At 37.7% G+C, this 72,089-nt stretch overlaps 3 protein-coding genes across 48 annotated transcripts in view; 1 reads left to right on the top strand and 2 right to left on the bottom strand.

Annotated features, from left to right (window-relative positions):
* Positions 1-9,870: 9,870 nt before the first annotated feature.
* Positions 9,871-25,422, top strand: LOC146002917 (BTB/POZ domain-containing protein 2-like). Of its 3 annotated transcripts, XM_083141021.1 has the most exons (6): positions 9,872-10,051; positions 15,019-15,092; positions 17,013-17,864; positions 20,207-20,524; positions 21,858-22,092; positions 24,720-25,422. In XM_083141021.1, the coding sequence occupies exons 3-6, from the start codon at positions 17,014-17,016 to the stop codon at positions 24,876-24,878; spliced, it is 1,563 nt and encodes a 520-aa protein (XP_082997147.1). In that variant the 5' UTR covers positions 9,872-10,051; positions 15,019-15,092; position 17,013; the 3' UTR covers positions 24,879-25,422. The 3 variants fall into 3 exon arrangements, with proteins under 3 accessions (XP_082997144.1, XP_082997147.1, XP_082997145.1); XM_083141018.1 differs by lacking the exon at positions 15,019-15,092 and having other exon boundaries at positions 9,871-10,111; XM_083141019.1 differs by lacking the exon at positions 15,019-15,092.
* A 6,834-nt stretch (positions 25,423-32,256) lies between these two features.
* Positions 32,257-51,459, bottom strand: LOC146003195 (mitochondrial outer membrane protein SLC25A46-like). Its single transcript, XM_083141380.1, has 8 exons — positions 51,017-51,459; positions 46,419-46,522; positions 44,466-44,644; positions 40,856-40,912; positions 39,743-39,888; positions 38,579-38,715; positions 37,596-37,717; positions 32,257-33,037 (listed from the first exon to the last, which is right to left on the bottom strand). The coding sequence occupies exons 1-8, from the start codon at positions 51,180-51,182 to the stop codon at positions 32,647-32,649; spliced, it is 1,302 nt and encodes a 433-aa protein (XP_082997506.1). The 5' UTR covers positions 51,183-51,459; the 3' UTR covers positions 32,257-32,646.
* Positions 51,460-70,701: 19,242 nt separating this feature from the next.
* Positions 70,702-72,089, bottom strand: part of para (sodium voltage-gated channel paralytic) — a 386,365-nt gene continuing 384,977 nt past the window's right edge. For all 44 annotated transcript variants that reach the window (XM_083141023.1, XM_083141029.1, XM_083141055.1 and 41 more), the window contains one exon: positions 70,702-72,089. This exon is cut by the window's right edge and continues 1,824 nt beyond it. The gene's annotated coding sequence lies outside the window, so the exon portion shown is untranslated.

A 72,089-nucleotide genomic window follows, 5' to 3' on the forward strand; every position in this document is an offset into this window, starting at 1 on the left:
TACAAAATATATAGCCAAAAATTGTAAAAAATTGGGTCTTACTCTGGTATTATATCAAAATCACAAAAAAATTATAACATGAGAAGATATAGAACATAGTGAAAACTGACATTACTTTTTACATTGACGAAAGAGAAGGATCAACATATTTTCTTGTCTTGTTACTGCATAGGAAAGTGCATGTATCTCTAAAGCATATGTTTTCAATTCCACGTGTGAAATGGTGGAAACAGAAATAAAACAAATCTTGTCATCCTACGGACATCGCTTTTTTTTTTTTTTTTTTGGCATGTCGCGACAAGTTCATTTTGCAGTTCAATTAATACCTAGTGAATTGATTGAACGTAAATAAATACTTAAACACTTATTTCTGGATAGTGGAATAATTCACGCTCTCTATGTCCATCTGCTGATGCTGGTTGCTGCTTCTGGTTCATGCGTGCCTGACCCTGTGGCTGAATGGTTAGCACATCGCGCTGCGACGCCAGGGGTCCCGGGTTCGAATCCCGCTCGGGAATGGTTGTTTGTGAATGTCCATTCATCAATTTCATCACTCATCCCCATCTGCGCAAATTAACCAAGAGGCACAAAACGCGAAGTAAATATATATATATATATATATATATATATATATATATATATATATATATATATATATATATATATACCAAATAAGTTAATAGAACGACGCGTGTGCCGCACGGAGAACGCCGAGCACCATGTTGTCTACGTTGATTACATAGTTTACATAGTTTGCATTGTCTACACGTAGAATGTAGACAATCGTTGTTTAAGCGTAGACGCACATCACTGCCTACAGCAGACAAGATACGTTACTTCTCAACTCTTTCCTAGTGATGTGCGTCTACGCGTAAACAACGATAGTCTACATTCTACACGTAGAAAATTTTATACACGTAGATGACGTAATCTATGTAAACAACATGGCGAAAGGTGTTAACTTAGCAAAGGGCGCCGTGGAATTAGAAGAAAATTATACTGCGTATCAGTTGCTGATGTGTAGGATAACTTTTCATACTCTTTCTTCCAAATTCGAACAATTTCTCACCTAGGAAGAAACCTAATATAGGCAATATTCTAGTGTTTTATGGGGAAAAGACAACTCTTGGCTCACGACTGCCATCTGTTGTTGTTTTTTGCATACTATTTATCTTCTTCCATAGTTGATAATAGAAGAGACGAGAAATTTTGTTGATTGATTGATTTATTGATTTATTAGCATCCATTCAACTTTACAAAAGTTTGGAATTGTCACATTGTACATGTACATTTAGAATACATCTATAAAATTATAGGCATAATATAATATAAAATACAATAGATAATATGAGATACAAGATATCATATAAAGAGAATAAATGCATGCTCAATGTTATTTTCTTGAGACAAATTGGCTAAAAATTTGTTTTCTATATTCAATGTTCGCTTCATTTGCTATGATATTATGTACACACATGTATATATATACACAAACATAAATTGAGCATTATAGGCATAATATAATATAAAATACAATAGATAATATGAGATACAAGATATCATATAAAGAGAATAAATGCATGCTCAATGTTATTTTCTTGAGACAAATTGGCTAAAAATATGTTTTCTATATTCAATGTTCGCTTCATTTGCTATGACATTATGTACACACATGTATATATATATACACACACAAACATAAATTGAGCATTAAATAGTCACCTATACTTACATCTAGATAAATTAAATCGAACAGCAAAGGAAAAATAAAAAGATAATGATGATAGGGCAGTTCTACTTTGTTATATTATTGTTGTTATTCCTGTCACTTACGGTGTCAATGTACTCTTGCACTGTGTAAAAACAATGTGCCTTTAGGAATCTTTTTAGATGTAACTTGTATACTGGCAATGACTTTATATTTTTAAATGCATTTGGTAGCATGTTAAATAAGCGTATACCATTATATGTTACCCCTTTTTGGTAGAATGTGGTATTGTGAAATTCCATATGTAAGTCATTCTTTCCCCTGGTGTTGTAGGTGTGGTAGTCCTTATTTGCTGTGTGTGTATTTTCACAAATTTTCATGCTTGTTAGGATTTCATATAGGTATATGCATGGAATTGGCAATATCTGTAATTCTTGAAATAATGGTTTGCATGGTGCATCTGTTGGAGCATTTGCCAGAATTCTAACAGCTCTCTTTTGTAGTCTGAATAATGTAATGCTTTTGTTCATGTTCCCCCAGAAAATGATGCCGTACCGTAATACAGAGTGAATGATGCCATAGTATAGTGTTTTTGCTGCTTCTAGATTTACTACATTTCTTCTTGTTCTTATCGCATAACAAAACCCACTAACCTTGTTTGCTGTAGCTTCAATGTGTAGATCCCACTTTAAATTTTCAGACAGTTGTACGCCAAGAAATTTTATGTTAGATCAGGGTTGGCATGTTTAAAACAAAAGTGTTTAAAACACTTTGTTTTAAACGTTTAAAACACACGGCTTTGTTTTTTACAAATGTTTTAAACGTTTAAAACAATGTGTTTTAAACATGTTTTTTTTACAAGTGTTTAAAACACATTTTGGTAGTAGATATTTTCTATTCTGTGATATTTCTTTTGTTTGGCAACCCCGTTTTTCATTGAATCTGTGTCAATTAATCAGTGCGTTACAGTCTCACTTATCGCACAACACTTGAGCAACCTTATGTTCTGACGTCACGGGAGAAAGCTTTTTAATTTTAGGCTAAATGCCTATGTTGTTAGGTTAGGCAGGCTAGCTATGTATGCACAAGGTAGCAAAATTGTTGTGCGACAAGAAAGAGCCGTGCTTTACTGTAGAAACTGAAACCTCTCAGTACCTTGTTTCGTATCGTCCTGTAAGTTTGAGACTGGTGGAAGCTGGAAATGGAATCTAATATCTAAATACCCATTGCGTGATTTTGATCATGACGTGATTTTTTTTTCTTTTGCGATACGATTCATTGGTCTGTATAACTGAATGAAGCGCAGATGCTTACTTTTGGTAACATAATTTTGTACAGTGGGATCCATGAGTATTACCGTGCAAATTGTCCATGACTATTTTCATTAAGATTTCTCTCACATCCTATGTGTTTTTAAGCGATGGAGTTTTGTGTATTCTGGTGCAGAAGTTGTCAACAGCTTGTTTTGAGTTTTCTTTTAATTCTTGAAGCTGTTATTGGGTCAAATAAAGTGCACGAACATGGTGATGGACAATTTGCACGGTAATACTCATAGATCCCACTGTACTTTGAAAGATAAATTCATCTGGAGAATCTATTATGACACTGCAGGTTGTTTGTTTCCTGCTATATAAACGGTTCAGGCAGCAGGAAATATTTCACCGTGATTTTTTTCTGGACGAGGATAGTAATTCTATAATATTTAGTTTCTTGAAATTTAGATGAATATAAATCCTAACCTACTTCAGTAGTGGCGGAAAAAGGGGTGCTATTACCACAACTTTTGTCCCTGCAGTCACGGGCGCTGACTTGTCAAAATTATTGGGGGGCTCTGATCACTGAAATAAATTAATGATTTACTCACTCTTTCCCTTTTTTAAGTTTTGGCCTCAGTGTTCGGAATCTCATAAAAGCTAGGGGTGTGCGTGATCCCGAAAAGTCAGGACCGGGATCGGGAAAAAATTTCCCCTTCCGATCCGGACTTCGGGAAATGATTTCCCGAATTTTCGGGATATCGAGCAGTCGGGAAATACCGAATTGTCATTTGAAAATGTCGTTATTTCTCGACGTTTTCTGCATTGTCAATTTCTGGAACTTACCGAAAATTGTTAGTTTTTAATCCAGAAATCACTTAAAGTGAAAATGACGTGTATAATTCGAGATTTTCAGAGCTTCGGGAAATGTTGAACATTTCCCGACTCAGTAGGGAAATTGAAAATTTTTCCCGTCCCGATCCCGTCCCGCACACCCCTAATAAAAGTCCATGAAATAATAAAAAATATCATTTTTTATTCACAGATCGAATGCAGAATATTAATTGTCCACGGATGGATATGTCACAAGTTTCGTCAACCATAATAGCAAAATATTCCCGACTTTTAATATCTGCTACCACGGAGCGCGAAACAGATCTCCCTAACAGTGGCGTACTCAAGGGGGGGTTACCGGGTTTAAACCCCCGCCCTTGAGCTTTTGAAATATTATGGAAAATGCTGTAGAAAAAAATTAAAAATGGCTAATTTATCACAGTCAAAGATCTGCGACAGTAATAATAATAATAATAATAATAATAATAATAATAATAATAATAATAATAATAATAATAATAATTTGAATTATTATTCCCATGCAGCATGAAGAAAAACACAACATTCCAAACACAATCTAAGCGGCCGCAAAGTTCAATTTTGCAAATTTTTTTTTGCAAAAAGTCGCGCAGTGACTCTCGTGAGAATTGTGAAAATTCCTTGCTTCGTCCTTATGGCAAACGTTCTTCCCGGTACTGATTTCACATCCCCTTGTGAACTCTCAAGTGATGCTGAGTCTATATCCACATCATTAAATAATGTTGAAGAAGTGCTTTGTGAATCACCTAGAAATAATAAATGTGTTGGAATATTTATAAACTTACTTTTCAACGAAAATATAGACTCAGTGGAATTTAGCAACATGTATTTTCGCGCTTCATCATCATCCTGGGCGAGTTCCATAGGTAAAGGTAATGTAAATTCCCCCGTGCATATAGCACCGTGCCAGGCACTCGTAGTGGTGTGGTGGGCCCCAAAGATTGTCGATCTCGAACTATTTTTGCAGGTGATGCTCCGGCAGCCTTCATCCCCCAGGGTTGCTCTCAGGTACCCATTGCTATGAGGCTGGGTGCGGAGACAAGGCTGGATAAATTCCAACCAATTCCGGGAATCGAACCCGGATCTCCCACGAGGTTGTCAGAATAGACGAGCGCGGCTCCTTGAATGAGTTTCATATTTCGATTATTTCAATAAATTTAATATATTTGCTTGTTTTTATGGATTTTCTTCACACTTAAAATGTCACACTTATCATATACAAATAACCGTTTACTAGATAATTATTTTGTAACAAAGAAACAAAAGAAATGTAATTTTGTTCTATTTCTTTCATAAATAGCAGCTGCATTAGTAGTAATTAAACTAATTAATTAATTATAATAATTATTAATTAATTTATGATTATTATTATTATTAATTAATTAAAGTATAATAAAACAATGGTAATGTGAATTTGTAGAAAGTTTTCGAAATAACACACCCCTTGATGAAATCCTGCGTACGCTACTGCTCCCTAATATATCAATGATCTCGTTCTGAATGTCATGCGAGAGCCATTTGTGACCCGAACGTCCCATCCACTACCCTAGTTCATGCACATCGTCTTTTGAAACTTTTTTTTAGTAAAAATTTTAACAATACTCATAATTACATACGTAGTATATACTAGTAATAAATCATGCGTTTTGCTGTCTCTGGTCATAGCCTCCCCAAAGTTGATGGTTTAGCGGTTTCAGTCCCCCAAAGTTGATGGTCTAGAAAATATTAAATGTGTATTAAAAGTTAAGTTCATGTGGCACAATTCAAAGTAAACTTTACGAGAGAAGCAAAATAATACATTAGGTCCTCTTAAGCAAAATTATTTGGGGGCTCTGCCCCCACATTGTTAATATTGGGGCCTCGAGCCCCCTCCCCCCAAGCCACATGGAGTCGGCGCCTATGCCTGCAGTAGAGGTGTGCGGGATCCCGAAAAGTCGGGACCGGGATCGGGAAAGAAAATTTCCGTCCCGATCCCGACTTCCGGAAATGACTTCCCGACTTTTTGGGATCCCAAGCAGTCTGGAAATTCCGGATGGTCATTTTAAAACGTCGTCAATTCTAGACGTTCTCTGCATTGTGGTTTTGTACCAGAAGTGCAAAATCAAGCACTTAAGATGGAAATTACGGGTAGAATTCGAGATTTCAAGAGCTTTGGGAAGTTTCGAACACATCCCGTCCCGAAAATTTTCCGAATTTTCCCCGTCCCGAATGTCGGGATTTAAAGAAAGACCCAAAAAATTCTGTCCCGCACACCCCTACCCTGCAGTATGGTAAACCTTATCTCCAAAGGTAAATAAACTGTCCTGTCGCCAATGTACTCATAAAAATGAGTATTTTTTCTCTTTAACGACTTTAACTATAATTTACTGGAAAAAGGTTGAATTTGTTTTGTTTAAAACATGTTTTTTTTAACTCATGTTTAAAACTATGTTTAAAACAAAAAAAACATGTTTTAAACAAAAAAAAACATGTTTTAAACAAAAAAAAACAGTTTGTTTTGTTCTTTTTAAAAAAACACAAATTTTGCCAACCCTGTGTTAGATACATATTCTATGTCCTAATCTTGAAAGTTAATTTCTGGAGTGTCATTGCTACAGCTGTTGATTTGAAATCTAATTGCATTTGTTTTTTTAGTGTTTACCACAAGACCATTTTTTTCTATCCACTCCGAGATGTGCGTGATTGTATTATTTACGTTGTGTTTTAACCGTTCTGTGTTTGTTCCTGATATAAGAACAGTTGTATCATCAGCAAAGAGAGTTGTGTTTGCATCTTTACAGTTTTGTGGAAGGTCATTGATGCAAATTAAAAAAAGTAAGGGTCTTAAAATGGATCCTTGGGGTACACCATATGTAATACGTTGTTTCTTTGATCGATAATTTTCCTTGTTATTATCCTAGTCGATGTGAGTTATTTCTACTATCTGATTCCTGTCCGTTAAATATGATTTAAACCATTCTTTTGCTACTCCCCTGATCCCATACTGGTCCATTTTTTTTACCAAGAGTTTGTGGTTGACAGTGTCAAATGCTTTTGTTAGGTCAAGAAAGAGCCCTACACAGTGTTCTTTTTTATCCAAAATTTCTCTAATTGCTTCTGTGAATGGGTGTATAGCAGATTGTGTAGATTTTCCTTTGCAAAAACCATGTTGTTGTTCTGAAATGATGGAAAATTTGTTAAAAAATGTTATTAATCTATTGTACATAACCCTTTCGAGTATTTTTGCGATGACTGGGAGAAGAGAGATTGGTCTGTAATTACTCATTTCATTTTTTGACCCTTTCTTGTGCAGAGGTTTTATTATGGCAGTCTTTAGCTGTTCTGGATATTTACCGGTAAGGAGACTTAGATTAACTACATGACATATTGGGCCATATATGTGTGCGGCACATTTTTTTATTACAATGCCAGGTATCTCATCTATGCCGGCAGAATAATTGTTTATTTCCTTCTCGTCTGCTGGGAGTAAGTATATACTAGAATCTACTTTAGTTATATCTATTCTATGGTTATATTACTAGTTTTATGATTTTGTTTTTGGATGTTTTTTGTTATTTTTTCTACTATCCCAGTAAAGTATTTATTGAAAGTTGATGCTACATCTTGGGGATTGACCACGCTTTTGCCTTCGTGTTTTAGTGATTTGTCTTTGTATTTTTCTTTCTGTACCATACCTAATTCGGTTTTTGCAATATGCCACAAGGTTTTTTGTTTGTTATTTGAGTCTAGGATCATATTGCTATTGTAGTCCTTTTTTGCTTCCTTGACTGAGTTTTCAAACTCCTTTCTTTTTCCCCTTTTGATATGAATTGAATGTTTCACTTTTGAATTGGTGTCTGCATTTATTCATTATGATGAAATCTTTTCAGTTTTCTTTGATGTCGGGTGTTATCCAATTTGATTTTGTTTCAATGCATATTTTTTTCTTATTTTGGGAAATGCTAAATTAAATGAGTATGAAATGGCAGACAGCAATGTCTCGTATGCTTCATTCACATCAGTTTGGTAGTATAGGCTATCCCATGATTCTCTACTTATTAAAGCCTCTATCACACGGAACTAGATTTCTAGTTGGAATGCTCTAGTTGACGCTGGACTGGCTACCCATTTGCTAGTTTTCGCCTCACACGGTACTTGTTATACCGTACTTGTCGATAGTCTTTCGTTCCCATAATGGCGGCCGCGCGAGATGTAAACAACGTATCACTTCACACTTTTAAAATACGATAACTATCCAACCGAGAAAAATATCGCATCGCATTAAATGGTTTTAGGTAGAGAAGAACGGCGCTGATAAAATACATACTTTACAACGTTTACTATACACGTATGGAAGAATATTTTAGCTTTTTCAATTGTAAACATGCCTTTCGTGTTGTATGCACTCGGAAACCACAGACAAAAAAAGGCTACTTTACAAACTCACAGATTATCTTCACATGGCCAAACTTTGCTCTGATTGGCTGTTCCACAGAATCTAGTCGAAAAAGTTAGTAGCAATTAGAACATGTCCTATTCCTTAAAGCCAGTCAAGCAGTCAGCCAGGCGGCAGTTCATCGCCAACTAGGGCGTTCCAACTAGAAATCCAGTTCCGTGTGATAGGGGCTTTAGTAACTAAAATTAGCTTTAATTAAATTATCTTTTTGTGGTATTTATGTGTCTATAAGGTGTGTGTGTTTGGTTTGTTTTTTGTGCTGCAGTAATTTTTATGCATTGTGCCTCATGATCTGAAAAGCCAGTACTAATTGTATTGACACTGTATGCAAATAAGTTGGTGTTTAAGAAAACCTGATCAATTGCTGTTTTTGAAGTTGATGTGATTCGTGTGGGTACTCTCACAACTGCTGTCAGATTGTGAGCTTTCATGAATATTTCTACCTCATGTTCTGTTTTTTGACTCAGGAAATCAATGTTAAAATCTCCTATTAGTATGGATTTGATTTTTCTTTGTTGTAAATAGGGTTCTTTTCATTTCGTTAGGAACCAATATATTTGAAAATGTCACTTTCCTTTCATTAAACCCTTGAAAATTAATTTTAATGCACTTTAGATTGTCTACGTAGTCTATGTAAACTACAGCCCAATGTAATCTACGCGTAGATTACGTGTAGACAACGCATGTAGACGTAAACGTATAGTCTACGGCACATCACTGCTCTTTCCCCAGCGCGACACAAGAAGGCTCACTACCTACCAGCCAACTCAGTTGCGACTTGAGAGCGTTGAGTCGTATTAGGTAGGGGTGTGCGGGATTCCGAATAGTCGGGACCGGGATCGGGAAAAATATAAAAAAGAATCGGGATCCCTAGCAGTCTGGAAATAACGAATAGTCATTTTAAAAAGTTGTTAATTCTCGACGTTTTCTGCATTGCAAGTGTCTGGAAATTATCGGAAATTGTTTGTTTTTATTCCAGAAGTGCAAAAACAATCACTTAAGTTGAAAATGACGAGTAGAATTCGAGATTTTCAGAGCTTCGGGAAATTTCGAACATTTTCCGCCCCAAAAAATTTCCCGACTTTCTCGGAAAATGGTGAATTTTTCCTGTCCCAAATGTCGGGATTAGAAAATTTTCCCGTCCCGACCAAAAAAATGGTAGTGTCTACTGCCACGTTCTTTTTCTGCTTGAACCTCAAAAGAGATAAGCGTGGCAGCAAACTCATGCAATTACGTCTGTAACACATACTGTTAAGTTGTAGCGATTACTTTCACATAAATGTTTTAAGATTAGGTCCCTTAGCATTCTTCTAATAATAAACCTAAATGCTCTCGTAGTTAGGTTAGGTTCCGTTAGCATTAAAATAATATCGCTAAATGCTTTCTAAAGAATTTTTCTCGTCTTCATCTGTTCTTAAGATTTGTAACATCCTTCTAGCAGACGAATTACGTAGCAGGAGCAAATTTGACGCTTATTCTTACTGCTGACACGTGCGTGGCAGCAGACTCGGCCCAAAAAAATTCTGTTCCGCACGCCCCTAGTATTAGATATTCGGCATTTTTGGTGACAATATGCACTGGTAACATTGAGGACGGTGCTGAGTTTTCCATTCTTCAACTGTTTGTTTAGAGGAAAATGGAATCTCGCAACAAAAAGATGGGGACTCAGCTGTGAAGTTGAAAAATCGACGTAAAAATAGTTTTGAATACATTGTGTTCAGGGACGAATAGAAGGAATTTAACTTCAAATTCAAATACTGTTCCGAAGGTCGTCATGGATAGGTGAATTTCTATTAGCTATGTATATATGATAGAAGTTTTCCGAACATTGCATATATTATAGTAAGTCGAATTCGATTGTAAATTTGACACGACGATTCGTGTCCGTGTTGTTGGCCGGTAATGTATTCTGTCAGATAGTATTTACACACAGTAGTTTGTGAATAATTCAGTAGCATGTAACATTTGATGTATAAACAGCCGATCGTGGTACTACTTTACTATACCGGAGACACCTATCAATGATTTATTTCGCAATTTTTTACATTGCTAACGTACTATTCTGCATTGCGGAACATTTCTTTAGGTGAAATAATGAATTTCTAACGAAAATAATGTCTATTTCTTGTTCCTTATTTCCAACAAACCATCCACGATTAGCCCCAAAAACCATTGACGTTAGCCCAAAAATTCACGATAGCCCCACGAACCATCACGGGGACGAGGTATGCCTACTAGGTTAGGTTAGGTTCCATTAGCACTCCTTTTGTTTAATTTAGCATATACGGACAATACGAGAGCGTATTGTGCTCTCGTGCAGAAAGCAAATGGCAGCAGCAGCAATAGCGTGTCGGAAATAGATTTTCGTAGAAAACCACATGCATTCGCATTAAATGGATCAAATCTATATTCCCGAACATCAACAACGCTACAGAAAATGATTTGCGTAAGTACTTTCTCCTGTAAATTTGAAGAAATCTGTCTCCGGTATAGTAAAGTGTTACCCCGATCTTGAAAGATGATGTAACCCTATTTTATTTGGCACAATCTAAATCAGGACTTAAACAGCCAGGTCGAAATGATAAATGATGAAATACTATTGCTGGCGAACAAACACATCCCTGTTAAAATGCGTTAAGTGACAAAGCCTCCCGCGCCATGGATAAACAATACCGTTCGTGAATTTTGGAAGCTTAGGGACTACTGTCATTTAAAATACGTAAACACCGGCGATAACGATAGCCTTCTTAGCTACAAATACTTTAAAAACAGAGCTAAAAAGATAGTGCGAAATAGCAAGTTCCATTATTATAAATCTGCAATCGATAAGAACATAAATAATGCGAAAGAAATGTGGGCGAACCTGCGTAAACATGGCCTAATAGGTAGCAAATATGTCAGTCAAGATATTCCTGAAAAAATACTAGATCCAAATAGCATTAATGACTATTTTATACATACTTCGCAAAGTGAAGCGGACCAGGATGGCCTGGAAAAAATTTGCAAATCATTTTTGACCCCCAAACCCCTAAATTCATTTACCTTTACTAGAGTGACATCTCAAGACATACGGAAGGCATTCAGCAGGACACGTAGTAAAGCATGTGGAGACGATGGCATAAACTTTACAATTTTAAAATTATTACTTCCATTTTGCCTAAATACTATAATCGTCATAATAAATAACTCCCTAGCACAGGGTATCTTCCCAGAAATTTGGAAAAAGGCAATCGTTTTACCGCAAGCCTGATAAAAATGTGAATGACTTGCGCCCAATAAGTATACTGCCCATAATGTCGAAAATTTTAGAGCGTATTGTACACGAGCAGCTATTCACACACGTAACAGCTACATCTAGTTTTCCAAAGCATAAATCTGGTTTTCGGACAAATTACAGCACCACAACAGCCATTCTGAAAGTTGCTGATGATGTGCAAAAAGCTATCAATGAAAGCAAAATCACCTTACTTGTATGCCTTGATTTCTCAAAAGCATTCGATTGCGTGAACCATGAAGTTCTACTCGCTAAATTACACAGCATTGGGGTTAACGGCATAACCCATGATTGGTTTGCATCGTACCTTTATGGCAGGAAGCAGCGTGTACAAATCAGAGGCAAAAATAACTGGGTAACATTATCGTATGAGGGAAACAGATTCCTTCAAATTTACAGGAGAAAGTACTTACGGAAATCATTTTCTTTAGCGTTGTGGGAGTTCCTGAATATAGATTTGATCCATTTTAATGTGAATGCGTGTTGTTTTCTGCGAAAATCTCTGTCCGACACGCTGTTTCTGCTCCCGCCATTTGCTTTCTTCATGAGAGTGCAATGTTCTGTGTGTTAAGATGATGCAACCCTGTAGCCAGTGTTTCAGCCTCGCCGTGTTTTCAGTAGAATCACGTGTCGAGTATTTTTTTTTTTTTTTTAACTATGCTTGCCTAACTTAACCTAACCTAACCTTACGGAAAATGTTTTTGGGGCTAACGTGAATGGTTTTTGGGGCTAACGTCAATGGTTTGTGAGGCTAACGTCAATGGTTTGCGACGTATTAGCATAATTTCAAATCCGGTGAACGAGGTTGCAACACTGCATAAATCGACAAAACACTCTCAGAACGCCCCCTAAACCAGTATGCTATCACGGCCATAATGTGTTACAGATTCGAAACAACAAGTAACAGTGAGTACTCGTAAATAGAAGAAATAGACATTATCTTAGTTAGAAATGCATTATTTCACCTTAAGAAATGTTCCGCATTCGAAAATAACACGTTAGCAATGTAAAGAAGTCCGAAATATATGATTCGTAGGTGTTTCCCTCATACGATAATAGTACTGGTAACTGTTCCTCTGGGTGGTTAAACATTCGAAATGGAGTTCCCCAAGGAAGCATTCATGGACCTCTCATTTTCTCCATTTACGAGGGCGGATTGAAAAGTTCGTGGCGTGAGTAGGAAGGAAGCTTTTAATTTTAAGTTTCATACATTAGTTGCATAGCTATATCCTTTGGTAGTCACTGTGTAAAATTTCATTTCATTTCATTGCTCTATTGTTTCAGGTGAGGACTTTTAGTGGGCAGAAGTGACGGAAATTTGTGACATGGAGAAAATAGAGCATCGCGCTGTCATTAAGTACCTGCATAAAAAGGGCTTAACACCACAGCAAATTCATACGGACATGGTAGAGACGCTTGGAGACTCCGCGCCATCGTATTCCATGGTGAAAAAGTGGGTGGCTGAATTTAAGCGTGGAAGAAACAGCATTGAACATGACCCCCGCAGTGGCAGGCCTGCAACGTCGACCACAACAGAAAATGTCAATAAAATTTGTGACCTGATTTTGAGTGACCGCAGAATCAAAATCCGTGAGATAGCTGAGACTGTGTGTATTTCCTATGAGCGAGCACAAAACATTATCGTGAACGATTTAAGGTTTTCTAAGGTGTCTGCGAGATGGGTACCCAAGTTGCTTTCAGTTGAACACAAACGCACTCGACTCACCCTTTCCCGTGATTGTTTGGAACTGTTTGAAAGTGATCCGGAGGAGTTTATTGGGAGATTTGTGACTATGGACGAGACATGGGTGCACCATCATACACCGGAATCAAAACAACAATCAAAGCAATGGAAACGACAAGGATCTCCTACCCCAAAGAAAGCCAAACAGGTTTTGTCGGCAAACAAGGTTATGGCACCAATATTCTGGGATGCTAGGGGTGTTATCTTAATCGATTTCTTGGAAAAAGGAAAGACTATCAATTCTGAATACTACTGCACCCTGCTGCGACGTTTACGCGAGGAAATTAAAATTAAGAGGCCAGGATTGCTGTGAAGAAAGGTGTTGTTTCACCAGGATAATGCGTGCGTTCACACGTCCCTTGCATCCATGGCAGAAATTCATTCCTGTGGGTTCGAACTGTTGCCGCACCCATCCTATTTGCCTGATCTGGCCCCCTCGGACTTTCACCTGTTTGGAAACCTGAAAAAGTTTTTGGGGGTCAGCGATTTTCTTCGGATGAAGAGGTGAAAAGTGCTGTACTGGGGTATTTTGCAGACCTTGAGGAATCATTTTTTAAAAGTGATATAGCAGCATTACCGGAGAGGTGGCGTAAATGTATCTCCCTCGAGGGGGATTACGTGGAAAAATGAAACATAACTTATCCAAATATCTTCTCATTTTCTAGGTCAGGCCACGAACTTTTCAATCCACCCTCGTATGTAATGGACTTACATAAGAGCCTCTCGCATGAGCAGTATCACCAATATGCTGATGATACTCAGATATACATACATACAAGGATAGAAGAGTTCTCAAATGCAGCATCACAACTACAAAAAGACCTGAATGCCATAAGTGAATGGGCACAAACTAACTTTCTAAAATTAAACCCAACCAAGTCAAAATTTGTCATAATCGGAACTAAATTTCTGGTTAAAAAGCTTAGCCAAATCACAGATAACATGATTCTCCCCAAATTGAATAGCCACCCATTAAATTTAGAAAATACTGTAAATAACCTTGGCGTTGTCATGGATTCCCACATAGAATGGTCAGGTCATATTTCAGAGCAGATGAAAAAAGCCAACAAATCTCTTCGAGCATTACATCACTTGAAAAATATTGTAGGCATTGAGGTTAAAAAAAAAAATGTGCGAGAGTCTAGTTTTATCACGATTAATCTACGGAGCCACGGTTGCTTACAATGCAAGCAGCTCCATAACTAATAAGCTACAAAAGCTACAAAATGCATGCATAAGATTCATTTACAAGCTGAAAAAAAGGCGCCACATTTCGAAATACTTATTCAATTTGAATTGGCTTAACACCAAGAATCTCGAGAAATACCAATTATTAACTTTAACACACAAAGTACTAGGCAACAAACAGCCTGCATATCTCTTTGAAAAACTGAACACAAATTCGAGCAGACATGAGCATGTAACACGACGAAAAAAATTATTGTCAGTCCCAGTACATAATACGACCACCTACGGAAAATCATTTACCGTAACTCCCACTAAAGAATGGAATTCCCTCCCAACCTCCCTAACATCCATCAACAGCCATAAGCTATTTAAAAAGAATCTCAAACAGTATCTACTGGCAAGGCAGCGAAATACTTAATCACGAGCAACTTTTCATTCATAAAAATACGCACTGTAACATTTAGCAACTGTGTGCATATAAATCTTATAATTTCATTATTTTATTTTACTTCATTATTATTATTATATTTTTCATTGTTTCAGATTACTGAATATATATGAATATGTACTAAAACAAAAGCAACAAATATTAGATACATATGTTCATCAATTTATAGGTAAATCTGTTTTTCTTTTTCATTATTATACATATACTCGTATATACCTATATATTTAATTGTTCTTATTTGTATTGATATGTAATCCTTTTCATGTTTTTTTTTTTTTTTTTTTTACCCAATGTATACTCTGTAGTCCATTGTATTAATCTCCCAGACAAGGGTCTGTTGTAAGAACGGCCCTAGAGGCCGAAACACGCCCGCTCCAATAAAGGCGATTTTATTATTAGTAGTATTATTATTATTAATTGGCAAGCGTTACAATAAACTTTATTTAGTTTTACGGTTTATATGCCAGTATAAACAGTTTCATGAGAACGAAGCAATTTGATGTATTTATATTTACGAGAAACTTATTATAGTTGCTGAAGCTGAACTCCAAACCAATGTTGGGTATCATTATGCATTTGTTGTTTCATATGTATGCATTGTAATATTTTCATATACATCACTTTTGATGTTTGGTTTTACATATTGGTGTAGGTGTTACATGGCATTTAAATGTCCTAACCCAGTTTTGAAATTCAGTGTGAACTTATTTTTGGCATCAGAATACTCTGGCAATCTTTCTGGTATAAATATCGGAGCGAATTTACAATATAGAGAAAGTCTCCAATTTTGTTAAATTTCGGTATACTAACTAATTTTGGCCTTCTAATCACGAATCTGTTGTAAAAAACCGGGGGTCACGTCTGGAAATTTGAAGGAAAAAAAAGCCAATTGAAATTTTTTTCCAACCAAGCCGTTGTTTTACAAGAAAATGATTTATGATGTTCAATTTTAGTTCGAACCCTATTTTTTCGATGAATTTAGGGGTGAAATGAGTGCTAATGTAACCTAACCTTGTGTGAATGGTTCGTGGGGCTACCTGTGGATGGTTTTTGGGGCTAACGTCAATGGTTTGTGGAGGCTACCCGTGAATGGTATATGGGGCTAACGAACAATTATTCATCAAAATTTACAATTTCCAGACATGACCCCTGTTTTTTTACAACAGATTCGTGATTAGGAGGCCAAAATTAGTTAGTATACCGAAAATTAACAAAATTACAGACTGTAACATTATAGTATAGGGGTGACGGATTTCTTCAAATTTACAGGAGAAAGTACTTACGGAAATCATTTTCTGTAGCGTTGTGGAAGTTCGTGAATGTAGTTTTGATTCATTTTAATGTGAATACATGTTGTTTTCTGCGAAAATCTCTGTCCGACATGCTGTTCCTGCTGCCGTCATTTGCTTTCTGCACGAGAGCACAATGTTCCCCGTAGTCAGTGTTCCAAACTTGCCGTGTTTTCACTAGAACATGACGTGTCGAGTATTTTTTTTTAACTATGCTTGCCTAACCTAACTTAACCTAACCTAACCTTATGGAAAATGGTTTTTGAGGCTAACATCAATGGTTTTTGAGGCTAACGTCAATGGTTTACGAGGTATTAGCATAATTTCAAATCCGGGCACGAAAGTAGATATTTTCGGGTGAACGAGGTTGCAACACTGCATAAATCGACACAACACTCGCACAACGCGCCTTGAACCAGTACGCTACCGCCCACCTTAATGTGTTACAGATTCGAAATAACAAGTAACAGTAAGTACTCGTAAATGTAAGAAATAAACATTATCTTAGTTAGAAATGCATTATTTCACCTTAGGAAATGTTTCGCATTCCAAAATAGTAGGTTAGCAATGTAAAAAAGTGTGAAATATATGATTTATAGGTGTCACCCCCATACTATAATAGAACCTTATAGACTTTCTCTATATTGTCAATTCTTACCTAAATATCTGCAACATTTGTCCCAGAATACAATATCTAAACACTGACACTTACATCGGGAGAAAAAGGGAAAATAATGAGGATTTATCATAACTTATTTTATTAGCTTTCTTTGATTTATAGGATTGTTATCTTCTTTCAGCATGCCAACAGGAAATTCAGCAAACGATGCTTATAGCTCTACTCTTACAAGGTTGAACACCTTGAGAGTGGATGAAATAGTAAACCACATGGGTATAGATGCACCTCAAAATATGCTACCTTCCAATGCTCCTAGCAATCACCAGAGTCATATTCATGTAGATAGAGAGCACTCATATGCTCAAACAGGCACAGTTTCCAGAAGACAACCTACAGCATCGTCAGTTGCAGCATCTCAGTCCTCTTCATCTCATTCAAACCACCTTGTTTATAACTGGCAAGCAACCAAAACCACCGTCAAGGAACGCTTTGCTTTCATGTTCAACAATGAAATCCTGAGTGATGTCCACTTTATCGTTGGCAAAGATCTTCAGCAGCAACGAATACCTGCACATAAATTCGTGTTGTCGGTCGGCAGTGCAGTCTTTGATGCCATGTTCAATGGCACTTTGGCAACTCAGTCGGAGGAAATAGAATTACCAGACGTGGAGCCAGCTGCATTTCTTGCACTGCTGCGTTTCCTGTATTCGGATGATGTCCAAATCGGACCAGAAACTGTAATGACAACTCTGTACACTGCTAAAAAGTATGCTGTGCCTGCCTTGGAAAAGCACTGTGTGGATTTTCTTAAGTGCAATTTAGGAAGTGACAATGCGTTCATGCTTCTGACGCAAGCAAGACTTTTTGACGAGCCTCAGCTTGCAGCACTCTGCTTGGAGATGATCGATAAGAACACTGCAGAGGCTCTCAGTGCCGATGGGTTTACGGATATTGACCTTGACACTTTATGTGCCGTGTTGGAAAGGGACACGCTCAGGATACGAGAAGCCAAGATCTTCCAAGCAGTTGTTAGGTAAGGCCTTTTATAATTGTATCAGTTAAGTGATTTGCATAGTTCGATTTCCTCTCTCTAGTAATTTTTTGGAGCGAATTTACAATATAGAGATATTCTCCAATTCTGTTAATATTTCGCATAATCACTAATTTAGGCCTCACAACCACGAATCTGAAATTAAAATTTGGGGGTCACTTCTAGAAATCGGAAAATATGGGGGTCCATGATCTCAACCAACAATGTAGAATTGCTCATTATTTATCGCAAGATCTATCGTTTCATAACAAAATATACATATTTTCTGATATACTACAACCACAAATGTTAACTATCTTTGCCTAACCCAACTGCAACTAACCTAACCTTACTGTGAATGGTGCTTGGGGCTATTCGCCAATGGTGCGTGACCTATGCATGCATGGTTCTACAGCCCCACATTTTAACTGTTTCCCTAACCTAACCTTCCTGTTAATGGTGCGTGTGGCTATTTGCCAATGGTGCGTGACCTATGCATGCATAGTTCTACGATCCCAAATTGTAACTATTTTTGCCTAACCCCACTGCAACTAATCTAACCTTCCTGTGTATGGTGAGTGACCTATACGTCCATGGTTATACACTTTTGTAGCACGTAACTGGTGAAGAGACATTTTAAAAAAGCAACTGAATCACCATTTTCAAACTTACCTCTAATTAAAATCTGCATTCCACATGCTCTTATCAATACACGGATGGTTTCTGTACAATTTCAAAGCGTGCCCGCATGGACACATGCAACTACCCTCCTTCGGCAGAACACCAAATTCCATCAATTTGGTAACCAAACCACGACCATCCTCTTCTACACTGCACTGTAACACATTAACAATTTTTCATTTTTCCACGACCTTCCATGACCAATGCTGTGAACCAAAGAGAATCGCTGTGAACAGCGTCGCAATGCTCTAGACAGCGGAACAGACGTTGCTCGTCATTTCTTCACATCATCAAACATGGTTGCTATGTTTGTTTAGGGGGAATCATCGCGATAATTAACAACGTTATTTTACAAGTTCTACAACTCAATGTGCAATTTAAACACGTTACCCCCAAATATTATGTGCATATACATACGTACAACTGCATATTTAGTGAGTATAACAACTAGTAAACGAATTACAAAATATCTCTATATTGTAAATTCTTACCTTCAAATCTTAAGGTCAAAACTCTGCAGTTGAAGTAAAAATATGTTATGCACAACTCTCAGCAGGGCCAATTTAATTTACTTGCAACATTATAATGAAACTAAGAGCTTAGTACATAAACGAGTTGCACCATTCAACTCTTCGCATAAAGACTATGAAGTTTCTTATGGCTTCCCAGAAGTCTGTTCTTGCACAAAACTTGCAGACCTGGAGGTACGTTTGTTCCATGAGAATCATCTGATTGTGGTAGAACTGCACATTCAAAGTGATTTGAACTGTACAGGGTGGGAAAATAATGTATAATTTGAACAGAAAGCATATAAACAATAACATTGCCAGTAGAGCTTTTATCAACAAGTAAAATTAGATCTTCTACAGGATGCATACATTTTTATAAGCTTAACGCTGACATGTGATTTTTGTATAGAGCAAAGCCCGAAATTCAAAGGCTTTTTTTTTGTTGGTGGGGGGAGGGAGTTCACATAGCTTTGATAACATATAATATACTTGTTCAAGTCAAAAAAGAGGCACAAAGGCAGTCAAAACCTACCTGGTCCGACTGACTAGATCACGTTTATATATTTCACATTCCTGGTTCCAACAAAGCGAATATTACAAAAAAATCTGTATTATGAGTTTCTTAGCCATAGTCCTCTAAAGAATGTATAATTTACATTCCATTATGTCGAGCTAATAAAAAAATCAAGGGCTACAGCATTAACATTAACATTTTATGAGTAGTTCATTGGATGTTTTGGTGAAGTAGTCCTGGTGGCCACAATTGAATGTATTTAATTTTCTGTAAACATAATTACCGTATTTGCCAGCATTTGAGACACACTTTGTCTTGTTAAAATAGGTCTGAAAACAGGGTGCGTCTTGTACGCCGATAAACAGTTTTTTGATTACCTTAATTTCTGGAAATTTTCTCTGTTCCGAGTTAGATGGTTTCTTCCTTGTGGTGTGTGATGAAGATTAAAATGTATTATTTCCTAAGGTAAGTTATTTGTTGAAAGTATACTTAAATATTACTTTATGTTTGAAATACTGTAAATTCATTTTAAATTCAGTGATAAAAACTTTTCCCTCAAAATTGTGTACAAAATGTCTTTTACACCGGCAAATAAGGTATATTGAATATATATATTACGCAGTGTCTATGTTCTTTTACAGGTGGTCTGAAGCCGAGTGTAGTCGACAGCAGTTACCTCTAACACCTGAGAATCAGCGATCCGTTCTTGGAAGGGCTTTGCATTTGGTGAGGTTTCCTCTGATGACTGTGGAAGAATTCGCTGGAGGTGCAGCACAATCGGGGCTGCTGACTGACAGAGAAGTTGTTTCGTTGTTTTTGTACTTTACCGTGAATCCTAAACCTGCCATCAGTTTCCTGGATGTGCCACGGTGTTGCATGACAGGCAAGGAACAGACTGTAAATAGATTTCAACATATCGAAAGCCGATGGGGTTACAGTGGCACGAGTGACAAAATAAGGTAAACTATTTTTGTATTAAGTGTAGTGTTGTTTTGCAACAATAATTTGCAGTTGTGTGTGTACAGGATACTTAAAAAAAACAAAAAACATGAGAGGTAAGGTTAAATTAAATCACTGCAAGATTCTGACTGAAACAATTTAGAAACTTGAAAATGCAAGATGATATTAAGAAAGTTTTGTCAGTATTTTAACAATAACAGTCCAGTTGTGTGTTTAATGTTTAGCGGGTGGAGCTTTGCACGACTGTATTCCCGCTGAAGCCAGTTCCTTTTCAAGTTCACATTTTTCAAATTTGCCATGAAGTATGAAAAAGATTGTAGTTCGAGAACTAATTGTTGCAGATAGATGAAATTATTTTATTTTCTTTCTTAAACTTTGTAAAATTTGTACATTATGCCTCTCAATAATTGGTGGTAAAGGAGGAAGAAGAAGAAAATAGAAAATAAAAAAAATGCCCCCTTCCCTCTAATAGACCGAACATAACATACAGGTGGTATGTTCCTACAACCATGGAAAGTTTCGTTGAAATCAGGGTGGTACTTCTTGGCTAGAAAAATAATAACATTGTTTAAAGCAGCAGTGTCGCTGGATAATGGAACAATTTCCGGAATTTTGCTTCTGGTGTCAGCCCTACGGATGCTGGATGGACCAAATTTGAAGCACGACAAAAGATCAGTCTATGAGGATATGTAACACCCACGCCGTAACTTTGAATAATAATGAAAAAATATGGCGTTAGGAAATTTTGCGTAATTACAGAAAATTTTGAACTTTGGGCTTTTTCCCAAAGTTCCCCCATAGACCTTAATTGTCAGACATTGCTTAAAATATTCCATTTTACATGTACATTTTAAAATTTTCAAAAAGATGTAGTGGTTGAGGAGTTATAGCCAATTATATAATCTATCCTATAATATAACAGGGGTAATGAAGGGAAACAAAGGAGTTTTCAAACATCACTTGTTAATAATAGTATGTCATTTCTTCATATGTATACTAAAGATAAAAAAGACAGAACTGAAATATCGTGTGTTGTTTTCAAGAAATTATGCGTCAACTGCTGCCGCGCTTCTGGTCAAAATATCAACCATCCATTCTCAACAGAAATACAAACATGGTTCCAAAATCTAAAGGTTAAATAATGTCCAGTTGGTTGAAAATGGGACAACCATTCTGTTATGTCTTACATTTTACCTTGAATCTGGTAAATACTGACGTAATAATCTGAAAGAACTTTCACCTTTTTAAATTTATGTATTGTAGATACTAGAATAGATAAATTCTAGAACTGGAGTCTCAACTGATGCAAAAATTACTTTTTTCCCTTGTTAGGTTCATTGTAGACAGGCGGATTTTTGTTGTGGGTTTTGGCTTGTACGGCTCGATCCACGGCCCAACGGAATACGACGTTGTTCTTCAACTAATACACACAGCATCAGGGAAAGTTTGCGGCTCAAACAAAACAAGCTTCAGCTGTGATGGCTCCAATTACACTTTCAGAGTCATGTTCAAAGAACCAGTAGAGATCTTGCCTAACACGAGCTACACAGCTTCAGCAACCTTAAAGGTAAGAATTACTGATTGGATTCTGACAGGTTTTACTTTTAACTCAATTTTGATTATTTTACAAGGTAACCAAAAAAGTTCTTGCCGTTTTTAACATCACATGGGAAGAAGTGATCACTGATAGGAAAATATGTGCTGGAAAAGTGGTCAGGGTGGGAGTGGGGACATTGGTCTTGCCCAATACAAACACATTGCACACTCATAGCAGCCATAGCTTGAGCAGGGGCAAAGAGAAATGGAAGTGTTGAAGCAGCTCGTTTGGGGTTGTCTGCTTCATGACTTTAAGGTGGGCTTGTCCGGAGCAGAATCAAGTTGCCGAATATGTCAAGCCTTTGGGGATAATGCTGTGAATGAATGCACCAATAGGAATTGGTTCCAGAAGTTCAGGTTGGGAGATCTGTCACTTTGTGATGAACCTAGCAGTGGCCAACCACAGGTCCTGGATGATGAGGCCCTGAAGGCAACCATACAGGAGGACAGCAGCCTAAGGTGTGGTGAGCTTGCCAACCACTTCCAGGTTTCCGATACAACAGCCAGACTTCACCTGCATCACATAGGAAAGACGTTCAAGTTGAGCAAGAGGGTACCTCATTCACTGTCAGAAGGCAAGAAGCAACGAGTGACAGCCTGTTTCTCGTTGCTTTCTTGGCACAGCAACGCGCCCATATTTTGTCGAGTGTTCACCAGTTACGAAAAGTGGGTCCTATATGACACTCCCAAGTGTGCCCGACATTGGTTGTCAACACGGGATTTTGTGCCTCGTGCCACAAGACCACCTTCACACCCATGCAAGATCATGCTCTGTACGGTGGACTAGTCACCAAGTGGTGCACTATGAGCTGTTACCAACGGGCCAAACCATCACTGGGGACCTCTACTCGCAACAACGTGCGCAACAGGCACTGAAGCATAAGGAGCCAGCATTGGTTAATCGCAAGTGCGCACTGCTTCTTCACAACAATGCCAAGCCGCATGTGTTGTGGGTGGCCAGGGATACCAAACAGCGACTTGCCTGGGAGACACAGTGCCATCCATGGTACTTTCCAAACCTTGAGCCAACAGATTATCGCCTCTTCCATTCCCTGGACAACCATTTTCGTGGGAAATCCTTTGCAAATGAGGCAGACTTGCGGCAAGCACTCGCAGACTTCTTTCCATCCGAGACCCTGAGATTTATCGCCAGGGCACTGCACAGCTGGAGGCATGTTGACAAAAGGTGCTGGATGCCGATGGGGATTACTTTGAGGACTAACAGTATGTGACAGTCTTTGCATTCCTTTTTTGTTTCTGATGATCAAAAATGGCAAGAACTTTTTTGGTAACCTTGTACTTATTGGGTTAATCGCAACCCGTGCCTTACCCAAAGTTTGAACTTAGGATCTCTAGCTGCATAGTGCAATATGTTGACCAAACTGCCATGGAGCCTATTTTTTTAAAACTTGTGCCTATTTGAAGTCATCGAACAACTTCAATACTACTGAAAACACAGGTCAAAAGTTGGATGTGCCTAGTCTTTGAGCTGAAGGTAACCAACTTGCATCCAGTAAATGATTATTGTGGAACTTTATACAAGCTCTGATTTTATTTTGAAGCATTATAAATAAAATGTAATGTAACCTAGGGGGGATTACCCTGTGTGTAAACAAGTTTCTGATCACACCACTTTCACCATGGCCAAGATCGAGAATGTCCAGAGACCTAACTCCACGTGAGTCTTCATACCAGGTGCAATACATGCTTTTTACCATATTTTGCAGCATAATATTTGCTGATTTTATGCCATTTTTTTTTCAGAAAAGTGGGTGTGTGACCATTATATGAAGCTTTTTTTAAAGAAAGTAAGAATTGCATCTGCATTGCCGGTACTTAAAAAAACATTTAAAGTAAATTGTCTTTGGTGCAAGATTATGATGCACAGAATTTTCGTGAATAAAACTGAATAGTCCAAATCAACACACACAATGTCTTTGTGACAGTTTAGTTCCAGTCTGAAAAAAAAGTCAAAAGTAGTACGGATTTACAAAATGTATTCTGTGCCACTATCATTGGTTTTGTTAACTGATACGCCGATTAAGCAATGAAAGGTTAGGTAAGTTTTGGACTGAAAAAGCAGAGTGCAACTGGTGATACAGAACTCATCTAACTTTAGTAATTACACATTGAAGCAAATACAGTGAGGCTTCAATTTTGTTTCCCAGCATCATATATCTAATCTATTTGTTAAAAACACTATAAAAACACACAAACAGCATGATAAAAAAACACTTTAGGAGTTCTTCCTAGCTTTCGAATTCATTTCGGAATCATCACCAGGGCTGGTCGAGGGGCGACGGAAGGGAAGTTAAAGTTCTTCCGGCAGAGACAGCGAGTAGCATCAGCGGAACTTCAACTGCGTCCCTTCCATCACCCCTTGACCAGCCCTGTTGATGATTCTGAGATATCTACTACTATATCTTTTCTAGTTTAGACCCAACAGAAGAAAACATCAAAATTATTTCCCAGATACTAGTTTTGTTGAATTTTTTTTTTAGCTCTCTAGCCTCTGAAGAATATACAGTCGACGTTTCACTATAAATTGAATTGCCATTTATGTGTAAAACAGTGTGTAATCTATTCTCTGCTTTTCAGGGCCCCGATTCGCACTACGGAACCAAAGGCCTGAGGAAAGTAAGTCTGGATTGCCCCAGCGGAGGGAAGGTCACTTTCCAGTTCTCGTACGCAGCGGGCAACAATAATGGCACATCTGTAGAAGATGGTCAAATTCCAGAGATAATCTTTTACACCTAAAATTATCCTCCAGCATAAGCAAATTGTTTCTGAACTGAAAGTGCTTTTTTTCGCTGCTGCAATTCTTGAATGTAGAGCTTGATAGCACAGAAATAAATTACCCCCTTTTGAGTTCCCATTACATGATATTGCAATACATAATGAAGGGACATATTTCATTATTTATGTAGTGTACATGTAAGCCAGTGTTGCACAATAAGCTAAAAATATGTAGTAGTATCATTCATGTACTTTGAAGTCTGATTGAATTTTCACATATAGATATATTGGAAGTACCTACATTTATTTAGGAATTAAAAGACATTATCATCATCTTGTAAAATATAAGGATGTCATTCACACAAATCACATTTTACATGTTATTTTTTTTTTTTTACTGGCCACAAATGAAATTGGCTGTAAAAGTTGTATTTGTTTTTCATTCAAGCGTTACCCATATTTATCATAATATTGTAATCTGTGTGTGACAACAAGTCTGGTTATAACATTACATGTTCAAAATATGACTGTGTTAAAAACATTTGTAGAAAATAAAATATGCTTCAGCGTAACTGCAGCTAACTTTATTTCATGTTACGAGTCTCCTTTTTTTTGGATTTTTTACTTCTGAAAAAATCATGAAGCAATGACTGAGTTTTAAGTCCAATTTATGCACAGGTAGGCAAATTGGGACTGGACCTAAAGGGGATCTGAACAGGTTCCCTGGATTACAAGGCAACATTGCTACTTCACCATCGGGGAGATCCTTTCTGGAAAACATGCAGCATTGAATGAAATTTGTCAAGTGATTTGGTATACGAGGGTGATTCAATAATTATTGTCCCCGGCATACTTAAAGGATATGAATTGCAATGAATGATGGGTATATTGTAGCCTAATGTCTTAGATGCCTATATGCAAAATTTCAGAACTGTAGGTGCTATAGTAAATTTGTTTTTTCTCGTTTTAAATGTGAGAGGTGGCACTTAGTTTGAAAAATGGAGAAAACCTAACAACGAGCTGTCATCAAGTACCTCCAGAAAAAGGGGCTAAGCCCAAAGGAGATTCATGAGGACATGGTCGGTGTGTTGGGTGATGGGGCTCCTACCTACCAGGTGGTGAAAAACTGGTGCCGCGATTTCCGTTGCGGCAGGGAAAGCTGTCAACAGGCCCCTGGTGCTGGTCCTCCAACAACAGTATCCACCCCAGAAAACATTGATGCTGTGCATGACATGATTATGGCTGACAGAAGAATCATGGTGAAACAGTTAGCAGACATCATGCACATCTCTGTAGGTTCAGTGGAAACCATTGTGCATGAACACTTGGGATTCAGAAAGGTGTCAGCGCGATGGGTCCCCAAAATGTTATCCCGTGAACAACAGAAAGACAGAGTTCAATGTTCAAGGGCTGGTTTGGAGCTGATGGGGGCAGACCTGAAGCAGTTTTGTGATAGATTTGTGACAGTGGATGAGACATGGCTCCACCACTATGATCCCGAGTCCAAACGACAGAGTATGGACTGGCGGCAAAGCAATTCACCTCCCCCCCCCCCCCCCCCCCCCCGCAAATTCAGGGTGCAAGCATCAGCACGCAAGGTTATGGCCACAATTTTTTGGGATGCGAAGGGTGTGCTCCTTATTGACTACCTGGTGGGACACACTGTTACTGGGGACTATTATGCAGCCCTAATCCCTAAGTTACGCGAAGCAATCAAGGAGAAACGGCGTGGGATGTTGCGGCGAAAAGTGCTGTTTCACCACGATAAAGCTCCAGCACACAGAAGCCATGTTACTGGTGCCGCAATCCATGCTGCTGGTTTCCATGTGTTGGAACACCTTCCCTACTCACCCGACCTTGCCCCTAGTGACTTTCATTTGTTCCCGAAGTTGAAGGAGCACCTCAAGGGGACGCATTTTCCCTCAAATGCTGCTGTTATGGACGCTGCGGAAGAATGGCTCACGGCTCAGCCACAGACATTCCTTGAAGCTGGCATAGTGGCTTTACAGCGTAGGTGGAAGAAGTGCATTACTGTGAAGGGGGACTTTGTGGAAAAATAATACTGCTTATATGTCAGGGACAATAATTATTGAACCACCCTCGTACTTGCCGTTATGTGCTATATTGTATATTGAGTACTATGAAAAGACTTGGGGAATCAGGGAAAATACATTTAGAGATCACGTGGGAATCCTGAAAAAGCATCCAAGACACAATCTGCCAAGAAGACCTTCAAAATTGAAAGGCTTACAATTAGATACAAAATAAGAAAAATGGGATATATTTCCTAATGCTGACAGAAGATTCCTTGAATTAGGTATTAATTTTGTTCCTTTACACAAAATTGATTACAAGCATTAGTGGTAATGGAACATTAATGTATAAGTTACTGAAAAGTTAAGAAAATGGTGGTTTGACCAGGGATTGAACACAGGCTTTCAAAATTCTGTGTCTGCACTTTATGACAGCAACCAAACCAACCTCTTGTCTCATCACAGTTTCTAAAACATTGATCTCTATGTAAGTTTATAATGCCCTGTATGTACTTCTGTACATTTTTTTCTTGCAATTGGATGCCCTTGTTCCCCAATGGCATAATGTACCATGATGTATTTCACATGGCTAATTCAGTTCATAATTATGTTTACATAATTTGTATTCATGTTCAGATATTAGAATAATTAAATCAACAATGATTTATGATGGGCAGGCCATGTGGCACAAACGTGGTGGCTACTTCCCGGCAATTCCTTGAATTCTACTTGAATTTTTCTCCGTAGACGTGAAAAATTACAACTTGTATTAATCCGAATCCTATTCATATTTTATGCAAATAAAAATTATTTTCATAAAATTTTCTTAGTCTTATCAAGTTTATAACCATAGCTAGGGGGCAGAGGGAGTCGGCCCTGGGTGCCAAACTATCTAAATGAAAAGAAAAGTTGTAAAGTTGATTGATTTGTGGTTTTAAGTCCACTTATACACAGAAAGGCTAATCGGGCGACGATGTTACCACTACACCATCGGGGAAGCACAGAAGTTGTAAAAGAGAGAATGCATTGGCATCCCGTGAAATTATTTGCACCCTATTAAATCAATATTGATTTGAGCCTGCAAGAATTAAATCCAAAAATTTTCTTGCTCGTTTCGCTTGCATTATTTCATTGTTCTCAATAATTCATTGTATTGTAAATTATCAGACAGAGAAATAACACTTGTCTTAATTGATTTTGTTTTAAATGCATGAACAATTGTTTTGAGGAAAGGTAGCGTGCACATTTGAGACAATTTATGTAATTTTTGTTGTATATAATATATATTAAAGAAACTTTGAATACGTACACAATTCAGTGTCCGCGGCACTCCAGGTTGCATATATGTGAGACATATATCGTGCATGAAATTTTATACATGTTAATGCAAAAAAGAATTATATTTGCAATGAATTTATCAAGCATTTTCTGCCTTTCAAAAATAGTTTGTGTGCTTGTTTCCATTGTGAAATTGAACTAGTTGAAAAAATAATTGAAATAGTTTGTTCAAACACAAATGCTTTAGCACCAACTTCTACCCCCTTTTTGCATAATTTACGAGGACAATAACATCTTTGATACTACTACTACTAATAATAATAACAACAATGATGTTGGTCCCAGCTGGTTCGAATCCTGGCTTGGGCATGTATGTTGTTGACTGTCCATTCATCAATTTCATATCACTCATCCCCATCTTCGCAAATTAGCTTCTTGGCACAAGAAGCGAAGTAAAATAAAACAAATCAATAATAATTAAAATATTATTAACACTATTATTATTAGTATTAGTATGTTTATCCTGGCACTTTCTCCCCGCTCGCCCAGACAAAAATTCGTGGTTGCGCCTCTGATTGTAAATAGAGACTCAGCACCTTAAATATTTTAATTATATTACGTATACCGTTTAATTGAATTATAATTTTTGGATGTTGGAATCACACAGACCCTTTATATTATTAAGATATTTGTGTGTGGATGTTGAAAGGCAAGCAATAAGTAAGGTTGAAATAGAGAAAACATCTGCTTGAATTTTTGGAAAGTTTGCCTTGAAAACCGGGAATTCTACTTGAATTTTATCATGGTCCTAGAGTAGCCACCCTGACAAATGAGAGGAAAGAAGAGTTTACAGGATTCTTGTTGGGAAACCTGATGGTAAGAGACCTGTAGGAAGGCCAAGACGATGATGGAAGGATAACGTTGAGATGTACCTAAAGAAAATTGGTAAGGATGGTAAAAGATTAGATTGATCTTGCCCGGGATAGGGACAGATGAAAGTATTGTATTGCTGCAGCCATAAACGTTCAGGTTTAACTCTTAGATGCAGAGGCTGATTTCAGCGGGAAATTTGAAATTCCGCATGCTTCTAAATGAAATGTTATATTTCCGGAACTAAGAATGTTAGAGGTGCAAATGATACCTTGTTTTGTTCAGTATACTTTGGGCTATAATCCTGATAGAAAAAATAAATTTTCCATAATCAGTTAGAAGAAGGAAAAAGGGAAAGTAACTAACGAAATTTGGAACTCATCAGACTCCCACACAGGCTACGCCAGGACGTGAATGTCCAAAAGGTACCTGCATAATGCCTGGTATGTTTGCCATTGATGTAGAACAAATTACACACTTATAAGCCCTTTACTTTTGTAGAGAGGATGAATGCCTCAATGCCACAGCTTTCCGCTGCTCACATGCCGCAAGCTGGGAAACACAAACACTGAACGAAACTTAGCTGGGAAACACAAACACTGAACGAAACTTCAAACTCGAATAATTTCAATTCGTCCAACTTGCTTTATTAATCTATTATACCCTCCATGGAAATTTACCTAAGTAAACATGTGGGCTAAAAATAGCATGACCAACAGAAACAAGGCAAATCATTCAACAATACTTCCATTGTAATCCTACAGCACAATTTTGTGAAACAGCAAAGAGCAGTCGGCTGTTTTCCAACCCTTGTTAGTGGCTGGAGGCTTTTTACTTTCTTTCCCTGCTGCTTCCCCCTCCCACCGCCCCTGCCTGTGCTTTTGGCACCAGGAAGGTCGCACTTCTATTGCCAAAAGTGTGTTTTGAAACTTCAAAATTGAGAAAGAAGTGATGTTTTCGAAACTAATGAAAATAAATCGCAATTTTTCGGACATTGCCCCCCCCCACCCAAATAGTAACAATGAATTTAAACTTTACTAATTGTTAATTACGTACCTCTAGACTCATGCAGAACTCAAAACACTTATCTCCGATCATTATCCAATGCCACGGCCCATCCTTTAAGGGTTAAGAAGGCTAGAGAGTTATTTCAGTTCTTGAAGTCTACCTTGTGAGACACCATACGAGGCACACAATTTTCAGCTAACCGAGCACAATTGTAAGTACATAGCAGTCCTACATTTAGGAATTTTTCTATTCACCTCGGATAATATGGGGACCAAAATGAAATTTCTTCAGTAAATTATCCTTTTCTTTGGATAATAAACCTTTTCCTGCTCGTACAAAAATAGGCAATAGTTAGGCTGGAGAGTTCAATGAACAAACCGATCTCTAACTATGCATGGACTAATAAATATCCTTTTCTTTTTCGTCTAATTGCACCTATATCAAAATGGATTGTTAACATTGTATAGTAAGACACACTTCTGGGTTGTAATGATCCCAACAACCCAGAAGTGTGCATGACTACTTCTGCGACAGCCATAGCAATTTCATCAAACATATCTTTCACTCTCCACGATGAATAGCTGTCACTTTTTTCTTTATCCAAACATTTCTATGTATTCAAAAAGACCACACTTTAAAAATTCATGACCGCTGCCAACTTTTAAGAAACATTCAATACTTACATTTCCAAGTGTGTGTATAAATTAAGAATGACGACAGAACTGAAAATTTATCTGCAGTTTGGGAGAAATGTGTTAATTGCTGTTGTGTGGTACTGAAGCAGCTGTCTGCTATGTTGGTGAATTTTACAGTATAATATATAATAATATACAATAAATATAATAAACTTTGTGCTCAGATAAGCTAATCAGTACTAGACCTAAAGGTTAAAAGTGGGATCTGAGCCACTCTGCAGTATGCCTCCACAGGGAATCGAACCCTAGACTCCTTGATTAGAAGGCGAGACAGTGTTAGCACTATGCCATCAGAGAAGCTCCCACCATAAATATGTATTTTATTGTAGGTAGGTATTTACAGAGCAGGGGATTGGGGTGATCACCCTACCAAAATGCCAAGATCAATTTTTTGGCTGCATAATCATACCTAATGTTATTAGCAACTCGTGCATTAAAAGAAAAAATAAATCAAGTTTAACCTAATATAAGGCTTTTCTGCCATATGCTAGTCATGCTCTTGTTTGTGGTACTATATATTATGGATGTTCTCTTTCAACCTTCCTATCTTTATCTCTCCCCCTTATATAATTGGCTGGGCATTGCAATTACAATACCGAGAGAGGAGCAGGCTGCTTTACATATTAATGTAGCAATGCTTTCGCCTATCCACTGTGCCATGAGCTATGATTTCAGTAGGGTAATCATATTATATTGTCCCACAGCCTGAACACTGCATTAGTGGGAAAAGGTTTCATTGATTTTTGTTATTTAGGGTCTCTTTTCTGCCACTTTTTGGCTAATTGCGGCGATGAGTGATATGATGAATTTGATGAAAAGACACAGAACACCCAAGCTGGAATTCGAACCTGGGACCTTTGGCATTGTAGCCCGCTGTGATAACCACCGTGAGTGGGAAAAGGATCAAAGTAGACCATTATAAAGATAAAGTAGTGGAGACTGAGAAAAAGAGGGCATAATTGAGATACAGTGGAAAGAAAGAAGTGCAGGATGAAGAGATACAGAAGAGCCTCGATTTCTGCCCAGCAACTGAATAAGAACAACAAAATCATCAAATTCTGCATCAAACTATTTATATAAACATTTTTTGGTAAAAGTATCAGCAAATTTACAGAAATGCTACATGTGCTGATACATGCTATAATTTCATTTTGGACCAACCTCCATGGCAAAGTGGTTAGCACCACATGGTACGTCATTAAGGGTCTTGGGTTAAAATCCTAGGCTGGTCGTGTGTGTTCTTTGCATGTACCCCTTTATCATATCATCACTCATCCTTATAGTAAAATAAACCAAATCAATTTCATTTTGGTAAACATAATATCATTGGCAATTATAATAGCGAAAATCTTATTCTTATTTTTACTATTCACACTCAGAGTAACCTTAAATTGCTTAACAACCTAAGTATCAGCAGAAATAGGTGTAAAGCATCATGTCCTACAAAAAATAATGTTTACTATCACTCTTAGACCCCTAAGGCATGCATAATGGTAAATATATAACTGCCTACTCTTCCATTTGAATAACACTTGAAAAATAAACCATAATGTGCAACATATTAAATCTTTATACGTGTATTTTTCTACAAAAAATTAATATATACACAAATATCCTACAGTTATGGTACAATCAATTACTAAAGCACAACTGTCACGTCTCTTGACAGCATCAAACATAAAATACTTTGAATTCCAAACAGTTTAAGAAAAAAATCTTAAACTTTACAAAATTCAATAAAAAGGGGAAGAAAGTAATCCAAAAATCTCACCAGTTCAAATGTTATAAATTGATGCAAGATGTTTTATATACATTTTATTATCGGACTTAAAAAAATCAACCTGCTCCTTCTGTATTTGATTCACATTAAAAACAAATTCATCCACAACCAATAGAAGTTGGTGATTATTGCATCCCTTGTGAATACACCGTATGCTGAGAACTGATCGACGACATGGAGGCTACAGGATCTTTCACATGTGACGCATCGTAAGTCAATCCAGATGGCACCACAGGTAACTGCATTAAGTCTTCGGTAACAGCCGGTTTGGATTTCGAACTTCTCAGTAAGTTGGTAACTTCAGTCAGCATCACTTTTGTTAACTTAATGACAGCGATGTGAGCAGCATACTGCAAAATGAGAGCTCCAAAGCCTTTATACAAGCCCAGCTTGCCCTCCTCTGCTATGATGGTCTTATAGCAATCGCTCGCCCCTTCATAGCTAGTCAATATGGGAACCACTGCATACCCAGTGTCAAGATTGTCTATAATTGTTCGGGTTCCTTGTAGATGTAATCTAGATTGAGAAAAATGTACCATTAATACAGTCACATGTTTCTGGTACAAGAACTGCTTACATATCAGGTTCAAATTTGGTACAGGCCATGCAAATTCACTGTTCATAATGAAAGCTCGATTTCATGATTTCTTTTTCAAAATATTTTCCTTGGAAAATCCATAAGCTTTACATTTTATCATCCACAAACTGTGAGGTATTAAACAATATGCAGGAAGTTCATTTTGCAATTAGCAGAAAATGAAAATTCTGGGTACTTCTTTATAAATGCACTAGAATGATTTTTTTCATAAAAATATATTGCAATATGTTACGCCCTTGCATTATTTGATAAAGTTAATAAAACAACAAGAATGAAAAAAAAAAAATCAATGTATAAGGTACAAAATATAAAGGTTGATAATTTATATTTTTTGATGTGTAGAGATTTGTTAACTCAAAAAGATATGTCAAGACATTTTAAATAATTTATCAAAACTTATCTATGTATGTACAACAATTTTTTATTGTAGCATAATACATAACAAATACTTCAGCTGACACTTTTACCAATTCCTGCCAATACTTAAATATGCAGCAATTTAGCATTTACTGTAACAAGTAGTTTTTAAAAGCGGAACACATACTTTATACTAAAACAATACCATGTCTATCTACAACAGTTTTACTCCACTAATGTTTTTTTTTTTTTAACTAATTTATCTGGTACTGTAATATCAAACAATCTAGACTTTTTTTTGTAACACGTTTACACATTTTGAGCACAATGACTCTGTTCCATGTCATAAGCTCTAAATTTCACATACGAGGGTCACTATTTATATTTTGAGCCTTGGCAACACTGATTGAAGTTAGGTGCGATTTGACGTTTGCATGGAATCGTCTGGCATTATTGACCCTAACCTACTTCAAATGTTTTGTCAATAGCTTCATTTGTGTTGTTTATGTTGCCTTGGAGATTGCGCGACAACAATAAAATGGAATTAACTCGTGAACATTTTCGTGCGATGATTTTTTACGATTTTCGACGTGGATTATCAAGACAAGAGTGCATCGATCAACTTACTTCCACATTTGGCGAAGAAGCCCCATCCTTTGCCACTGTGAAACGCTGGTATAACGAATTTAATCGTGGCTGCCATTCGCTCACCGACGAGATTCACGAATGTCGTCCAAAATCAGTTGTTGTTCAAGAAAACATTGATGCTGTGCAAAACCTAATACTGCAAGATCGTCATGTGACATACTGTGAGATTGAGGCAACCATAGGCATTAGTTCCACCAGCATATATGAAATATTACATGATGATTTAGCTGTCAGAAAGGTATGTTCTCGTTGGATCCCACACAATTTGACAAAAACTCAAAAAGACGCTCGCGTCAATTGGTGCAAACAAATGCTCAATAAATACAATCGTGGTGCTTCAAAAGACGTATATAAGATTGTAACAGGTGACGAATCATGGATATATGCATATGAGCCGGAACGTAAACAGCAGTCGACTGTATGGGTGTTTCAAGATGAACCCAATCCAACAAAAGTTGTTCGCGCTCGAAGCACATCGAAACAAATGATTGCCTGTTTTTTCGGGAAAACTGGTCATGTGGCAACTGTGCCTTTAGAGGAATGTAGAACGGTCAACTCTGAATGGTACAAATACGGAAAACAAACAAACGCCGTCGGATCATTCTTCATCAAGACAATGCCAGCTGTCACACATCTCGTCTAACAACCGACTTTATGAACAGTCAAAAAATCGAATTGATGGGTCATCCGCCGTACAGTCCTGATTTGGCACCCAATGACTTCTTCTTGTTCCCGAATGTCAAGAATAAATTGCGTGGACAACGATTTTCGTCGGCGGAAGACGCCGTTGATGCGTTCAAAAACCATATTATGGAGGTGTCTCAAGAAGATTGGAAAAACTGCTTTGACAAATGGTTCGAACGAATGCAAAAGTGTATTGACCATAAAGGAGAATACTTCGAAAAACAATAAAGCAGTTTTCAATGCCAAATTCCTGTTTTTTCATTGTTAGGCTCAAAATATAAATAGTGACCCTCGTATAAGTGTGGGGCTATGCACAGGGGAACACTTTACCTTTTTACGTATAAGTTTTCATTTGACATTTTTCTTTTTAATTCTGCTTTGTTTCAATGAAATGTGGCAGGAAAACATATATGTTAACTTTTGAAAATTCCTATAATCGATCATTTTGTCTTTGTCAGAAACTAAATATTCATAGATCTGAGCAATAATATAATTGAATCTTTGTGTAATTTTAATGCTTCTTTAGCTAGTAGCAAGTTAACACTAAGAACAGTGCAGCAACTAGACGACAACAATGGATTGGGTGTATCAGACTTGGCATGTGTTTTACTCAACACCTTGGCATGTGTTTTACTCAATGTTTCCTGGAGATTAGGATTCTAATTGGGAACACTTACTAAATTTAATGTTATTTACTTTTAAATTTCACCAAATATATGCTGACCCAAAAACATTTTGAATTGATAGCACTTCCCACTGATTCTGACGCTTGAAAAATTATAACAATTAAAAGTTGTTCAAAATTCTCATTAATATTAGTGGATGACTATTCCACTCCGATTATAAGCATCAATTTTTCAGAGTTTTGGTTTAAAATATTCAAAACTTACATCAGAATATTAAAATACTTGTTATGAACTCCCAAAATAAGCTATTCACATAAAATATGAGAAAAAATTAATCAAAACTTCAAATTTTGCATAACTTCCAGGATAATTACAGTGCATAAAGCATTTTTTGCAGACCCCTCTAACGATCGAAATATAGGAAAAGTATCAGTACGTAAAATCCATCTGGTACTTTCCAATACAGGTACATTGGTATCAGCTCAGCCATAGTTTTTATTATTTAACATGTTACAAAGAATTTACAACACTTTGGTGACCAAACAGCAAGTCCATTTCAACAACAACATGGTTCGTCTGTTTTCTGCAACACTAAATCAACGTTAAAGGAAACTCAGCTTATTTATTGCAGTACTAAAAACCCATCTGTCATTACATGATTGATTTGTTGTTTGAAGTCCACTTTATGCACAGTAAGGCTAATCGGGACTGGACCTACAGTTTAAAGTGGGATCCGAACCACTATGCATCTCCACCAACCATCTGTCATTACAGATTCACTGGTTTGAGTCCCAGTGTGGACATTGTGTATTTGTGAGTGTCCCTTCATTAGTTTCATCTATGTAATCATCACTGTTGTAATTAGCCAAAAGTGGCAGAAAAGTGACGTAAAATAACAAAAATACAAACGAAACCTCAGGGGTCCCGGGTTCGATACCCGGTTGAGGCACATAGTGGTTCGGATCCCACTTTAAACTGTAAGTCCAGTCCCGATTAGCCATACTGTGCATAAAGTGGACTTAAAACACCAAATCAAACCAATCAAACAAACAAAACCTCCATCACATGGCAGCAATTAAGATGTCATTTCTTAAAAACTATGCTTGATAATGTAGATAAGTCGTTTTTGTTCATTTATATACATATGAAGATATGGCATATTGAAATGACAAAACAATATATTTACTGTTACTATTTTTAAGAAATGTATTTTGAAAATGTGAATTTTTCCCCTTCAAAAAATTATGCAATGTAACTTATGAATGGGGTACTACTCTTCAATCACCATTTGTTGATATGTTTTACTTTTATGTGCAATAATGAATTTTTTTTAAAAAAATGTTTGCATTATGTGACAAAGGTCAAAACATCTAATTTTCAAAATTAGCCAAAAACGATTTTCTACAATTGGTTGCATATTTTCCTTTTTATTCTTCTTCTTCTTTCAAAAGGGGGAATAAGGATTATATGTCCTTGAAGTGTAGTCTTTTGTCATGCTTTCCTGCAAATTTGGTCCATCTACCATTCACTAGAAGTTATTTTTAATTTTTTTTTCTGTAAGATTGCAACATTGCCATTCCCATAAATTGTTATTTTTTTACGCACCAAGAAGTATCTGTCTATTTGCAACGAAATTTTTCATGGCTGAAGGAAAATGCCACTGCTACATACTACATTTTTCATTCCCTTTGGTCTATTGTGGGAGTCACAGGGCAGTGCTGAATATGAATTTTTGAGTAAGATTTCAATTTTATTCTTCTTCTTCTGTAACTTTCATAATTATGAGGTAAGATGCAATAACTTCATATCTCTATGGTAATTAGTTCTCTTGCTATGATTCTTTTTGTGCATCGCGACAAGTATGAAAAGCACAAAAATTCCTGACCAGAGAGGGTAACATGCAGGTGAAGCTTCTGCCCTCCAATTGTACTGATTGCATATTGGGCAAAGTTTGTATTAACTGGACAGAATCTAATCTGACCTGAAGATGAAAACAGTTTACTGAATCAAATGTGAGGACCCATGCTTGGAAACCAAACAACTTTAGTCGGTTCATTTATCTGGAGATCCAATTTATAATCTAGACAGGAGAGAATATGTAATGGAACGTGAGGTCTTTTGGGATATTTACACACAAAGTATGAACAAATGTATGTCTTACCTGTGGAGAACAGTTTCTACTGGGAACAGCAACATGTCTGCAACAATAAGGCCCACTAAGGAGGACGTCACCTCAATATCTTGGTTGCTTACTTCTGTGAGGACGCTGCGTGAAACAGCACCCTGTATACAATTAAAAAACAACACATGAGCTAATTTTGATTACACTACAATACCATGTGTCCTAAATGACATGTTTATACATAATCATTATTAAAAGCAGCACAGAAATCGAAACGGTTTCTTTTCTCGTTTGTCTCCTCAGGAACTTACAATTTTACAGAGAGGAGTCAAGTGAACAGCAGTTTGCTTTTGCTGTTGGCTGTGCCACAAAACTATCACAAACAACTAAGACAACAACAAAAGAAAGCCACGAGAAGATTTACTTCAGTGCTCTAGAAGATTTCCTAATAATGTAATTTTTCATAATTTGGAATATCACCGCGGTTTTTAAAAGGAACTTTTGGAAACAACTTTGCTGCCGAGTCTAATGGACCAGCATGGGCTTAAACTGTCACAGTAAACGAGGAACTAAATGCAACACACAGCATGCATGCATTGACACTTCTTGTTCGCCCGGACATCAGAATTATCCTGTTATAAATATAATTATACTATTTGTATTCCTGTCCAGATATTATTAGAATTATTAAATCAAGAAGACTTAGGTGGGCAGGCCATGTGGCACGAATGGGAGAGGAAAGAAGAGTTTACAGGATTCTTGTTGGGAAACCTGATGGTAAGAGACCTGTAGGAAGGCCAAGACCAAGATATAGGGATAATGTTCAGATGGAAGGATGGAAAAGATTGGATTGATCTTGCCCAGGATAGGGACAGATGGAAGGCTTGCGTTGCTGCAGCCAAAACACTCGAGTTTGAGAAGGCTAGAGAGTAAGTTAGTTATATTAAACAGTATCAATAATTTCTCATCAGAACAACAGTAATGTGCAAACATGGCTGCAAAACACAATATCTATATCTTACCTGCTTTTTCTGCTCCTCCCGAAGGTTTAAGTGTAGACATCTGTTTGTAATTCCACGTATCACTGAACTAAAGAAGTATTTCAACAATCCATGAATGACCGTGGGAAGAACCAATGCCCATACTGGGAGCATTCGACCTGTGGAATCAGTAGAATAGACGTATTAGGAACTACAATGGAGGAACTTACAAAATAAGCATACTTATTAAGCAGTGCCAATCAAATAACAAATGAAAATTCAGTTGGGTTCTACATTTCTCAGGCAACTGGGAGCTAATAAACTTACTTGTATTATTATTTATAAGCATAGCAGCTCAACTGCTGACATTTCAAGAAAAGGTTAAACTGCATATTGCATTGACCCACATGAAAATGCTTCTTTCATCATACTAGGAATGGAGCAAATCAGAATGCTATCTTATTGACCGATATAGGATTTTTTTTTAATTAAAATTTATTGGGTGTGTCAGCACCGAGACTATTTTGCACCCGTCACACTATATGGGGTTCAGCCCCTTATCATAACAATAATAAAAGCGTGCCTGAAAACTAAAATTTCCTTACCTTGGTTAAAAGCTGAGGCTAAAAAGGGTGCTCAGCACAAATAAGGACAAAACACAGGACGACACAGAATTATACTGGCCATGGGGCCAGTCGCCAGAGCCTTGTTAGTCTGCAGTGCAGGCTGTACTATGACTGATATAGGAATATCTTCAGTTTCAGATTATCATTAAATTCACTCATAATTTTACCAATCCAACATATTTAAGTAGCCGAAAAATAGTGCGAAATTTCAACCTTTTGGTGCTACTTTGTTAACCAACAATTCATATGTCCTGGTTTTGTGTGTAAATACACATTCTCTCTTTCAAAGCAAAACCCACTGCAGTCACCTGATAACATGTATTAAAGAGGTTTCCCCTGATCAGTATAATGTCAGTGCTGGTGAATTTTATACGGATACTTTATCAATATCGGTAAACAGTTCAGATCAGTTTATTCCTACATCACACATTATTATTTGATACACATGAGGATACATAACTTCAAACAACGTATCAGATATCACCTTATGAAGGGCTGGCTGTTAATCTAATAGAATATTGTGGATATTTGCAACAAAAAGTGCCAATAATTTAACAGTGTTAATTTCTATTATGTGTACCTTTCTGTGTGGAACCAAGACTAAGCAGTCTGCACATGCCTTCCTTGAAAACATCAAAAATCCCAGGTTTCTCGCTTGCAATGTCACTCTGCACAGTTTCGACTAGACTAGCAGAATAAAACGGAGTGACTATTGCCAAGCTTGTGCTGCAAAGTAAAAACAACTTCATTATGTATTGCCACAAGGTCAACATGATCATCTAGACATAAAAAATTGAAGTAGAGCAATTTAAAAAACTTGACTTTAAACACGTTATCTTCTGTACAAAAAAAGGGGTAATGTTGAACTTATCTAAAGATTTATGAATTTTTCCAACTATGGCAATAACTTTACTATGACTTGACGCCTACTTATTTACATGTGAAAATATCCTAATAAGTAAATGACTATGACAGGCAGAAGAAAACTCTTGTTTAAATAATAAAAACAGCTTACTTAGTAGGTTTTACAAGGTATACAGAAACAAAATATGAAAGGAACTGTTGTCCTTTTCAAGTAACTTTACCATGTTTTTCCACATTTTACATGCATTATAGTTACACACCTAGTTAAATATAAAAGTTCGAATATTTACTGACATTTAATGTTAGGTTCAGTATTTCTTCCAATGATATGCAACTGAAATTTTGGTTTGAAAATCAATATCTCCTGAGATACATTATTATTAAGAATTTATTAAGTTTCAAGTTTTATATACAACAAAAATAAATAACATTCCACTTGAGCTTTAAAATATCTAAATGTTCTATACAGAATGTAGATTTTATAGTGTGGTGCTACTTTTTGAAACACCCTGCACTTCAGAAAATTGAACAGCTTATTTCCAAAGTTGACTACTTCATTACGCTGCTATAATGTTCATTGTTTTTGTCCATTTTCTTAACTCACTGTCAGTGAGAGATAATCAAAATGATGGCAATTTAATGAAATGTCATTACAATGTGATGCAGTCAGCTAAAAAAAATGTATATACCGAAAATTTAGAAATAAGCTCAACTGTCATGTGATGATTTTTTTAAAGAATAAATCTTCTTGTTTACAAGTAATTAGGAATACAATTGACAACTAGACTTAGTTCACCAAAACATGTTCTCTAATCAATATATTTCCTACCTCTTCAACAAGATGTGTTGCCCTATCGACTTCAACGAGCTGTGCCATGATACTTCCCTATAAACAAATATGGACAATTAATTAGCAAACATAATAATTTGTAATCTATCAAATAAACAGCAACAAATGAAATTATTGAAGTTGCACACTTAGTAACATCAAATCAAGTTATACTTTGAACAATATAAACTTTCTACAAGGTACACTCAATAAATAACCGGAAAAATAGTATAAAAAATCTAAAATATGACTGTGATTGTTACATGTTTCTTTTGTGAAGGTATCTGTAAGCTATTCACAGCTGGGGCTGGCACGCCTGCCTCGTGCACGGGATAGTGGGAAACAGTTACACAAAATGGTAGCACCCTTAGAGGAGTGTTCCAAGCTGAAGCAGCGAAGTGCCGTGATATTTTTGTTGAGTGAAGGTGTGAAACTGATAGAAATTCATCACCACATGACAGTTCAGTATGGTGACAACTGTATGAGTTGATCACAAGTGTACGAGTAGGCTGAAAACTTCAAACAGGACATAACCAGTGTTGAAGATATCCCGCGTCCAGGTCGCTGTCACTGAAGTCACGGAAAGCAACATTGCTTAAGTGGAGGACTTGCCGGAAAGGTCATGTTAACTTTGTTTTGGGACCACAAGGGGCCAATTCTTGAACATGTAAACAGTACCACCTACTCCAACCTTTTGCGTGAAAAACTGAAACCAGCCATTCTGCAGAGAATGGTGTGCTTTTGCTCCATGACAATGCGAGACCACACACACACTGTCACATTGTCTACCATCGAGGACTTAAGTTTGAGTGCTTACCCCACCCTCCATATTCACCCGATCTCGCACCTTCAGATTTCCACACCTTTGGCCCACTGAAAGATGCACTAAGTGGATCGAGGTTCCAGAATGACGACGAAGTCCAGTCAGTGGGGCATGAGTGGTTATGCACACAACCCAAAGGTTTTTCTTCCTGTGGAATCAGTGCCCTTATCAACCGCTGGCGTAGGTACATTCAACTAGAGGGGGGGACTATGTTGAAACATAGTACTATAATTCCTTTGGTGCTTGTAATAAATATTTGTTACAACATATTTCCGATTATATATTGAATGAGCCTTGTAATATGTTTTAAACCCATTAAAAATTATTACAAAGGAAAAGATTTGAACTGGAAATTTTTATATCTATAAATATCTCATGAAGAATTTTAATGAATGAAAATGCAGACATAAAATTTACACACAGTGAATGATGATGGATAAATAATATATTTATATTTATTTATTATCTATTCACTTCTATAACTGAATGTATGTGACCAGGATTTTGTTAAGTTTTGGAAGAAGCTGCATTTTAGAATTTTATTTTATATAAGCAATAAAATAAAAGATATAAAAAATGTAAAATTTCCAACATGTGTTGTTAACATTACGAATGATAAAAGATCATTATTTATTGTCTCGACATGTTTACCCCTTATTTTCAAGTTTTTTAACATTCAACCTTTGGTAGAGTTCATTCCTTTCCCTCACCTGATGAACCCAAGTGGTTCAAAATTTTCAATCAAAATCAGAAGGTACCTGTCTAGGCAATAGTCTCTTTACACTCAAGATATATAAATTAGAACATTATATTTGACTTCACTTGATTTTGGCACTTAGCATCACTTTTCTGACACTTTTGGCTAATTGTGACGATGAGGATGATATGATTCAATTAATAAAGGAAACCCATGCCTAGGTTGGGATTCAAACCCAGGACCGCTGGGATCATTGTGTGCTGGCTAACCACTCCACCATAGGGGGTGGCATTAGACCTTTATACAGGGTGTCCAAAAATGAATGTTACCATTTAAAGTGTTGTTACTTGAAATATTAAAACAAATATAAGATAGTGAACCTTAGAGATTATAATGTAACATCAACCACGTTGATTGGTGCAACAGTCACGGTCAATGGCGAACGATATCAAGCAATGATCAAAAATTTAATATGTCCAGTAGTAGAGGACAAGCCAGAAACATGGTGGCAGCAGGATGGTGCAACAGCACACACAGCCAGACAGACAATGCAGCTGTTAAGGGATCTTTGGAGAACGGATAATCTCTCGATACTCTGACATTAACTGGTCTCCCAGATCCCCTGATTTAACAGCACCAGACTTTTTGCTATGGGGTTACCTCAAAGTCCGGGTGTTTAGAAGTAAGCCCAGGACACTCCCTCCATCTCAAAAACAACATCCAGGAGGAGATTCAAGCTATTGGCCCAGACACATTAAGAGAAGTCATGGAACAAGCCATGGAAAGGGCACGTGTCTGTCTGGCGAATAATGGAGCCCACCTACGTGATATCATATTCCACACCTAAATAATGAATCTCCTGTCATTGAAATTTCTTGTCAACAGATTGATTAATAAAGATGTTATTTACATTTGAAATGGTAACATTCATTTTGGGACACCCCGTATTAACAAGAAAATGGTAGTACTGTACACTCAAATAGAGAGCAGGTGCACTTAAAAAGTAATGGCTGGTTACACATAACAAAATGATAGGAAATGCATTCATAGTAGCAGTGACTCTTTCATTAGGCTACTGCTGGGCATACTATCCCTAGAGGCAAAAAATTTTGGTAAATAAAAAAATCAAAAAAAATCTAAAAAAAACAGTCAATTTCACGTTCAAAGGCGGAAAATAAAATAAAATTTCGGTGTTATAATGGTGAAAAATCGGATCAAAAGCAGTATATAAAATGACATTTTGGTTTTAAAATTGTGAATATAATCCTAAATTTGATTTAAAAACTGCACTCATTACACAAAATAAACATATCCCTTCTAATAGCACATTTATGTACTTACCAGAGTATTAAGAGTTTATTCCTGTATAGAAGGGTCCATTTTTGCTTCTCAAATATTTTCAGTAGAATTAATCAATCTTACATGAATTGCATAACTCGCAGGATAATTCAAACTTCAGAAAGTGTCGCATCGGTAAATAATAAACTCTTAAAGTTTGTGTTTGAGAGTCCATTTCGCATCATTTCGTGACAAAACAGGGTAGGAAAATGCACCTCACACCTTTCAGAAACATGGAAAATTAACATTGCAATGTGTTACTTCACATTTAGTGTTTTCGTCAAAAACGAAATATGCATGCCTCTAATTATCACAAGCTTATTAATGTCATATCCAGGCAGTGGACTTTCATGCAGAGGGCATACAACAACTTGTTATTTGGTACAAGAGTGATAAGGAAAGGATGGTGACCATGTAGAGAAGTAAAGTAGGAGTTTACAACATTGTTAAACTTTGTTTTTATTTTATGACCAACTGGTCCTTACTTTTGAAATGCAGCTAGTATTTATGTTAGGGATGGAGAGAGATGGAATTTTAGCTGCCAGCAATATTTTACCAATCAGATATCAATTAACCTGTCCCTTCCCCAATTTATATAACTTTTGTAAAATTATCAACAATTTTACTGCTAAAAAATATGCCTTTTATCAGTCTAAACATATTAACTACTGATTACTCTATCAAATTCTTACTATTTTAGTACTGTTCAAACTTGCTTAACTTTAATGTACAAAGCAAACATGTAGACTCACTTTGGCCATGGAGTTACTTTGCTGAGTAAATCCTCAATGCCTAACGTCATTCCTCGAATGACAAGTGCACTTCCCAGCCCCTTCCACAGTGTTGTGATGCCCTGCCTCTTGTGGAGGTGCACTATCACAGGAAACAATGTAATGGGGATGATGTGGTACCTCTGAGAATTAACATTCACCTGAAACACAAAAATAATGTATGCACAACATGCAACAAATAATATTACAAAATGATAAAATTTAGCAAGTTGAAAGATAGGGAAAAACAGGTAAATATTTGAGTTTTTGTTTTAAGGCCACTTTATGCACAGAAGGCTAATCAGGACTGAACCTACAGTTTAAAATGGGATCCGGACCACTATGTGCCTCCACCGGGTATCAAACCCAGGACACCTTGATTACAAGGCAGGGTTTTGTGGGGTGAAACAGGGAAAGGGGAATAAAAAAAATATAAGTCTTGGTGTTAGCAATAACCTACACGACGATCGTTGTAATATCAACTGCAGAACATCATGCACGATTTATATGATAATTCTAATACTCAATTAAATGGTAAATGAATGTGTATTGTGTATTTAATCTTTGTAATTAGTCCACTTAGACTCATTCAATATAAATATTATTTTTAATAAGACCTTTTGGTTCCTTCAATGTCTGAAATTCTTTAATATGCTCAACGTTTTGATGTAAGTTTCTCATGGCCCAAGAATACAATGAAATCTTATGTCAGTCAGTTACAAAATAATATGGGCAAAAGTGTATTTACAATTGAAATACTATACAGTATACATGTATTTTGAAAGTAGAGGTAAATAATTATGTAACTGTCCTTCAATATATATATCTGTATTACATGAGTATCTCACAAACCTTTTTATGGCTATACATGGACACATGCATATTATTGTGTGTACATATTACATGGTGCCTTCATTGGTTATTCTTCCACTTGGATGCACAGTTAAAAGCTTCACTAAGTATTATTTATGGGGAAAAGTAGCTTATGTATGGGACCGCACTTTGCCAAGTAGCTATTATTGGTTTACGGTCAACCCATGCAAAGGGGGGTTTCGTGTTTGAGACAAAATGTTGTGTGATCAGATGTTGAAAGCATTTGGGGACATTATTGTAACACTAAGAGCCTTAAACCTGACCCACCTAACCTAACAATAAAAGCATTTAGTGGTGTAATATACCTTTGCACTCCATGCACGTGAAGTAGATGACAGCAACAGTCTGTATTCATGCCAACATTGAACAAATGGCTGCTCACAAAAAAAAAATCACGTAGGACCAAAGAAGAAAAATCGTTCCCTAGAAAGCATGTAGTAAGACTCTGCAGTACGTGGTAACAAGACAAATCAGACCATGTAAAAGTAAATGCCTATGCATCATGATTAATTTGGAATTAAACAACCAGAACTTGGGTCTTACATTATTATTATTTTGAACACTGGGAACTTAAAAACCAGTTTATATTCATTGTCAGATTCGCAAGGTTTAGGCAGAGGTTCCGATTGTGTAATTCTGATATAATCATGACAGGCATATATTTTCTACATGAATCGAATTCTATACATGTCTATGAGCATACACTGTACATATTTTCTGACTACATACTGCATGTTCCTGTACAGAAAGATTTTTCCTTTCGTCTCCTCTAAGCTTAGTTGAGTAGGTTTAGGCAAGTCAGGTTTGGTGCACTCAGCATTATAATTATACTGCTATGTGTTTAACAGTATTACTATTTGCAACTTTGCATAGTATTGTTAGGTTTGATTGCCTTAGTAATTCTACATTCTCTTTCACTTCCTTGCTGTACAGTTGCGGACAGGTCTGGTTGCCTTTTTTTTTTTTTTTTTAACAATCTCATTGATTTTCAATTTGATAGTTGCAAACCAGAAGTGTCCGTGACTTCACACAACATTTAAGAGAATGCTCAAAAACACATACCTGACATTGTCTTCGAAGAACAACAAACGGATGACTCAGCAAGTTCTCTGCAATCAAACTTGCCAATCCCACTCCAAGGCCTACATACTTCTTAACAGCGACATCTGTGAGTGGAAAAGTAAAAACAAAAATGTACTAGAAGAACTGAAATATGAGATGAATACCTTGTAATAAGATATACACATAATTAGAGCAAAAAAAACAAACAAAAACACCACAAATCAGAGTACGACTTCCACAACACACTTTCTGCAAGAGTCATATGCCCAGTCTAGTTCGCTGCAGTCTTTGACACACTGTGCAGTGCAGGTGTATCCAGTGTTAGAGTGGTGCAAGGAAATGACGTTCAATCAAGTAGATGCAAAGCGGTGTTCAAGTTCAGAAGATTCAACAAATGCCTGTCTGCTGCTTCAAATGGTCATTTGATTAGTTAGTACTAGCCACGTGATCTTAGACTGGTCTGGAAGATAGTGCAAATGGTGCAGACACCAAATACACTACTTGACTCCAAATCAACGAACTAGACGACTCAGTGTTGCACCGTGTAACCAACTAGATGCTTTGGTGCAAAGAGAGTCAAAAAGTGCAGCAAACTAGACAGGACTATTGAACTCACTTCTCCATTACCAGAAAACCTAGCATCTTGGCAGTTGATGAAAAGTCATCTTTTTTCATAAACTTGAAGATGAAATTAAAGTAATGCTAGTGTGTTTCCTTTAAGTTAGAATTAGACAAAATTAATTAACTGCATTTTTAACCTTTTCTGGCTCATTTGCCACACTTTAGTATTTTTCCAATTTTATAAATTGAACTTGTACAGGGTGGGGCCGAGAAACCTGATGACTTTAAAAGTTATATAATACAGAAAACAAAAAGAGTTTATCTTTATTCATGTGCTAGCCACACAGCTATATGTATGCCATTATTATTGAAATAAATAAAATTATGATTTACACCAACATTAAGTGTGGAAAATAACATCATGCGAATGGCACCCATTTTGGCCCACACACTGTTGGAGTCTGTCGCTGAAACTCCTCCTTCCTGGCGAAAAAAAAACCTGCTGACTGTTGTTTTATTATTGTGTCGTGTTGCATGGGGGGTTGGGAGGTAGATGGGTATTCCACTCCTCACTGGCTGCAATTTCAGTCACCATGGAACCTTGGAATGCAATGCACTGCCCTTTCATTGTTGAAACTCCATTTGCACAATGTTATTTTCCACTCTTAATGTTGGTGTAAATCATAATTTTATTTATTTCAATAATAATGGCATAATAAGGATAGCACATGAATAAAGATTAACTCTTTTTATTTATTGTGTTAAATCATTTTAAAATTCATCAGAGATAGGAAGGGATAGAACAAATAATGTTGGAGTTTGTAAAGCACTTTGCTGTTGTCTTTTCGCTTAGCCTCATTAGTTTAACCCTGAAACGTGAGCTGCTTCTCATCATTTCTATGGAAAGTTTTCGCTTACATGCATGTGGAGGCATGACATGCTTCAATTTTATTTCAGGTTTGTTGAAAGCGGTTTTTGAAAAATAATAATAATCAGCTTGAATTTAAAAACATGGGTCTTTCAAATACGATAACATATACAAAAAAATCACACAATGATAACTGTTTGGCTTAGAGGGTCGATGTTTATTCACGTAAATGTAATTAAATAAGGTTGGACCATACTGACTTACCAAACGAATATATTTGAATAAAATTTAAATTTATTTCTTCTTAAAATATTTAATTTACTTGCTCAAACATCTAGTTGTGAAATTAAAAATACTGTCATAAGAACCATGACTTTCGCTTGTCATTTCTAAAAAGTTCAAGCTAACATTTTAATATCACAAGTAACTTTATAGGTAGTTCAGAACGACTTGAGATGACCGGACCCCTCTCCGATTTTCTTCATATTTGGCACACTCACTAATTGAGGCCTCCTAATCACGAATCTGAAGTTAACAGTTGTCGGAAACGTCTAGAAATTGCAAAATAAGCGAAAATAAGGCGTTAGTTTTCGGAATAGAAATCGTAGATTTCCGTGCATTTTTTTGTTTCCTGATACTACCACGACACCAAATTTTAACTATGTTTGCCTAACCTAATCACACGTCAATGGTTCGTGGGGCTAGCGTCAATGGTTCGCAATTATTTGCAATTTCTAGATCCTGATGCTACCACGACACGAAATTTTAACTATGTTTGCGTAACCTAACCGAAACTAACCTAACCACACGTCAATGGTTCGCAATTATTTAGCAATTTCTAGACGTTTCCAACAAATTTTAACTTCAGATTTGTGATTACCAGGCCTCAATTAGTAACTATGTCAAATATGAAGAAAATCGGAGAGTGGTCCGGTCATCTCAAGTCATACCGGTAGTTCTAAAGATACTTTTAGGTCATCAACTAACTTCCAAGCTTTAACAATGACAATGTAGTAACTATATCCATGATAGAGAAATAACCAGAAATGATAGACAAACAAACTGCAGTCTTCAAATCTTCTGTTATTGAAAAAAGCATACGTAGGCCTAACTAACAGAAGGAAAATGCGTGCCTCGTATGAGGTGTCTTATGGTTTTTCACTATGAACTTAAATTGAAATAATGAACTAAATTCAACTACACATAGCAAATGAATATAAAGCTATAATACACAAGAACACTTGACTTTGGATAACAATTCCTGTTGAAATTTTCATCAAGCATGGATTACAACACAGATGAAGCTACAATGATGCAAATCTAACCACATACTGTTACCTGCAATACTTTAATAAATACACTTGTAAACTATGGTTACAGAACCTGCAAAAATTAACTTATTTTACAATGCAAATTCCTAAAATCATGTTTCCTACTCCTAGAGTAAATTCCTTACAGAAGAACTTAAAAGAATGGATGTGTAACACATTTGAATAATTTAGCCTATGTTGGAAATTGAACGATGGATCTTCTGTACCCTCACCAAGAAAGGAAATTTGCTTGGTTTCTGAAGATTTTGTTTTAATTAATGCTTTCTGTTCTTTAAGCTTGCAGAGATGATTGTAGAAACTTAAGAGTGGTTTTGTGTCGTATAATCTTTCTGCACAACATATAATGGTAACAGTTCATTATATCGGAGATGCATTTCTTCATTTTTACAGAAGAAACTACTTATGGAAAAGAGTTTCTCCAAGCTTTCCAACGTTCGTCTAGGTATTTTCTTCCATCGCGGAATATATTTGACCAGGAAATCATGTATTTTTCAAGAGAAATATCTCACCGATGCGCAATTGCCATTGTTTTCGCTACATGAACTGCATGCTGCGTACGTTTGATGACGTAAGCCCCTGTCACTGTTTCCAACCCCTTCTTTTCACTATGCTTGCCTAACCTAACCTTATCGGAAATGGTTCGAGGGGCTAACCGTCAGCTACCGTGCATAATGGTTCATGGGGCTATCCATCAGCTACCCATGCATAATGTAAAATTTTCACACATGAAGAACACGATAGTAGGTTGGAAACACTGCATAACCACAACACGAGTCAAAATGTGCCTGCCATATTGTGCGTTACAGAAGCGAAGAAATTAATCAAAAAAATGGTAAATATGTAGTATCGCCCGAATGGATTTCTTCGTTTTTACAGAAGAAACTACTTACTTTAATCAATTTCTCTGACATTGTGGAAGTTTGTGAAGGTGTTTTCTTTGACCGTTTATGCTTTCTGACCCCGAATTCCTTTTTCTTTCCTGAGAAATATTTCCAACACGCAGAGGCGATTGCTGCCATTTCCTTGTTATTTGCCTGCATTCGATGACGTAACACCATGTCAGTGTTTCCAAACACGCTTTGTGTTTCCTGAAATCGAAAAACCATCTGTTCGATACATAGTGGCTGTTTACGTCGTAAACCCTTGTCACTGTTTTTTTAACTGTGTTTGCCTAACCTAACCTTATCGTGCATGGTTCGTGGAGCTAAACATGCAAGAATCATGGAAACTTTTTAAAAAAAATCGTAATAGTAAGTAATTTTCGGTCATTAAGTTTCAAAACACTGCTTGCGCACTGCAAATCGACAAAACACATGCACGACGATCCTTGACGAGTGCACGCCATATTGTCTGTTACACAAGCGAAAAAAGGAAGACAAATAATGACTCGTAATATGAAAAGTTGACACTTTTATGGAAAAAGGCATAACTTAAAGAATCTTCCGCAATGCAGAATAGGTAAGTATCAATGCTAAAATTAACGAAATAAACGAGTGAGAGTTGTTCGGGCGATACTACATAATTACCACGAACTGTTACCCATATAATATCTGGTTCAAACTTCATTTCGTACATTCACATTCTGCAAGAAAAAATCAACCCTAACCTACTTTGTTATCTTACTACTGTGTGAGCAAGTAAAAGTGTAGGGTGTATGTGATTCTTCTGCCACTTGACACATTTTGCCCTCACAACCATGCAGCGAAAAAAGTATATTTACAGACGTTCTCTCTTCCTTGGATACCACACACACAATCATTTTTTATAGTTAGGAGTTCGAAAAGCTATGTATATTCATGAGGGGAAAGGGGGTAGTGTGGTGCACTGTCAATACTTACCATCTTCATCTTCGACCACTACACTGGGTTTTACGTTTGGATTCAATGTAAGTTCTGCCGGCCTTTCTATATTTCTTGGATAAACACCATATGGTCTGTTCCACTGTGCATCATCTGTCGACTGACTATAACCAGAATACAACTTATACTCTTCCATTCCTGCCATATTTCACCGACGAACCAACAGAACTACAACCTGCATTAAACTACGCTCAACTTGCAGTTGCACAGCCTCCGAAACTTACAATATCTGCTTTGTACATTCAGGCAATTACGAAACACGGTAATAAAAAGTTAAGATGCCCTTATGACTCTATTTCTGTTATTCGTTTTCGATACAAAAAACTAGTAACTTGGAATTCATATCAATAATAATAATAAACGTAATAAATTGAGCGAAGAGTTTGCAGACGATACGAGTTCGGGTAGTTCAGTGGAGCCAGTTCCCAACGTCAAAACCACTTATAGCAGTTGTAGTTTGAACCTGACCCTACTCGGACTCCACGACGAATAAACGTAATTGTGATGACTAGCTTCAGAATTTGTACATGAAACTTCTAGAATACATTTAAAAAAATATTCACTGTCAGTGACCACTTTCAAATCCGCAACATGGCCGCCATACATAGTGCCGCACCCCTCCTTTCGCCTGCCCATATGGGTGACAGACAATTCAGTTTTAGTACAAATTATGATTAGTAAAAAAGTGCTTCCCTGTGCTTAGCAGTACGCCATGAAGGCGTATCGTATAGGGGGTGTGGGGGTAACGCCCCACACTTTCTTGATCCGGTCGTGAGTGGGGATGATGTGATCAGCATCACGCCCCTGACTGCCTTTACCACCCAGGGTTTCCCCCAGGTACCCATGTTATTCGACGCTAGGTGGGCGCCGGGGCCGCTTCCATCGTTAGAAAAGTTCCCGGATTTGAACCGGCCGGGGATCGAACCCGGGACCTTTAGCATGGTAGTCAGACGCGTTACCGACTTTTTTTTTTCTTTTTAAATTTTTTTTATTGAAATTAGCTACTACTTACACAAATTTTACATTTGGACATCAATTTCAAAGTATCACATGTAGGAAATTTGCATACAAGGCTTTACAGGTTATCTGATCATTGTGATAATATTGTTCATTGGCATAGAATTTGAATGACAGTTTTTGTACATGAGGTTGGTTGCCAAGCACATAATAGACGTAATGTCCTATGAGAAATTGCACTGCACGTGTTCTTGTGAGAGGAAAATACTGAAACTCTGGAGTTAATAAATGGTTCACAGTGAAGTCGTTCGGGGAGCGGCGGCATATGATTCCAAGTAACTTCTTAAGGTGTTTCCAATGTTCCACGACTGTCACACATGTCGTCAGTCGATGCACTAAGGTGTCGTCCTGTGCACATATGGTACAATGGGAGTTGTCTGCCATAAGGTATCTCTGCAATCGTACTCTAGTCACGATAGCATCATGTACAGTTAAGTACCATATGGAGCGCACTCGATTGGGGAGGTGGGTCGCGGCTATGTTTCTCCACACGATATTCCAGCGCACACTGGGGAATAATGGGACAATACGCGGAATATGTTTCATCCGGGTTTGCAGCATTTTTGATAGAGATTTGACTGTTATATCAGAAGGATCCACACTTGGAAGGAGCATCAACATGTAACAAATTTCCACTATGGTTGTTCGTAAATATAGAAATTTAGTGGGTATAACACCTGGGTAAATTGGGGCACATAGTTCCACTTCATCCAGCATGGAGCGTAGCACACGAGCCGTAATGCTATCTTGATGCTGGACTATCATGATGATATGGCGGTGCAAAAATAAGGCTTGCGCTTGTCGGTCGATACTCAGCAGGTTTAGTCCTCCAAGGCGAGTTGGTAGGCATAGTGTGTTATGAGCTACATGGAACAGGTGACCGTGCCAGAGAAAGCGTGTGATCATTCTCCGGATTCTCGCAGCCGTTTGGGTAGGCACGGGTAGTATTTGCGCCACATACCATAGTTTCGAGAGTGCATAAGTGTTGACATATTTGATTCTAGCGCTTAGTGACAGTTGGCGGAGTCGGTTGAAATGTAATACTGCTTGTATTTTGGGCACTATGGTTTGAAATGTGTGGTTGGAAGTCTTGACCAGATTTCTCGAGAAGTAGATCCCGAGCACTTTCAATACGTCCGTCACGGTCATTGGGACAGATTCTGTCCAGTTCCATGAAATTGTCCCCAAGGGTAGTATTTTTGATTTTCTCAGGTTGAGACACAAGCCTGTGTTTACTCGTAATTGTTCCAAGATTTCCATTAGGTTAACATAATCCTGATGATCACGCACCACCACTGTGACATCGTCGGCGTATGCAAAAACTCGGTAGGTCTTGCCATATGCTTGTATTCCTTGTAGTCGTTGATTTATTTGGTGTAGGAAGGGACTAAGAGCTGTACAGAAGGCGAGGAGTGAAAAGGGGCAACCTTGCCTAACAGAGCGCTGAAGAACAAACTGCGAGGATAATGTTCCATTTACACACAAATGTACCGGAGCCTGGGTGTATAGGCTCTTTATCGCTTCTACGAAGGATTCTCCGCATCCAACCTGAGTTAAATGCCGAAATAGATAATGATGATACAATGAGTCAAATGCTCCTTTGAAGTCCAGGGCTACTAGAGCTGCTTCCGAGTCAGGGGCTTCATTCATTACAGTAACGATGTCTCGTATGCTAGTGAGAACGGTAGTTATATTGCCATTAGTTCCGTGCACAAATTGATGAGGGCCTAGTAGGGTAGCTGCATAGTGTTGTAGTCGGCGCGTTAATATTCGTGCCAATATTTTATAATCGGCACATAACAAAGTGATGGGGCGATAATGTTCAGGTGTTAAGCGATGTATCACTTTCGGGATTAAGACCATGACCCCTGTCGAGCTTGTACGACCTAACTTCTTCTGCGCAAGACAGGCATTGAGCCACCGCATAAGCAGGTCTGTCATGGTAGGCCAAAATGTTTGAAATAACTCAATCGGTAGTCCGTCTATGCCCGGGGTTTTTCCTTTTTGAGCTTGTTGGATGGCCGCTTCCACTTCTTCCTTAGTGAACGGTTGGTTTAAGATGGCTTCATCTTCCCCTGATAGCGTGGGGATATCGGGGTATGTCACGTGTTCTTCTTCCGCCTGGGGTGCCTTAAATTGTGCTGCAAAGTGTTCATATAGGCATGCACGAATGTCCGAGGGTTGTGTGAGGCATTCGTTCCCTTGTTGCAATCTCGTTATGAGTTTCCTTTTCCCACTTCGCTGTTCTGCGCTTACATGGGCAATACTGGCTTGTTCTTGGGGGTCAATTGTTGGGAGACGACTTCTCACCACGAAACCTGCCATTCGCTCGTGGTGCATCCTCAGTAGGACCGATTGTATGCGCTTCAGTTCCTGCAGGACTGGGTCGCCCCGTATGAGTTGTGTCGTCAACTCGTGGAGTATGCGATAATAGAAGTTGTATCATACGTGTGTATGCTATACAAAAATGCTTGATTGACGGCTTCAGGAACGTGTCCCACCATGTGATGATGTCAGTTTGGCGCCTGCTCATATGTTCCCATTCCTTCCACTTTTGTTTGAAGGCTGTTCGAAATTGTTCATCTTGAAGAATCCGACTATTAAGTTTCCAGTATCCCCGTCCCCGAACTGCAGTTTTGGCGTCGATTGCCATGTCTAGTTGCACACTGAGGTGGTCGGTGAAGCAAGTGGGAAAAATCTTTATAGATGACACTTTGGGTATTAAGTTCGCACTTACATAGAAACGGTCTAATCGACTGGCCGAGTCTGGACGTATGAAGGTGAACCCTTCCAGTTGTGGGTGCTTGGTTTCCCAGACATCTTTTAGGTGAAAGGCCTCGACCAGGGTAGAGAGACTAAGGGATGAGTTAAACCCTGGATATTGATCTTGTCGTCGTAACACACAGTTAAAATCCCCAGCAAGGACAATATGTTGGTGGTTGCCCCCTAAAGCTGTCGCCACTTCTGTTGCATAGAAAGTGTTTCGTGCCTCGCGGGCCACTGATCCTGAAGGCGCATAGATATTACAAAACCAGATTTTACCTATTTCGACGCACGTAATTCGCCCAGAGGGATGCAGGAAAGTTTTGTTAACAGGTATACCTTGTCGTACCAAAATGGCAGTACCTGTGGCGTTGTATGTGAAATTATTATATATAGTGTAGTCGTGGCCACATGTAAAATCGTCTGTACCGACCTCTTGAAGGAAAAGAAGATCGAGAGCACTTTGCTTTATATAATCAGTCAAGGCATGGTGTTTGACTGTAGAGGATAGTTTGTTCAGATTTAGTGTGGCAAAATGATACACGGGAGCCGTCATATAACACACTAATGATATAAACAACCAAAACATTGCATGTACTTACAGGTTTCCTGAAGAATCGGTACTTAGAGTGGTCGTCATCGTGGGGTTGGGGGGTGTTTCCAAAGGGTTGGGCACAATTGGGGTCAGGGTATACTTCACTGGCGATGGTGAATGCTGTTCGTTCGTTTTCTTCGCCGGGTGGGTGTGATTCTGGTCCGTGCTACGTGGCTTCTTCCTCTTCTTCTTTCCCAGTATGGGTGAAGATGGGGTCGGTAATGATGGGGATTCTAGAGTCAGGTCCATGTTGGTTGTCGGCGAAGAATCTGCATCTACTGGTGGTGAGTTCTCGATGGTTTCCACAGGAGTCATATGCGTGGTATGGATACTTAGCGGCATGATTGTAGTCTCGTCATTGGCAGATACTGGAACCTCCATGGGATCGACACTAGGCAAGGTGCTGTTTTCTTCGGTCGGTGTTAAAGGGACATCCTGTATTGTATCGGAACTGGCATCTACGGTTGATTCAGTTTGCGTCTTGGTTATTGGAGCTGGAAGTACTGTCCGATCATTGTGTATCACTTCTTCAGCGCTGTTGAGGTTGAATGGGGCGGGTCGCACTCTCCCTGCGTACGAGTTATCACTTGTGCGTGCTGTTGGCCTCTGGCGACTAGGGCATTGGTTAAAGAAGTGATCGACCGCGTCACAGTAGGAACACGTACGCTCTTGACCATTGTACGTGACCCAATATCGGCCGCCACTGATTGTAACATATGAAGGTATCGCACGGGACAAGTTCATCTTTACTAATTTTCTTCCGGTTCTCACTGGGTATATGTGGTCTTTTGAATACGTTTCGTCATCAAGGAATATCACCTGTCCGTAGTTAGTTAGTACAGAATATATTGCTTCATCTGACATTTCACTCGGCACGACATGCAGCCGCACTATCACATGATTTTCATCTGCCCACGTCATTATCACTTCATGTTCGCCGCCATCGTCATTATACATATACACTCCTTTCGACTTGCGTAATAACTGTTCACCCGTTACTTTAGACAATAATTTCACAAAAACACATTTTCGATAATAGTCTACTTCTATACTTACAACCTGTTCTGGTTTCAGTTTCAATTTCGTACTTATCCAGCGATGTAGTTCATTTGACGTTGGCTTATATCTCACTTCTCTAAAGTTCAATTTCAACGTGTTCACTCGCTTGATGGCCATTTTCAAGACTTCAGTTTTGTTCGACTGGACGATTACGTAATACACGCGCGCTGTCTCAACTACACGCTACGGGAGAGAGCACCGATCCAACTTCCTCCTTCCGCGGTTCGCGCGAGACTGTCCTGAGCCACCGCAGTCAATTATGATTAGTAAGAGTGTTTATTTTACTTGTTCCAAATTATTATGTTCGTTACTAGATATAAATAATATTGATGCTATTCTAAGTTCCTCGGTAGCGTGCCCAAAGGGGGGTTGGTGGGGGGTCGTAATCCACCTTTGGCCCAGTATTCCTAAAAAAAACGTCAAAGGCAGGAAAAGTCAAAATGAGGGCTGACTGACTAATACAAATGTATACTGAACACCCCCTTTCGAATATCCTGAGCACGCCACTAAATGTCCTGTATAAATTTCTATTCATGTGGAACATAACCATTGCAGGTAAAGGTAAAGTTTCTCATGCACTTTATATGCCATGAGGCATGTATATGGAGATGTGGGGAAAGGCTCCCCTCACATTCTATCGATCTCGGCTATTTAGGAAGTGATGTGATTAGCATCATGCTCCATCCACCTCTACAACCCCAGGTACCCATTTCATTGAGGCTGGGTGAGCCCCATGGGCAGAGCCACTTTATGTGGGAACAAGGCCGGAAAAGTTTCAACATTAGATCACCCACCCTGGGAATCAAACCAGGGTCCCCCGTGTGGCAGTCAGACACCCTATGAACTAAACCATCATGGCTCCAATCATTGCAGAGGCAAACAATATATGTTAGAGTGACTACCGCATGGAAATGGAAATACAAAATATTATGTGCAGTGCACGATGGTGTAACCTGTAATCTATAATTTCACTTTGTGAAATTATGCGTAGGAGGGCTAGATATGTATTCAAGTGATTGTGTGAATTAAATTTTGAGGCAGGCCAAAACAAAACTCTGTAATCAAAAATGCAATTACCTTTTATGCCTAAGAATGCAAAAATCAACAGTGAAACAAATGCATGTCTCTTATAGGCAGGCATCATCAATTCATCACTATTCCTAAACTATTGTTCCATGTCATGATAAATTTCAAGTATTAATGAATATGGCAAATATTTGCATCTTTTTATTCTTGCATGCAGATTGAGCTGTGCATTGCTTTAAGTAGATTCAGTTGATGTTCAAATGTCAAAGCATGATGTATTTAGCACAGTGCATCTTGCAACATTTCCCAAAACTAATTAACTAAAGATGTAAATATTCTATGCATATAATTTCTGTAACCTTGAGGCAAGATTGAAAAGAAATGTTCAAGCCAAAGATATATTTTTCTCAATAAATAACCTTTCATTGTAATTTTGACCCTATTAGCTTTAAAGAAAGAAAAAAATAAACGAACAGAATCTTTCCATTGTTGTTAGTAAGATCTGTAACATTAAATGACGAGATTTAGAAATATAGAATGGTTTTCATTGAGAAAATCAGATCTGAATTGATGTTAATGCACATAAGGTTGGAGAACTAACATTCATAATATTTATCTTAGACTGTGTTTATATTGTCTCTTAATAAATGTATAGAACATTACTGGATTACGAACATCACTATCAAACTGGTAAATCAAAATTTTATGATTACAGAAAAAAAATAATTTAAACGAACATATAAAATTACCACATTTGAGGTGAACCACATGGGTGTATCCATTGAGGACATTTGCTCCCCACCCCTTGTAAAATTAGCTGCCCAAAATTTTGTGTGGTAAATTGTAATACCAGTTCAACGATTTTGATTGCTCATTTGAATGCAAGTTTTTGCTCAAACATTAAAATTGTAGTTGTGCTACTGGCTGGAAATAAAAAAATAAATATTTTAAAATTTGTAAATATTAAAATATGTCTTTCTTAGGGTTGTTTGCTCCGCTGAAAGAAAGTATTGATATTCCCATGGTGAGCTGTCATGCTCATTCCACCATGTGAATAAAAATGTCAGTAAACTTAGGGGGGAAACATTGTACTGTAGCTAGTCATTGTTATGGTATAATATTTTGGGGTTATGTTATAATATTTTGGGCAACGTATGTAATATGATATTGGCGCACCTAAAGAAAGTCATATGAATTATGGTGAAAATGTTGGCCCAATGCAAAAACATACTGTTTGCCAACGGTAATTTTGGCTTTGGTTCCAACGTTGGGCCAAAGTATGTTTTTACGTTGGCCCAACATACTGAAAACTAAAGAATGGATAGGTTTGTTTTCTGATATATACATAATTTATTGTGAGGCCAAATGTAAACACATGGCATCATTGTTTTCAAGGCACCATACCTTCAAGTGGTAGCACAAAAACCTTCTAGAGTTTACTTAGTTTTCCACCTTTCATGGAATTTAGTCAGCACATAATATTGGTTAACCACCTTCACAATAATACCTGTATAAGAACGTTCTTGTTCTACTACAGCAAAAAAACACAAACAATAAGCAATTTCCAACACATCTTTCATTCATGGCGGCTGACAAAGGACTGGTGAGTGACTGCAAGTTAAAAATAGCTTCTACTTTCATTAAAAATATATTATATTTCCAGTATGTGCTGAGACTGAAATATTTGAAAAGAAACACTGTTACATGTCACTTATTTTACATTTTATAATTTTCATCATTCTCCTGAAAGTTGTCTTATCAGTAAAAAGTTGTTTTTTAAACTGATTTTGACTCATGTTTCCATGGTTGGGAAAATGTTGGCAACCACCGTTGGCCCAACGTAAAGTCAACCTTTCCCACATAAAAACTGACGTTGGCCCAACGGTGGTGGTTACTTAGGAATATAGTGGTATCCTCTTGTACAATAAACTTCCCAGTACTGTAGAACCCAAATTTTATACTTTCCTGCATTGGAATGTTTTTCTTTTTAGTTTCCTGAAAACTGCCAAATTGGATTTCATTATGATATAAGAATGCCAGAATATTAATTCATTCCTTTATTTTGGACCTAACAGCTAATGCTAGAATAACCCACACACTAAGGAAGAACTAAGGAATTATTTGCAACTTCATTGTTCCCAATGAAGGAATATAAGCATGTAAAGGAATATGATTGTATTTACTATTGTTAATATCTACCATAGTCTAGACAATGTAATGAATTATTAAGGATTCATATTTTTCCTATGAGCAGAAATTAGGTTACAATACTACTTTTGAGCACAAATGTTAGTGACAATACATCTTTTTGATCAAAATAACATGTTCCATATCACATGTTACAAGAAGTAGATTGCAAGAAATGCACTCCAATCTAATCTTGTTTTTTCACCTGGTAAACAACCACATGTCACAAATTGCATCAGTGGAATTCCATTCTTTTGTTGATTTGCTCCTCAGAATGACCATTGTCAATCTTCCAGTCTTGGCATTGTTCTGATGCACATCCCATTCTACTTACATAGGGTTGTTATACATCCTGAATTTTCCGGGACAGTCGCTGAATGGTATAATTTTTCCAAGTGTCCCGAAAAGTTCCTTTGGGATGCACTTATGTCCGGGAATCAGATGTAAAAGCAGAAATGATTAAGACTAATTTCATGGACATTATTTCTATTTAAATGCATATACATATTTTTGAAATGTTCATTTTACAAAACAATCTAACTGACTGTATATTGAATCACTCCCTCACGATGGTGCCAGTCAATGAACTTGCTGACAATTAGCTTCTTTTATTTCCTTTAGTTTGCAGTGCTGAATTTCAGTTAAATTTCTACCATTGTATAGCTCCTGGAAGTACAGTAAGTAGTAGGTGCTCAGTTCCCTATCAATTCAGTCCACAGATTTCAAATAGTCCTGACAATGTGAGATAGCAGCTTAGCTCATAATGTAACCGAAAAGGGAGTGTAAATTTAACGAAAGACTTCAAAGTAAATTTTACTTTTACTAAGAAGCGTATTTATTGGGTCCAGCTCACCTTTTGTTACTCAAGCCTTCACCAGATCATGTGACTTGAGTTAAGGCAAGTAAAAGATTAAAACATGTAAATACAACCTTGGTGACAATGAAGTTCGACCAGAAAGGAATACGTGATTAAATGCACAGAGGCATAGGCGGTGGAATGGGTGACCCGCAGAAGTGACGCATGTGTGTAAGAGGAGGCGTGTGAGCAGGCAAGAATCGTGATCGCAGCATGTTGCACCCAAGGTCACGTAAAGAACGAAAACGGGGAACTACGCGTGACATTGAAATTCGACCAGGTACCAGACCCATACGGATATTCCAGATAGTGGCGCATTCGACGGAAGAATGACGTTACGGACATGATAAGGGAGTCCGCCGTATATAAGCGCGTGCTGTGCACCGAGGAACCGCAGTGCATCATCACCATGGCCAGGGGCAAACCTATTGACAACACCGTGAGGAGAAGAGTGTTGGAGTTGCAACGGGATGGACTCAGTGAACGGGAAATTGGGCGCCAACTGAACTTACCCAAGTCAACGGTCCACTGCATCATCAAACACCACCAAAATACGGGTACTACAGAGCCAGGTAAGGCCCCCGGTCGAAAACGCCTGCTAAGCGTGCGTGACCTACGGATATTTAGGCGCTATATCCAGACCAACAATCATGTTTCTGTGGCCGAATTACGACTGTGGACTCGAGAACACTTTCACATTGAAGTGTCAACCAGAACCATTCGCCGTTACCTACAGCGATGCGGTTACCGAGTGTACAAGGCGAAACGTAAACCCTTCCTTTCCATGTTGGACAAAGGCAATCGACTACGGTGGGCACGAATGTACCGGGGATGGACATTTCGGCAGTGGAACAGGGTTTTGTGGACGGACGAATCCATTTTCAATGTTGTGTACGGGAAAATACGGAAAAGTCATTTGTCAGAAGGAGGAACAGAATGAAGCAAAATGTAATGCACGTCGGGTACAGAAACCTGCGTCAGTGATGGTATGGGGATGCATGACGGCATCTGGGGTTGGCCCACTACACGTCTGTGAGGGCATTGTGAATGCACACGCCTGTACACGCATACTGGAGCGGCATCTTCCCACAGTGCGAAGGCACCTGTTCCACAGGCGGCGTCTCATCTTTCAACACGACAATGCCAGGCCTCATACAGCGCGGCTGACAAGAGAATGGTTGACTCGCCATCATGTGCGAACTCTGCCATGGCCACCATCGAGTCCCGACCTCTCGCCCATTGAGAATGTGTGGCGTGTTCTTAAGCGACGTGTGCAACAGAGGGGACCCACGACAGTGGCTGCTCTTATCGCCTGCCTGCAGGAGGAATGGCACCGCATCGATGTGGAATACCTTGAACGACTCGTCCGCAGCATGCTCCGACGCATTGCCACAGTTATTCGCCGACGGGGCGGCGTCACACCATGGTAAACAGGATCCCCTCTAACAGTGGTCGAACTTCAATGTCACGTGTAGATGGACGAAAATGTTTTATTTTGTGCGGACACCATACATTGCTGCGTTGCAGCGGAAACTTATGTTTTTTTTTGTTCCATGTAGCCTGCTGAATAAAATATGTTCAGTATATGCATGTGTTCTCCTTCTTTCACAACGCACTCCTATATTTGTCACTGGTCGAACTTCATTGTAACTTAGGTTGTAGTAAGTTGAGTTAAAATTAGAAGGTAGAAAACACTCCAGAGTGTAATGTCATCATTTCCTTCCTACTCCATCTCAGGCTGGCGACAGACTGTCTGTGTGTCAGATGTGGAAAATGGGGAGGACTGTTAGTCGCCAGCCTGAGATGAAATAGGAATGGGGTTGCTATACAGCCCAGATTTTTCTAGGACAGTACCGGAATGGTATCATTTGTCTGGATAGACTAATGTCCTAAAATCAGGTGGGAAAGTAGAAATGATTAATGCTAATACTTTCATGAAATTATTTCTATTTAAATGCATGGACGTAATTTAAAAATGTTCTTCTTACAAAACAATCTAACTGTTTATTGAACCACAATCATCATGTGTCCAGTTTCACATAATGATTTCCAAGAACAGCAATTATCTTGAAAAAATCCACAGGAATGAGAATATGCAGGAAAACAAGATGACGGAGCCTAAGCAGGGCATCTGCTTAACATGAGTTTGAGTGATTTATTAATTACATTCATATATTGGGTTGATGCATAAGTTTGTAGCGTTTTTTTTCACTGTGGCAAAATTATTTTTATTTGATACTAATTTGAGATGAACAAAAGACATAAATTAATCAGTAATATATTTTCCTTCATTGTCTATGACTGTCTACCAACGCTGGGGCAATTTTTCAATTCAACGCCTGAAGAAATCAGCTGATTCGGGGTTAAAAATGCCAAGTTTGAAGAGAGTTTTCGTCACCAAAGAAGCTTCCTTGAAGATTGACAGATTAAGGACTGAAAAGGTAGCAGTCTGAGGGCGCAAGATTGGAGGAAGTGGAATAACTACACAACCAAGCTCCTGGATAGCAGGTTTTGTCATGTTAGCGAAGTGTGGGCTGCATTATCGTGTCACAGCACTTGATCCAGCTTCCTGGCCTATTCGCTGATTTGGTTGTTTTCATTTAAAGCATGTGGTATCCAGAACCTTACCTATGGAATGCAAATGTCACACGATGGTTGAATGGTCACAGTTCATCACATTTGCTAATTCTCAAGTCGACTGATGTGGATCCTCGTGGATTAAAGCATTTAAACTGTCTTCATTAAAGCCCAGTGGTCTTCCTGAACATGGAGAAATGCTTAAGTCAAAAATGCCCTCTTTGTAATGACAAAACCATTTTCGTGCCCTGCTTTCCCATTTGGCATTTTCCCCGTACAAGGGACAAATGTTTCGACCCGCTTCCGCTGCCTCCCTTATGTTAAACTCGGACAGAAGAATAAGTCGGAAATGTTTTTTCCCCCACTGGACACTTATTGTTCTTTAGCTCATAAATAACACAGTCTATCTTCAAATTGTAAAATTTAATGCATATTCACAAGCAAAACAATGACACTCCAATTGATGAATATTAAACGATAAACAAACTCCTAACACCACAGTGTTGCCATAGCAAACACAAATGCTATGAATTTATTCATCAACCCAGTACATTAACCTATTATGCATGGTTCAAAATAGTGCTTTCCTTTTCCTCTGCATCCTTGAAAATCAATTCTGAAATATCGTCTCAGGAATCCAACGGCAGTTTCAGTGTTTTGCCCATAATAATTATCGTCTGCCTGCATAATTCTTTATCAGGTCCTGCCTTCCCCACCCCCCTTTCCACTTGGCTTCCTAAGTGGTGTTCTGGCAGGCACGTATTTAGAAATTTATTTTGGAGGGGAGAAAGTGGTCCGAACCAAGTGTCCCAGATATAAGAATAATACCTTTGCAATTAAAATAATTATATTAAATTAAAATCATATTAATTAATTAATATTAAATTAATATAGTATTGCTATTATTACATTAATAGGTAAAAAAGAACTGTACAAGAATAGATATATAAAAGCATGTATTCATTATCTATATTCCTTTCCCAGAATGTCTGGAGTAAGAGAATGCAAACGTGTCCTGGGCACACGTTGCGGGTGTGGACTTGACTGTTCATTCGCACTCCAGTAGTTCTGTAGTAAACAGGACAGCTCGCAAGCCTACTAGGGGAATTCTGCATTCACCTAGTCTGGCCCCACCCACAAGCTTTCGCCTCTGCGGGTCGCTACTCCAGACATTGCGGAAAAGTTGTATAGCATGTAGTTAAGATCGCTAAAATTTGTAGGAAAGCAACTGCCCTGGCAAGAAAATCAGTGCCAAATAGATGAAGAATTGAATATTTATTAAATAGCAAGAAATAATATTAGATCTTTGATACTGTCATTGAAAGTACAGCGGAAATAAAATAACCCTCGATTATACAGCAAATGCTAAACACGTATATTTTCATTGTTTAGCTAATGTTAGTACTTGATAAGTCTTTCAGACAAAAGGGGAACCACCCCTAAATACGTACCTGACAGTGCGGTAGGATAGTTTAGTCTCAAGAGTCTCGCAATAAAATCGTTATGTAGTAGTTAACTTGTTATGCACCAAAGAAGTGATTGTACTACGTTAGCTTTTGTTTAGACACACATGCACATGAAATTAATGTTAAATAAAGCAATTATAAAAACTAAATACTTACAGCCTTAAAATAATTTGAAATAAAAAAATCCTCGATTATACAATTGTTAAACAAAGCACATTTTCATTATTTAATTTTTGTACTTGGTAAGTCTTCCGGGGGGGGGGGGGGGGAGGGAGGTCCGGACACCCCTAAATACATCCCGGATATTCACTTGTGAAATGTAGCAACCCTAAGTAGGAAGCAAATGACAAATGCAGGGCACTTTGGACAGTCTTTTACCTTGTAATTTTAACCTCTTGTAATCAAACTTCTACTATTATTGCCATAACTCCTGAAGAAGGCAGGATAATTCTGAAGTCTTTATATTTAAGTATTCTAAATTTACTTCTACACTGTAGAAGTAAATATGGTAAAGTGGATGAAAAGGCTCCACAGGCTAGATAAACTTCGCCATCGAAAAGGTGAAATAAATTATAGTTGTGTAGTGTTTGATTACAATGCCCGTGGAAAACATTTCACACAAATGTATGTTTATCATTGAAATCTTATCTCATGTATTGGGTGGGATTAGTTTCCCACAGCAAGTGAAAGAAGAGAGTGTTGATTGGAATTAAAATATTTTATTGTCCAACACTAGAGGTTCTTGGCGTTTGAGACAAATTTTTCTAAAACCAAGGGGACATATTGTATATCCTATCAAATTTATTGTGTTGAAATTGGTAACGGTTATCCTGGAAACAGTTCCATTTCTTTCAGCTACCCTTTGACCAGTAGTGAGGAAAAACACAGTTTAAAATGTTCAAAACAATCAAAGAATGACAAACTATTTGCTCACACTGTCATTCAGAAGAAAACCCAAAATCTTTAATTTAACTAATCAGTCATCCATTGGAAAGCATACTCCACTATATTGTAGCGTGACGTCGGGTAAGGTACGGGATCGAGTCACGCCGGGACGTAGCTCAGATAAATACAGTAGGTCTTAAGTTTGACTTGGCTAACCACCTCTACCCTTAAGGAGGCTGATGAAGGATTGTTGGGAGCCTGTGTTGTTGAACGCTACTCACCCCTTGCTGTTGGTCTGGCCCTCGGCTTCTGGCGTCGGCGACGGTGACAGGTGTCCGCTGGAGAGATCGAAGATGACGATAAGAGATGGCAGGCAATTCGGCGACTTGTTTTATTCTTGCAGATTCTTCGGTTGGCTTAATCCGACTGCTATGGACTTCTCGCTTGTTGCCGCCTCGTACTGTCGCGATCTCTCAGCAGGCCGTCGTCCTCTTCTCGTCGATCAGTTTGGTGGTGATATTGGAGCGAAGTGAGAGGACGACGGCCTGCTGAGAGATCGCGACAGTACGAGGCGGCAACAAGCGAGAAGTCCATAGCAGTCCGGATTAAGCCAACCGAAGAATCTGCAAGAATAAAACAAGTCGCCGAATTGCCTGCCGTCTCTTATCGTCATCTTCGATCTCTCCAGCGGACACCTGTCACCGTCGCCGACGCCAGAAGCCGAGGGCCAGACCAACAGCAAGGGGTGAGTAGCGTTCAACAACACAGGCTCCCAACAATCCTTCATCAGCCTCCTTAAGGGTAGAGGTGGTTAGCCAAGTCAAACTTAAGACCTACTGTATTTATCTGAGCTACGTCCCGGCGTGACTCGATCCCGTACCTTACCCGACGTCACGCTACATGGTGGAGGTGCGGGGCAAGGATGGGTGTTGCTGACCTGAGGTTGCGTACAGCTGGTAAACTGAGGGGAGGCTGTTGCGTAAATGGAATGCATGTACTTAGCGGCATCTATCAGTTTCATCGCTTCACTTTGTTCCTCATTGCGTCTAGCTTGAATCAGCATGTCTTGCCTTTCTTGATTTTGCAGATGTGCAATGAGAGAACTTGTGTCGGTGAACTCTTTGTCTCCTATCGCAGCGATGTGTTTAGATCGAAGTCCCGACACAACATAAGAAAGGATTTGAGGATTCGTCGCTTGCGGGAAGAATTGAAGGACAAGATTTTTCTTGCGAATTACATAATCATGAATGGGCTGGTTAATTTCCTGCTTTGCCCCGCATCTCCACCATGTAGCGTGACGTCGGGTAAGGTACGGGATCGAGTCACGCCGGGACGTAGCTCAGATAAATACAGTAGGTCTTAAGTTTGACTTGGCTAACCACCTCTACCCTTAAGGAGGCTGATGAAGGATTGTTGGGAGCCTGTGTTGTTGAACGCTACTCACCCCTTGCTGTTGGTCTGGCCCTCGGCTTCTGGCGTCGGCGACGGTGACAGGTGTCCGCTGGAGAGATCGAAGATGACGATAAGAGACGGCAGGCAATTCGGCGACTTGTTTTATTCTTGCAGATTCTTCGGTTGGCTTAATCCGGACTGCTATGGACTTCTCGCTTGTTGCCGCCTCGTACTGTCGCGATCTCTCAGCAGGCCGTCGTCCTCTCACTTCGCTCCAATATCACCACCAAACTGATCGACGAGAAGAGGACGACGGCCTGCTGAGAGATCGCGACAGTACGAGGCGGCAACAAGCGAGAAGTCCATAGCAGTCCGGATTAAGCCAACCGAAGAATCTGCAAGAATAAAACAAGTCGCCGAATTGCCTGCCGTCTCTTATCGTCATCTTCGATCTCTCCAGCGGACACCTGTCACCGTCGCCGACGCCAGAAGCCGAGGGCCAGACCAACAGCAAGGGGTGAGTAGCGTTCAACAACACAGGCTCCCAACAATCCTTCATCAGCCTCCTTAAGGGTAGAGGTGGTTAGCCAAGTCAAACTTAAGACCTACTGTATTTATCTGAGCTACGTCCCGGCGTGACTCAATCCCGTACCTTACCCGACGTCACGCTACAATATATAAAAAATATTATCGTTTGAATCTCACTAACAAATAACTTTTTATTTCAATTGTGGAAATACAGATTATGAAAATCATATGTAATATTTCATGTAATTTCATAATATGAGAGAAAGCAGCTGTTAATTATCTAATTACAGAGTGATAATTTAATGGTTTTTTTCATGTAGCTGCAGCATCATTGTGAAGATAAAATTATGTAATGATTATTTTTCTGGCTTTCTTGCAGGTGACATTGATGTTTGATATTCTGGACATTTTTAAAATAAGAGTTTCATGTTTGTCCCATAAAAACTAAACATTCATATTTTTTCCTTTCGCTATATTGACAAAATGAAAACTTTGCTTCAATAAAATCGGAAATTTGTCATTTGTGCGAGTGTTTTTTTTTCTTCTAAATTACTTAGGGAAGAAATTCTAAACATTTAGAAGTGTGCAAGTGTACTTAGCATTCTGCAAATTATGTGATGGAACTCTTGTAGAAAACAACTCTGTTCCTTATCTAAATTGCAATCAATCACTGTCTGTCCTATATGGTGTTTTTAAAAAAATCTCACTCATAAAGATGTTATATTCCTAGGCATGTTACCTTATTTTTAATGTTCTAGATTAATTCTGTGTAATCTGTTTTGTATTTTGACACATTTAGGTATATACAGAATAGGCTTGAAACAGGTATCTATATTTGTAAAGAAAAACCATTTTTTTTTTCTGTGGTAAGTTATCAAAAATTTATTCGATGATGTATTATGTACAGATATTATAGTACAAACTGTGAAATCGAAAACATGGTACAAAGGAAGTGCAAGCATAAAGGCGAACTGTAGAATTAAAATTAATGGCAACTTGACTTATTTTATTCATATAGTTAGTAAACCAACCTCTTTTCTCTTTTCATAGATTGGACACAATAGGTATAGGCTAGTATTTTTTGGAAACTGTGTTGCTGGAATATAAACCAGCACTTTAAAAAAAAAAATCTGTGTTGCCAGACCATAACACTAGGTGTTTCTACAATCTACTGCTGAGATGGAAAAGCTACAAGTACCCAATGCATTGAACAAACATGAAGCTCAGTCAGTGCTCTGGCATAATTCCTCCATGTGTCTGGAAAAGAAAGTAGTCCTTAGCTCTTTGCAACAAGACAATGCTGGCCAGCCAATAAAAATCCTCCTTTTTTTTAAACGTTTCTACAACTGCAGTTATGGAATTGAAAACTCCTTGAAGTCGTTGTTCATATAGCTATATATACATATACACATATGGCAACATATGCATACATATACATACATATATATGTATATATACACATTATATTATTAGTATATTTTTCTTTAAAAAATACAACTAAGGATACAAATAAGATGCATAGTTGTTTTGCACATCAAACCATAATAAGCAATTGTGTCCTTCACAAAGAAATCATCTTTTATATATCTTGTTTATATTTATGTGTATGTATGTATGTATGCATATTGATAAATTTCTTTCGTTATCCTGTCTTTCCATGTACATGTATATTTTTTTTAAAAGTTTCCTGTTGTGGGGAAGAAATTGTCTATTACAGGATTCACTTTATTAGCATTTTTTGCCCTTCTTATAAAAGTTCTTAGGTACTAAACTGTTGTGATCTTTCTCTAAAAGCAGCATAGTTGCAACAAACCTTGTATTTGTCGATTTTATTGCAGGGGAGAAAAGGGGAGGGGCAACAAATGCACTCTTGAGTAAGTGGATGTGTACATGGTAGTAGATTGTGTTTCATGCGCAACTGCATTAGTTCATACTAATAACTTCTAGATATATTTATATATATAAAGAAAACAACGTGTCAAGTTCCATACGTAAGGATGAATCTGTGTGAACATTTCTACCTTTAAATAATAATAATAACAGTGATTAACAAAAGAATAGTAGGATAGTAACAGTATTAGCCATTTCTTGCCATTATTGTAAATGTTGGTATCATTATTTTTGAGGGAACTGTAGAAACATTACGAGCAAATGCAGTTACATTTAATTTATCTCCCTTCTTAAAATAATCTTATTTTATTCCAGATTTTTTAAAATTTTATTTACAAATTTCAAATATACAAAGTAAAATATTGAGACTACAGTTACAAAAGCTTAGGAAGCAACTTTGAAGTTTTTATTAAATCAAGTCATCTTTTCTCTTGTCTTAAAGACAAATTGTTACATTATCTTTCCCAGATACTTTGGGCTATATAAAATCCATTAAATCATTATAACACGCTTGAGCAACAACTTTTTTAAAGCCAATGCCATTAGACAAAATGGCAATTAATATGTTATATAATCACATAACCAATTTGTGCATCAGAATTACTTGGATGTATACGTGTGTGTTTGCATGTGTGTGTCTATATATACCTTTCAATATATACATACAAGCACACATACATATATGGATATATATATAAACATACACATGCATTATGGAAATACTATTTACCAACCTATTGGAGCAAGTTTTTTTTTTTGTTTATGTACGCGCTACAATGGCTTGTTGATATGGTTCTGAAAAGTCCAAGCACTGCTTATTGTATCAACTATGTTGAGGATAGCAGGCGTTACTTGATTCAAATTTCCACCCATCCCAAGTAAAATACAACTACAGATTAAAGCCATTACATCAATGGTTATTTCCATGTGAAGCCAGAATATGTATGATTTTTTTGTTAAGTACATTAATTTTTAAAAGTCCGAAAACAATAATGACAATGACTAAAATTTTTGTTGTTCTCTTATTCTCAGGCCTTGATAATGTATGTGAAGTAATGAACCTCCATCTTCTAATAGATTGTGAAATGTGAGTATTAGCTATAATGCACAAGCTTTCAACATGTCCTTTGTGAGAACATTGCAATAGAAGCTAGTGCAGATGTTTGTGCAAAGCAATTATATCTAGAATGTTGTTGGCCTATCTATTGGCATTCCTCATGGAGGGCTTTTAGAGCAACCAACACGTTTTTTTGTTATCTTCCTTCTCTTGTCGTTTCCTTTCTTTATTCTCAGTCTTTCATCGATTTTTTTGCTGCGGCAATCTGCATTTTCGTTCATGCTAATTCATCTTCAAGGGACGAAAACAGGATTATAGAGATATGCCAATAGTAGGAATGAAAGGTTATCCTAGATTTAATGGGAGTTTTAATGGTACGACTGCCAGGGATATACATGTTGCATTTTGCAGCAGGACTCAAAGTTTCTCTCACCAAGGCTTTCTGCTTACTGTCCTGTTGTTCCCTTAGGTCTCTGTATTTGAATTTAAACTAAACTTTTGCTGGTTAAAAAAATCATGAGATCTTAACTCAGACGTAGCATGTGCCGGGACGTATTGAGTTTAGTCAAAGTTGTTCTGTTGTCATCTGTGGACTTGGGGGAAGATTAAAAGACAAATGACAAGCAGACATGTGCAACAATGATTAAACTCTATAAATTATAATCAATATTTAAAGAAAAAAAACATGTACTTGAAGCTACTAATGTAATAAAGTGTTTGTGGTTGAGTCAGATGGCCTGACAAGGACAGATCAGACGGATTTTCTCACTAGCCTAAAGCTAGGAAAGGCTCAATGGCTAAGATACAAGTAGCAGCAGAATTGTGTGAAAGACAGAAATATATATTTTTTAATATACTGCATTTTGAAAATCAATTATAGTTTTGCATTATTCATAAGGCATTTTTCTCAACACACCATTCTCCTTTGATTTTTTTTACCCTCTTGTAATTCGTAACTTTTTAAGATTATTTTTCCTTCATGCACAACAATTGAATACAAACTAAGCCACACCTTATATGGAAGTTCGGGGATTTTGAAAGGTGAAAGTATATTATTGCTGCTGGACTTAAGATAATAGCAGAAAGGAACACTTGCCTTCATTAACAGCTCTCAAACAAATATAAAAAAGATTAATATTTCAAACAGTGCATATAAACATTGCCTACCATTTCATACATATCACATAATTTTCATAGACTATATCTTATGAGTGTTCCTTTAACTGCATTAAAAAAAAAAAGAAAATTGAATTTGGTGTGTCTTAGTTATATTCTGAGGGCTAAACACCATAAAACTCCAATGCAATACATGCTCCTTTTTCTCAAAATGCAAAAAGTGCTGATGTTAAAAAATAATTCTCGGAACTTACCACAACATATGGATTTGTTTTGCATAAAGCACCATGATCAATGACTTGTTAGCTTGTTACTATGATTTCTTTGCCTAAAATTGATTTGTGCTGCAGACAAGCTTGAACAACAGCCGTTTTTCTTTCACTTGTTTTCTTTTTTAACAGGATGTATCAGTAATTCACATGTAATTTGAAACAAAAGTTAAAACTCAGTGTCTTTCTGCTACTTGTTCTCAGACAAGCAGTGAACAGTACAAGAAATATTAATCAGCTAACATAATCAATGCACTTACCCACCATGGGGTGCTTATGTTCAGGATACAAAGATATTTCATCGTAAAGAAATAGTGTAGAAAAATAACAAGTGAAAAAACATCACAAGAGCATGCATAAAAACAACAA

The sequence above is a fragment of the Lepisma saccharinum genome, chromosome 19 (assembly GCF_977018435.1).
Source record: "Lepisma saccharinum chromosome 19, izLepSacc3.1, whole genome shotgun sequence".
NCBI lineage: Eukaryota > Metazoa > Arthropoda > Insecta > Zygentoma > Lepismatidae > Lepisma > Lepisma saccharinum.

What these genes read in the sequence shown, in the direction of transcription:
- LOC146003195 (XM_083141380.1), bottom strand. Translation starts at nt 51,182, where the DNA reads ATGGCAGGAATGGAAGAGTATAAGTTGTATTCTGGTTATAGTCAGTCG. An exon ending in AAAGTAACTCCATGGCCAAA is followed by an intron (nt 40,913 to 44,465) that starts GTGAGTCTACAT and finishes ATTTGTTTATAG; the next exon opens with GGAAGTATCATGGCACAGCT. An exon ending in CAACACATCTTGTTGAAGAG is followed by an intron (nt 39,889 to 40,855) that starts GTAGGAAATATA and finishes TTTACTTTGCAG; the next exon opens with CACAAGCTTGGCAATAGTCA.
- LOC146002917 (XM_083141018.1), top strand. Translation starts at nt 10,077, where the DNA reads ATGATAGAAGTTTTCCGAACATTGCATATATTATA. An exon ending in ATCTTCCAAGCAGTTGTTAG is followed by an intron (nt 17,865 to 20,206) that starts GTAAGGCCTTTT and finishes GTTCTTTTACAG; the next exon opens with GTGGTCTGAAGCCGAGTGTA. An exon ending in GGCACGAGTGACAAAATAAG is followed by an intron (nt 20,525 to 21,857) that starts GTAAACTATTTT and finishes TTCCCTTGTTAG; the next exon opens with GTTCATTGTAGACAGGCGGA.